General features: G+C 40.5%; 7 protein-coding genes across 13 annotated transcripts in view; 3 read left to right on the plus strand and 4 right to left on the minus strand.

Annotated features, from left to right (window-relative positions):
• LOC109200448 (uncharacterized) overlaps positions 1–353 on the minus strand; it is an 8429-nt gene extending 8076 nt beyond the window's left edge. For 5 of the 7 annotated variants that reach the window (XR_003215375.1, XR_003215374.1, XR_003215376.1 and 2 more), the window contains exon 1: positions 1–334. This exon is cut by the window's left edge and continues 246 nt beyond it. Coding sequence is in view for 2 of the 7 variants with exons in the window: in XM_025901236.1 (XP_025757021.1) it covers positions 1–270 (270 nt within the window). In the remaining 5 variants the exon portion in view is untranslated. The other 2 variants (XR_002060609.2, XR_003215373.1) reach the window with 2 other exon arrangements.
• An 18225-nt stretch (positions 354–18578) lies between these two features.
• LOC109200451 (ATP-dependent DNA helicase PIF1-like) lies at positions 18579–23519 on the plus strand. Its single transcript, XM_019356021.2, has 3 exons — positions 18579–21137; positions 22674–23040; positions 23140–23519. Exons 1-2 carry the CDS (start codon positions 18579–18581, stop codon positions 22707–22709), a joined length of 2595 nt encoding a protein of 864 aa, XP_019211566.1. The 3' UTR covers positions 22710–23040; positions 23140–23519.
• A 4284-nt stretch (positions 23520–27803) lies between these two features.
• LOC100697043 (interferon-inducible GTPase 5-like) lies at positions 27804–38620 on the minus strand. The gene is made up of 3 exons (XM_003459958.4): positions 38519–38620; positions 29064–29629; positions 27804–28981 (listed from the first exon to the last, which is right to left on the minus strand). Exons 2-3 carry the CDS (start codon positions 29620–29622, stop codon positions 28359–28361), a joined length of 1182 nt encoding a protein of 393 aa, XP_003460006.1. The 5' UTR covers positions 29623–29629; positions 38519–38620; the 3' UTR covers positions 27804–28358.
• Positions 38621–41012: 2392 nt separating this feature from the next.
• LOC100696775 (interferon-inducible GTPase 5-like) lies at positions 41013–47691 on the plus strand. The gene is made up of 3 exons (XM_005465785.4): positions 41013–41131; positions 42524–43071; positions 44808–47691. Exons 2-3 carry the CDS (start codon positions 42525–42527, stop codon positions 45434–45436), a joined length of 1176 nt encoding a protein of 391 aa, XP_005465842.1. The 5' UTR covers positions 41013–41131; position 42524; the 3' UTR covers positions 45437–47691.
• Positions 47692–49841: 2150 nt separating this feature from the next.
• On the minus strand, positions 49842–53738 carry LOC109200453 (interferon-inducible GTPase 5-like). Its single transcript, XM_019356024.2, has 3 exons — positions 53609–53738; positions 50892–51456; positions 49842–50764 (listed from the first exon to the last, which is right to left on the minus strand). The coding sequence occupies exons 2-3, from the start codon at positions 51448–51450 to the stop codon at positions 50139–50141; spliced, it is 1185 nt and encodes a 394-aa protein (XP_019211569.1). The 5' UTR covers positions 51451–51456; positions 53609–53738; the 3' UTR covers positions 49842–50138.
• Positions 53739–57965: 4227 nt separating this feature from the next.
• Positions 57966–63887, minus strand: LOC100696243 (interferon-inducible GTPase 5). The gene is given in 6 exon segments (XM_019356023.2): positions 57966–58682; positions 58684–58859; positions 60184–60754; positions 61836–62026; positions 62284–62850; positions 63840–63887. Coding segments are annotated over 5 exon segments (1917 nt in total). The 5' UTR covers positions 62801–62850; positions 63840–63887; the 3' UTR covers positions 57966–58220.
• Positions 63888–70856: 6969 nt separating this feature from the next.
• LOC109200452 (uncharacterized) overlaps positions 70857–71426 on the plus strand; it is a 23522-nt gene continuing 22952 nt past the window's right edge. Inside the window, exon 1 of the mRNA XM_019356022.2 lies at positions 70857–71414. Within this exon, the coding sequence (XP_019211567.1) occupies positions 71059–71414 (356 nt within the window). The 5' untranslated portion in view covers positions 70857–71058. The remainder of the gene's footprint in view (positions 71415–71426) is intronic.

Consider the following 71426-nt stretch of genomic DNA (forward strand, 5'->3'; position numbering starts at 1 on the left):
ACCGCTACGTTTGCCCCGGCGTCTGAAACGCTTTCGCCGTGAGGCTGGGGCCAGGGTCCGACAAAGGTTAGCTGGTATCCCAGCTAGGAATGGAGGTAACGTCTTATGTCCAGTATAAGTTGTATTGGTAAGATCACTGGCAACTAGTCGGAGGTCCAACAGAGTTTGGCGATTGTACATTAAAAGAGGGTTGACTCTAGCAATAAAAAACAACACAAACAAACACAGCAGGGGAAGAGACAGACGGCGAGCCACACACACTGGCGCCATCTTGTCTATTCATCACGGAACCTTCATGAATGGACTTACCCCAGCGTGGGCTGGGGCGAGTGCTGCGAGGCGGCTGCGGCTCCTGCTGCTGCTCCTGCTGCTGCTCCTGCGGCTACTGCTCCTCCTGCTCCTGCGGCTCCATGCTCTATGCTCTATCCTCCATCCTTTGGAAGCCGAATTTAAAGGCCGCGCTGGCCCTTGTTCTTCTTCATCTATCTTTTTGTGGCGGTTGGCAAACAACTTCAGGTGCATTACTGCCACCTTCTAGACTGGAGTGTGGATCAGAACAGCTTTTACGTCTATACTCTCATGTTGCTCTTAAAAACCCAAATATTGCCCTCAGCCATACTGTTTGTGGCTTTTCATTTCCTTCCCTGCTCCAATAACAGCAAAAGGAGTGAGGCACTGAATGAACTGTATCAGCATGTCGGTGAGCAGCAGATGGCCCACCTAGATGCTTCTCTCGTGCTAGCGGGGGATTTCAATCATGCAGACCCAAAGACTGTGCTTCCCAAACTGCACAAACACATACATTTCCCACACGGGGAAACAACATTTTGGACTATGTTTTCACCACCCAGAGAGGAGATTACAAAACATCTTGCCAAGTGGTGCAGCAACAACAACCTGTCCCTGAATGTTGAGAAGAGTAAGGAGGTCATCATAGACTTCAGGAGAACTCACACCCTGCACACACGACTAACCATCAGTAGTGCTGCTGTGGAGAGGGTAAAGCAGCACTAAGTTCCTGAGTGTGCACATCTCAGAACATCTGAGTGTGTTTGTAATTGTCTGATTCAAACAGGCTCCTGATGTCCAGATTGGACGATTGAATGGACAGCCACCTACCTCTCCTTGTCTCCTCTACATCCAACAAAGAGCAACCTGTTTGTACTTCTGAGCATTTGTGTGAAAATCCTGAGCTGTGGTCTTTTTTGTAACGTGTGAGCCATTTGTAATTAAGATATGTTGATTGAGATAAAAGCACTTATGTAAATAGCTGTTGTAAGCGTTCCTTGTAATTTCTTATTCACTGTACATATTGAGCACTGCAGCAGGCTCCGGGCTTTTACATAAAGATATTCTATTCAGTCCTGTAGACAGTTATATATTTAAATATATGATCCTCTGTGGTTACTCTGGTATGAATGACTCGGAATTACTTTATGGTAAATAACACACTATTGGCAAAAACAGTGAAAGAATTCCAGATCACAAGTTTGTAGTTCAAACCTGACCTTTGACCTTCATCAGGTTTTATTTAATTGTGTCAGAGAAAATCTCATGTGCTCTTCATGCAGCTGAGTAAATTCAGTGTCTAAAACAGAAGCTGTGCAGGTCTGAGATCAGCAGCTCTCTGAAACACCAAACTGAGGTCCTGTTAATGCTGATATACACAGTAACAGCAGTGATGAATCCTTTTGAGTCTTTGTCTTTATCAATAAAACAGCTGCAGCTTTCACTGATAGCACATGTGGTACTTTAACCTTTGTACTGTTTCATCCGTTAATTTTGCAGTGAACACGATGGATGATTTGTCTGCTTTCACTGGGTGGTGCTGAGGTCTGAATCTGAGGGCAGCTCCTGTAATCACAAAAAGAACACAATCATCACAAATCTGAATTCACTAGCTGGGCCCACGTCCTCATTTTGGGTTTGACAGCGATTTAGTAGGTAAAAGTGAATGCTTTGACATGAATTGAGGTGCGGTTTGGGGAAGGCCTTAAAGGGGACTGGCGATGGCTCCCGGGCCTGGCAGATCCCCGTGTACTAAATAGAAGTGAAGAAGTTAAAGTATAGAGACCAAGGAGGGAGGGTGGGTGAGGCACATAAACGAGAATGATCAGCTTGCAGAACTGGGGGAACAGCCGGAAGGAGCGTGTTTGGAGGCGTGGTCCTGCTCCTGAAATTCCCATACATAATCTCCAAATAAAGCTGATCCTTCTCCGTCCTCCCACACTCGGGATTTGAAGTTCTTCTCTTACATTTTTTCATTTCTACAGTTATGAGCTGTTTATTAAAAAGGACAAAGCTAACAGATTTTCCAGTATAACGTTTACCTTTGAGTTGTTGCTGCTTCTCAAATGGAGATCTCAAAGCTCTCACTGCAAAAACCCACCTCCATAATACTAGATAAATACACTTATTTTTGGTGAAGATTTGCTTAAAACAAGTGAAATATCTGCCAGTGGGGTAAGTGTTTTTTTTCTTACTAAGATTTCTTGAAATAAGAACAATATCTAGATTTAAATAAAGCTAAAAATAAGCCTTACACACTTATTCCAGGCAACAACAATTTAAACTTAAAATAAGATTTAACCACTTATTCTAGGCAACAAATAAGATAGTTAAATCTTAAAATGAGCCTTACACACTTATTCCAGGCCAACACGTTCTCACTCCCAAAGCGTAACATTTTACGCTAGGTGATGTCAGGAAGAGGAAGATATTATTTGCTGCTATTTTTATAATCATCATTACCATTTCATTATTAAGAGTGATGTTGCATTCAGATGCATTCAGATGTTCAAATATATTGGTATCATATCAGTCTTTATTACAGGTCCAGTTATAACCACGACACAGTGGTGTTGGGTGCCATCTCCAACAGCGATGAGGCGGCCTACATGGACGAAGTGAAGAATTTGGCATCATGGTGCCAGGACAACCACCTCCAGCTGAACGTCAGCAAGACCAAGGAGCTGGTGGTGGACTTCAGAAGAAGTCAGCACAGAGACTACAAACCCATTTTCATCAATGGAGCTCCAGTGGAGAGGGTGCAGTCCTTCAAATATCTTGGTGTCCACATCTCCTCAGACCTGACATGGGCTGCCCACATTCAGGTCCAGACCAAGAAGGCTAGGCAGCGCCTGTATCACCTCCGACAACTAAGGAAGTTCAGGGTCTCTCCAAAGATCCTCAGGATCTTCTATACAGGCGCTGTGGAGAGTATCCTCACACAGAACATGACAGCGTGGTTCGGGAACAGCTGTGTGAAGGACCAAAAAGCTCTCCAGAGAGTGATCCGTACAGCAGAATGCTGCTGCAGGATTGCTCTCCCCCCACTTCAGGACACCTACACCAGGAGATGCCGGACTAGAGCAACGCAGATACTGAAGGACCCGTCCCATCTACAATCTGGTAGAAGGTTCCGCATCATCCGGGCAAGGACAGAGAGACTCAAGAAGAGCTTTTATCCTCAAGCCATCCGGGCTTAACTTCCTTTAACTTTAAATATGTTTATATTGTCCATTCTGTAAAATAGTCAGATGTCTATTCATATTAATGTACAGAATTCACCTGCTGCTGCTTCTACTGCACATTCACCCAGTGTATATACTATATATATATTTATAATGTTATCCCTCTACCCCCCCCCCCCCCCCATGTTTTTGCACATGTCGAGGATCGTGTCAGGATACATTTCACTGTGTGTTATACTTGTATAACTATGCATGTGACAAATAAAGAACCTTGAACCTTGAACCTTCAAACTGTTGAGTTGAATTTATAATCTTAAATGTTTGTATGCAGACTGCATGGTGAAAGAAAAGGCCCCACGTAGAGTAACTCCAAAATGAGACAGGAAGTTATAGGCTTTTGAAGTTGCAGGCTTTGCAAAAGTGAAACTGAAAGCCGAGTCTGAGTGTAAGCCAAGAGCAGGGTGTTTTATTATGCATTTATATTTCTGATTAAGCTTTGATTAAGCTTCAAGTAGTTGTATTAGATTGAAACATTTGTTTTATATATTTTATATATCAGTCAAGATTATTACACACATACACACACACACACACACACACACATAGTTTCAGTTGTGCTGGCCTTCTGTCTAGTGGAAAGGTTACAAGGTCTAGCTGGGGAGCTGAGAGGTGAAACAAAGGGCAGCAGAAGCTGACACATACATACACACATATTAGATAGACTCCTTTGAGTAGGTAAGAGTTTAATCATGTTTTGCTATGGCTGCAAAGTGGGGGGGGGGCGTACGTGTTAGTCTGTTCCAGGAAGTACACCAGATGTCCCAGAGATAAGCGACAGTGGAGGCGAGCGTCCGAGGATGGAGACAGGAAGCACCTGGCTTCGACGCGAAGATGATGTTCTGTTTAAAACTGTGTTCAAAGTTAACTGAACGTTTGTGGTTTTGGAGTGACGTATGCTTTGTTTGAGTCTGCCTGGCAACAGGAAGACTGCCAACCCTATAAAGTCTTTGTCTGACTATTGTAAGGTAGTTCGACGCTGAAATCTGCACAGCGTTCGGACTCACACATGTGTTCATTAAAATGTCGTCTAATTGCACCCGGCTGGATCTGTGGTTATTTTGGATTTCCCCTCAATATCTGAACCTTAACAGTGGCAAATCGTCAACATATTGCGTTTTCGGGCACCCAACGACATCGGAAAACTGAGGACACATGAGAACCGTTTGCACTCAATCTACACATTTTTGCTCTTTTCCTTAAAATCGCTTCGGAAAACACTTTTTCACGTCATTAAAGTGCTGGTTAAGGTTAGGAATAAGGTTATGGTTAGGCTTAGGGATAAGGTTAGGTTTAGGGCTGAAAAACAGAAGTGGAACCTGGCGCGTACCATAAGAACGTGGAAGGTCACCTTTCGCGTTCCTCAGGAACGCCGCGGGACGTGACAAAACGTCGGGATGTTACGCCTCGGGAGTGAGAACGAGCTCTCCAGGCAACCAATCATGGCAATTGAAACCTAAAATAAGCTTTAACCACTTGTTCTAAGAAAATGTTGAAGAAATTAAATCTGTAAACAGGCATAAAACACTTATTCTAAGGAACAAATCAAGGCAAATAATTTAAAAACTAGTACATTAAATCATTTTAAAGAAACACTGCAAAAATTACCCATCTTAAAATAAGTTAAAAAATAATAGATTGTAGTCTAAATCTTCTTAAATTTAGTGAAATAGTCTGCCAGTGCAGTAAGAGAATTACACTTGGTAAGAATTCTCAAAATAAGAAAATATATCTAGGCTTTAGACAAGTAAGAGATATCTTAAAACAAGTCGTGAATTAGCTATTCCAAAAACTCTGTTAAGTGAAATAAAACCAAAATAAGTCCGTAAGTGCTTTTATTAAGTTTTCATTTTTTGTTACTTTGAGAGAAAAGATCTTAAAACAAGACCCACTAAACAAGATAATTCTTCTTTTTAGGTGTTTAATATATTTATTATTTTCCACAATGAAATACAAAAATACAAAGCATCAAATAAAAGTAAAAGAGGGAGAAAAATAAATAAATAAAAATAAAAACCCACCCTAACAAACAACACCCCTGTTCGCTGTCAAGTAATCAAAAGTTTAAAAGGAAAAACTTACAATCAGTGCAAAATAACACCAGCCAAGGTATACAGAACAAGAAGGAAGAAAAAATAAGCAAACAAATATAATTAAAAATAGATAAATAAATAAATGTCATTCCTGAACCTGTGTAGATGGTTGGTCAAAAAATATCAAAAAGGGTTTCCAGACTTTATTAAATTTATTTACAGAGCCTCTCAAAACGAACCTAATTTTCTCTAATTTAAGATGAAATAATACATCCTTAACCCAATACGAAACTGTGGGCGGGGCTGCGTCCTTCCACTTCAAAAGTATCAGACGTCTTGCTAGTAGTGTAGAGAAGGCAATAAGTCTTTGACCACCTGCTGGTAGTGCCAGACCATCGGAATTGACCCCAAATAAAAATAAAAGTGGATTGAGTGACACTCTCATCCCAAATATGCATGACAAAGCCCCACAGACATCCGTCCAGAACTTTTGTATTTTGGGACAGGACCAAAACATATGGATCAAGGTCGCCTCTGCCAATTTACATCTTTCGCCCGTTGGGTCAATCTGGGGATACATTTTTGCCAATTTTGATTTGCTAAGATGAACTCTGTGCACTATTTTAAACTGCACACATGGAGGACGAGTGAATATTACTTAAAACATTGCCCCAGTCTGCTTCAGTAATACAGATTCTAAGATGCTCTTCCCAGCATCGCTTAGTTGCAGACAGAAGAAGAACCCAGGCACAAAATCAGAACAAGTATTGATGATATGGCCTTTTTCTTAGCCGGGTTAAAACACATAATGTCATCCATTACATCATTAGGGGGTTTATTCAGGAACCCTGGGATGGAGCCTGAAAGAAAGTGTCGTATTTGTAGATACGTAAAAAAATGAGAGGGGGGTAAGTTGTATTTGTTAGTCAGCTGTTCAAATGAGGCGAACGTGCCGTCAATGAATAGTTCTTTTAAAGATCTCAGCCCTCGCCTCTGCCAGCCCTGAAATGTGGCATCAGACATTGAAGGGGAAAAAGCATAGTTGGAAGCTACTTGGCTCCGTAAGCAGATCTTCAGAAGATTAAAATGTTTTCTAAACTGAAAGCAAATCTGGATAGTATTATTAACTACAGGATTCTCAAATGTCAGGCTTTCACGGGCGATCGTGGCTCAAGAGTTGGGAGTTGGCCTTGTAATCGGAAGGTTGCCGGTTCGAGCCCCGGCTTGGACAGTCTCGGTCGTTGTGTCCTTGGGCAAGGGCCCGGTGGCGCCAGTGTCCGGCAGCCTCGCCTCTGTCAGTGCGCCCCAGGGTGGCTGTGGCTACAACGTAGCTTGCCATCACCAGTGTGTGAATGTGTGTGTGAATGGGTGGATGACTGGATATGTAAAGCGCTTTGGGGTCCTTAGGGACTATTAAAGCGCTATATAAATACAGGCCATTTACCTAGAACCAGAAGAGAGCTTCTCCATTTCTACCCAAACGGGTCCACTGCAATCGTGCTGATAGTGCAGCCAGTAGGTCAGACAGCGTAAATTGGAGGCCCAGTAATAATAACGGAAATTCGGTAGAGCCAGGCCTCCGTCTTGCTTTGACTTTTGCAGATGTGTTTTACGCAAACGTGGTTTCTTATTGTTCCAAAGGTATGATGTAATTACAAAGTCCAATTTCTTAAAAAAAGCGTTTGGAATGTATATAGGGAGGCTTTGAAACAGATAAAGATATTTGGGTAATACAGACATTTTAACTACATTCACTCTCCCAGGTAACGAGAGAGGAAGCGGCGACCATTTCAACAAGTCTTGTTGCATACTGAGGTGTAACTTAGTAAAATTTTCTTTAAAGAGATCACTGAAGTTTTTCATCACAGTTATGCCTAGATAGACAAAGCTGTGTGTTGCAATCTTGAAGGGAACAGTAATGTTTGCTAAAGTGGAAAGAGGCATATTTAGAGGCAGTAATTCACTCTTGTGTAGGTTCAGTTTAAGCCCAAATGTATCAAAAAGTTCAAGAATGTAAAGAATTGTTACCTCAGCCTTGGATACAACCAGCAGGAGATCATCGGCATAGAGAGATCATTTATGCTCAGTTCCATACCGCGAAATGCCTTGAATGGCATGATTACTTCTTATAGCTATTGCCAACGGCTCAATAGCTAATACGAAAAGGAGGGGGCTGAGGGGGCAGCCCCGACGGGTTCCACGATGTAAGCGAAACGGTTTAGAATAATGGTTATTAGTGAGTACCATAGCTGAAGGACAGGCATAGAGTAATTTCACCCAGGATAAAAAGCAACTTCCAAACCCAAATCTTTGTAAGGTCTCAAATAGATATTCCCATTCTACTCTATCGAAAGCCTTCTCCGCATCCATGGAGAGAAGGCATTCGGAAGCAGCTTGACTGAGGGTGTACATTATATTGAGTAGTCTACGAATACTAAAAAAGGAGTGCTTGTTTTTAATAAAACCAGTCTGATCTGAAGAGATTATGTTGGGTAAAACTTTGTCCAATCGGTTGGCCAAAACCTTCGCTAGTATTTTATAGTCTGAATTCAGGAGTGAAATCGGCCTGTAGGATCCACATTCCAAAGGGTTTTTATCTTTTTTGGGAAGTAATGTTATACAAGCTTGATTTAGGCTATCAGGCAAAATACCTTTGGCAAGAGAGTCAGCATATAACGTAGCTAACACAGGGGCTAGCTTTCCAGCAAAGGCGGCATAAAACTCGGTCGGTAAGCCATCAGGGCCTGGTGATCGGCGAGACTGTAACGATTTTATTGCCGCTATGATCTCCTGCTGCTGCAGAGGTGCATCCAGGGTGGAAACCTCGTCTGGGGACAATGTTGGAATCTTTAGGTCTCTAAAAAAAAATCAGTGAGGAGGTTAGAATCATTGGTATTATCGGAACTATACAACTTATAATAATAATGCTGAAAAGCATCATTTATCCCCTGTTGATCTGTAACAGTTCCACCATCTCGGGTTGCGACCCCATTAATAGTTTGCCTGGCTCTTGCACATTTCACTGTCTTGCTAGAATCTCTCCCGCCTTATCTCCGTGCTCATAGGTATCACTGCGGTTCTTTAACAATAAATATTCTATAGAATGTGAGGCGAGCACATCATATTCTGCACCCAGTTTCAAACGCTCTTTATATAATTTTGGTGAGGGGTTCCGAGAATTCCTATTATCCAAGTCTGCTATTTGCTTTTCCAAATCCTTTAATTTAGAAGTAGAAGTGCGTTTCTTATTAGCTGTAAACGATATAACCTGGCCACGAAGATAAGCCTTAAGAGCCTCCCAGACCGACGAGATGGAAACATCTGGAGTCAAATTAAATTCCAAAAAGTGGGCAATTTGATCCGAAATAAATTCTATAAAGTTTTCATCACTTAACAAAAGAGAGTTAAATCTCCACATCCGTTTAGGAGACTCCATACCGGGTATTTGCAGTGTCAATATTAAGGGCGCATGGTCAGATATTACAATAGGCTGATAGTCACATTAGAATTAGAATTAGAATTCAACTTTATTGTCATTGCACATGTCACAGGTACAGGGCAACGAAATGCAGTTTGCATCCATCCAGAAAGTGCTTTAGTCGTGATATAGATATATTACAATATATATTAGCAATAATATAGATGTGTAAGTATATTACAGAAATGGGTCTATTATGGTATGTTATAATGTACACGGTGTGAAGTATGTTATGAATATTCTATAACTATAAGTATGTACAGGCTGTAGTGAGTACAAGCTATGTACAGGCTATGAACAGGATATAAATATGAAATAAAAACTATACAGAAATCTGAGATATACAGTTATACAGAAATGTGAACTATGTAAGTTATAAACAGTTGTAGGATTGAAAAATTATCATATGTACAGAATGATATTCACACAGAACTATACAGTAGTGCAGTTAGGATAATTGTGATAGTGATAAAGTGCTAGTGGTTGTGGGTGTGTGTATGTTCAGTCCATGAGTTTAACGTGGGTCAGATGTCAGGAGGCAGAGTTCAGGAGTCTGACAGCTGTGGGGAAGAAGCTGTTCCGGTACCTGGTGGTCTTAGTCCGGAGGCTCCTGTAGCGCCTCCCAGAGGGCAGGAGGGTGAAGAGTCCATGTGATGGGTGACTGGGGTCTCTGATGATTTTCCCAGCCCTTTTCAGACACCGCTTCCTGTAGATGTCCTTTATGGCAGGAAGTGGTGCTCCGGCGATGCGCTGGGCAGTTTTCACGACCCTCTGCAACGCCTTCCGGTCCGAGGCGGAGCAGTTCCCGTACCAGACTGTTATACAGTTGGTCAGGATGCTCTCGATGGTGCAGCGGTAGAAGTTCACCAGGATGTCTGAGGACAGGTGGTTCTTCCTCAGAGTCCTCAAGAAGAAGAGGCGCTGGTGAGCCTTCTTGACCAGCTTGGAGCAGTTGGTTGTCCAGATGAGATCCTCGGAGATGTGGACTCCCAGGAACTTGAAGCTGCTCACACGCTCCACAGCCGTCCCCTTAATGTGGATGGGTGGATGTGGGTCAGCATTCCTCCTGTAGTCCACGATGAGCTCCTTGGTCTTCTCGGTGTTAAGCAGCAGGTTGTTTGTGTCGCACCACTCAGCCAGACGATCCACCTCCTCCCTGTAGGCGGCCTCATCGTTGTCGCTGATGAGGCCAATCACCGTGGTGTCATCTGCAAACTTGATGATGGTGTTAGAACCATCAGCAGGTCTGCAGTCGTGGGTGACTAAACATGACTAAACAAGAGAGTTTAGTTTATTATCAGTAAAAAAATAGTCAATTCTACTGTAGGTTTGATGAGCATTTGAAAAAAAGGAATATTGTCTGTCTTGTGGGTGTAAAAAACGCCAAATGTCTGAGATGCCGTAGGTTGAAAAAAAGGACTGTAAATAAGAAGCTGACTTTGTTGTCGAGAAACCAGTTCTTACAGACGATCCATCCCAGGGTCCAAGCACAAATTAAAGTCCCCACCCATAATAAGTAAATGGGTATTCAAACAAGGCAGGAGGCCGAGGACGCGTGAAAAAAAATTGGGGTCGTCACAGTTTGGGGCATGTATATTTGCTAATGTAACATTAATATTAAAGATTGATCCAGTCACTATAACGTAACGTCCGTTTGAATCAGCTAGAGTCGAGGAAGGGGTAAAAGGAACCCTTTTATTTACCAATATTGCTACACCTCTTCCCTTCGCTGTCAAACATGAGTGGAAGAGCTGCCCCACCCAACTACATTTTAAACGAGTATTATCTGACATTTTAAGATGGGTTTCTTGGATAAAGGCTATATCAGCACCCATATTTTTCAAGTGAGTGAGAACCTTCTTTCTTTTAATAGGATGGTTCAGGCCTTTAACATTCCAGGTCACTAAGTCAATAGAGGTAACCATTGAAAATATATCAAAACTTTTAGCTGGTTGCTCAAACAAGAAACATAAAACACTTGGTTCTTAACTTGGACAGTCGAACACAGAAACCCTCCCAGAAACCCCCTGAACCCCCAGGTGACACTAGCTGTCAGAACAAACCGCACACCTACCCAATCTAACTGAAAAACTTCCATAACTATCCTACCTAAAGCTCCTTAAGCCCGCATAGTGTAAAGGTCGGAATAAGACCCGCCAGGTGTAATCGCACTGCACAATTAGTGATACAAAACAACTGTTTTATCCTGTGAGTAAAAGTATATGTTTTTGTCAATGTACCGTGGTAATAACAGAAGCGAAACGCAATATTGTGTCAGGACAATTCACTATTTATCCACAATAAATAAAGGAGCATAGCGCGACAATTTCTGTTCAGCCAGACTTGCTTGTAACCTATATCACCAATTATGTTAAGAAAAATGACGTATTAACTACTACAAAACACTGACCTTTGTGGGAATGCTTGGAGCAGACTAACATGTGAGCTGGAGTGTTCTGAGACGCAGGGCCGTGCAGAGACGTTTAAAGGGGCGGGTGCTCAAAGTTAAAAAGGGGCACATTGAACCAGGCTGAATAACAACAACACACATTCATCAAGAATCTAATATGGGATCGCATCATACTACATTACTGTTGTGAGGTGGCAACAAGGCAAAGCAAACGTAGCCTGTTTTACCTGATGGGTACAATGTTGCTGTTGAGGGGTTGTTGCTGCTCCTGCTGCTGATAGTGCTGGAGGGTAGGGCTGTGCTGATCTGAGACTGTAGATATTAAAATGTTCATAGGAGAGATGGTAGCTGATTAAACAAGTGTTATGAGATAATAACTAAATGCAAAGAACATAAGAAAATGGGCTTGGAACCACAAAGCAACAAAAAACTGTGAGAAATAAACAAGGCTCTGCCTGTGAATCACGCTGCTTCTCTTCTTCTTTCCATCCCCTCATTTCACATATCACTCTCCACTTGCTGTCTATCTGAGAACAAGGCACAACTTGCTATTGCAATAAACTATTATATAATTATCCACACCTAACAACTGCTGCATTTAATCTATAATAAAATGATGACAGAAAAATGTTATAGAAGCAAAACATTAGTTGTGCTTATTATTATTTTTATACTGGAATACCTCTCCAACAACTGGTACATGTTAATGTTACCTGTGTTCTTTGTAATCCAGCTGCTGAGGGATCCACTGCCTTTAGTAGCCTCACACAGCTCCTACTGTTTCCTCCTCATGTCCTTACCAGCCATGTCTGGACAATGTTATATCATGAGTAATAATTTAAAAAAATCCATATACATAAAACACACACATGCACGCACACACAGGGACATTTTAGACCTTCAGAATACTGTATATAATGTAGGCATCATGGTGCTGATCCAGAATCCTTCCATTATTATTTATTACTAGAGCTACAATAATAAAGCAATGAGGGAAAAACAATAATAAATATGAAATAATGTATTTATGATGATTCCATTTGTTTCACTAACCACTCTGTGCAGGCAGAAAGCTTATTACATTTTTTAACTGTAGAGATACAACAATTTTACTGCTATAAAATCAGCATTTTAAAATATAAATCTACTATAATCTGTGTCTTAATGTATGTTCTTTAAAATACAGCGTATGTTTTTTAAATATTATAATTATAATAATCCATAATTATGTGGACATGCATATTAGATGGTTTTTAGTGAAATATTATCCCTCCAGAAAGGCAGGAAAAGCCCTGTAACTTACTTTAAAACTAAATATGTTCCCTAAAACGGTGACAGAGCTACAGACCCATGACGGCCTTAACCAGTGAGCCAGCAGCTATGACCAGCACTACTTGTGCAGTTAATAAAAGGACAGCTAATGTTTGTCGCGCTGTTGCACACACAGCACGCTCATTTGTTTCAGTTCGTCAGTTGTCACAAGACAGCTTACCAACGTGTACGTAATAAGCTAACACTCCTGTGTGCTGTAGACTACAGTGTGCGCTGTTCACCTACTTACTGGTTTTGTCGCATCAGTCTGTGTGCCTGAGGTAATTAGTGTGAATGCTTGTAAAAGCATTCACAGTATTGTTGTTGTAATCTTTATTATTATTATATATTCCGTACGTTTTTTGGCATCTATCTCCTTCAAAACCGTTCAACTTAGAAAAACCATTCAAACACCGTTAGATTCCTCTTCTTTTGGACATGACTGCTTCTACTTTTCTCATTTATAACATTTATATTTTTAAAATTATTCAACTTTTTTCAACAAAAATTTCCCATGTATTTCAATGGGGAGACCCTTCAAATTCTCCTTCAACTTACTCATTTTTAAACTCTTATTACTTCCACATACGTTGACATAGAGCCACCATTCAAACTTTAAAACGAAGACAAGACATTCAACTATTCAACTTGTATTTATCTTTTCAATATCTGTTATACTTTTTCTTCAGTTCCAGTTTAAGTTTCATGATGTTTTTTCAGCCGTTTCAGAGTTTATAATGGGTGTGTATGGGACGGAATGTTGGGGCTAGAGTGAGACAGCTGAACTGCTAGAGTGAGAGGAGCAAAAAAATAAATCTTAAAATATTTTTTAAAACTGCTGCTGTGTCCACGGTGTTTGGTCTACAGGTATGATTTTACCCTCAAAACGTAGCCATCGCTGTCCTCTTTCATCCAATGTGTTTACTATTGTACTAGGTGTTATGGTTCTTTCATAAATGTCACCAAAGCACAGCCTCCTTCCTCCAACTCCTCCATAGACTCTAATGTTAAAATGGCTCAGAAGGTTCGTTTGAAAACCAGAAGAGCATGGTGTTTTTACACTGTCACCACGTCCATATAATAAACTCCACAGGCATGAAAACTGAGAATTAGGTAGACTGGACATTGCTGCCGCTCACGGTGAAAGAATTTCGTCAATAGGACCTGTACTTTTCATTTGGGAAGGATTTGTTTGGGCCTGACTTTTCTGTTCATTTTAAGCAGCAAAAGTGAGGTGCATGTCTGTGCGTGTGTATGGAGCCATTGGGTGCAGTCACTATAGCAACCAGGCTCACACCTGCCTGCCTAACGAGCTCTCTCTCTCTCACTGTGCCAAGATTCATCTTAAACACTAAAGACAAAGCCAACAATTCTTGGTGTGTGCCAATCTTATTTTATAAACATATTTTCTAAAGACTAAGAGAAACACTTGTGTAAAAATGCCAAGGAAGCAGAAAAAGTCACAAGCTGCAAAACAACGCTGGAAGAAGTTCCATGAGATTCATAGTGTACCAATATGTGAACAAGATGAGTTTGATTTTCCTCAGTGCTCTGCAGAAGACAGTGTGTCTACAAAGACCAATGCTGACAGTGTTAAACAGGCAGGTCAACATATTCCTGCACATGTACAACAGGTATCGTATGCTGATGCTGTAAAGAGTGGACTGCAGCATGAATTTAATGAACAACATGAGGTGTCAAGTGCCCCACAGGTGGGTTATGCTGATATTGTGAAAAGAGGCCGTCACAGTGATGTGGCAGGACCATCTCATGCAGTAAGAGTGAAACTTGAAAACCAGCCCTCTGTAACACATGTCTGTGCATCTCACAGCCAGGCTCATCCTAAGTATGGAAACTCCAGAAACAAGCAGTGCACATGTAACTCTCTCATATTTCTTGCTTTTCTTCATGAGAATGAAAACATGACTACAGCTGATCTTAATCTGGTCTTGGATAAAGGTGATGTGATGTACAAAGAGGCCAACATAAGATTTCCTAAAAATATTCATTTGGCAACCGATGAGCTGCCAGACAAAGTTGATGCACGCAGGTCTATGTATCATGTTGACATGACACAGCTTTCCCGGTATGGAACATTTGAAGAACCTCCAGAGGAGGCAGTAGACACCTTTCTCAGCTTAGAAGCAGGACTGAGCTGCCTGTTGTCAGATGTGCAGTATGCCTTATTGATTATGAGTGGATTGTGTATCGCAGTGTTCAGATCCACATCAGGCAAATATGGTTTTTTTGACCCACACTCCAGAACAGCCAGTGGTCTTCCTCTACCACTACAGTCACGTAATCGTGGTACAGCAGTGATGCTGAAATTCACACTCCTCAGTGACATGATTAAGAGGCTCCAAGATTCTTATGAAGGGATGGAGATATCACCCTCTTGTAACTATGAGCTGAAGCCTGTGCAGTTCTACAGTATGAGCACAGTCAACCTGAGTGATACTATCACAGACACAGTCTGCAGATCAACAGCTGCCACTGCTGTGGCATCTACTCACTCTGATACAACTGTTGATGAAGCAAACTCCTCTACTCCAAGGAGAAACACACCATCTGTAAAACCATTTGACAGTACACAAACTGAATCAGTACCATCCAGTGAATGTATTTTCCTACCACTGAGTGACATTTCATGCAGCCAGTTAAACTCTTCTGCAGTAAATAATGCAGTAGCCTGTGATCTTTCCTGTACTGCTTTAAAGAAAATCTACAAAATGACAAAAGTTAATAAACAACGAAGACAAAAAATGAAAAGAAGATTAATGGCATCAGAAAAACTGAGAAAACAGAGAAAAGAAAACCAAAAGATGAAAGAACGACAAAAATATGCTTCAAATAAAGATTACAAAGAAAAGAAAAAATCTTGCACAAGCAAGGCATATAAAGACAATCCTGAAGTTAGACGGAAACAACAACAATATAAAAAAAGGCTTTACTGTGAGAATGATGAATTCAGACAAAAATAACGAGACTATATAAAAAGACTTTACTGTGAGAATGCTGAATTCAGACAGAAACAACAACAATATATTAAAAGACGATACTGTGACAATGCTGAATTTAGAAAGAAACAAAAAAACTATATCACTAAAAGGTATCAAGAGAGCCCAGAATTCAGAGAGAGGCAAAGATCTCGAGTGACTCAGCGTTATGCACGTGACAACGCATTCAGAGTAAGACACAGACAACTGATGAAACAACTAATGCGAGACAGGTATCAAAGTAATCTTGCATTCAGAATTATGCACAACATGAGATGTGCAATGAAAATAAAAAGGAAATACAGATGGGTGAACAGACAAACCCAAGAGAGTGACAACAGTGTGATCAACGAGGCCATATCTGTGTTCAAATCACAAATCAAAGCTGGACCATCATACCCATGTACAGTATGCTTCAAGGCTTCATTTCCAAACCAAGTGCGACCCTGCACAAGGTCAAATTATGTCAAAAACCCACATGTGGTTGCAACATGTTTGACAGGAAAGTATGTTCATGTTTGTGATGAAAACTGCAGAAATGAGCAGTGCAATGTGCCTGATGAGAGAAAGAGAGAGTGGATTTGTCACACCTGCCACGATCATCTTAAAAATGGATCCATGCCAGCACTTGCTGTTGCCAATAAACTGGATCTTGCTGATATTCCACCTGAACTGTCTGATCTCAACATACTGGAGAGACATCTCATAGCCAAGTGCATACCATTTGCCAAGATTATTCCTCTTCCCAAAGGCAGACAGAGAGCAATTAGAGGAAATGTGGTCTGTGTCCCATCAGAGGTACAGGAAACTGTTGAAGCACTACCTCGATTGAGAATTAATTCTCAGGTGATGAGAGTAAAATTGAAGAGACGCTTGTCTTACAAAGGTCATCAGCTGTTTCAGACTGTAAGCTGGTCTAAACTTGTGCAAGCACTGCATAAACTCAAGCAGATTCATCCACAGTATAAGGATGTGAGCATCAGAGATGATGCTGAGCTGTGTGATCCAACGCTTCCTGATGAAGATGAGGAGGATGATGATGATGAAAACATGAATGAGGATGATTATGATGAGGCTGATTTAATGGAAATTGACAACTGTGAGAAAAATGCACTGAGTGAAGTACAAAATGAAAATGAACAGGATATTGACATGTTACCCTGTGATGGTGAACAATCACATGAGCAGATGAGAGATGATTCAGAGCAAGCAGATGGACTGACTAATGGTGGTTTTGCACTCGAGTCCTGTTTGCAGCCCCCTGATGTGGCTGAGGAAATATTATGTTTCAGTGAAGGAATCTACTCTGTTGCTCCTGCAGAGAGAAACAATCCAATAAGTTTTTTCAAAACACCTAAACTGGAGGCCATGGCCTTCCCTGTGCAGTTTCCTACAGGTCAAAACACACTTGATGAAAGAAGGCTGATCAAAGTATCCCCCAGTGGGTATTTCAAATCAAGACTTTTCTGCATTGATGATCGTTTTGCCAGAGACACAAACTATTTGTTCTTTGCACAGTTTGTAACTGAAATACACTTGGCTACTTCCAGCATGACAATACAGTTAAGGAAGGCAAAGCCTCTGACCAGAGATGGGAGAAAAATAACCTCAGGCATGTTACAAGATAAACATGAGGTGGAGAAACTGGTGCGAAATAAAGATGCAGTGAGATTCATGCAGCCTCTGAGAGGAACCCCAGCCTATTGGGAGAAAACAACAAGAGATCTTTTTGCCATGATCAGACAGTTGGGAACTCCCACGTTCTTTTGCACATTTTCAGCTGCTGAAATGCGCTGGCCCGAAGTGATTGAGGCAATAACAAGGCAGCAAGGTGAACAAGTCAATTTTGAAGGACTCGACTGGTCAGCAAAGTGTGACATCCTGAGAAGCAATCCTGTCACAACAATGCGCATGTTTGACAAGAGAGTTGAAGCATTATTTAGAGATTTACTCTTATCTCCTGCAGAGCCACTTGGCAAAGTCATTGACTACTTTTACAGAGTTGAGTTTCAGCACAGAGGAAGCCCACACATACACTGTCTCCTGTGGGTAGAAGGTGCTCCTGTGTTTGAGGAGGATGATGAGCAAACTGTTGTTGATTTTATAAACAAATACATCACAGCTCAGCTGCCTGATCCACATAAACAACCTGAATTGTACAAGAAAGTAACAGAAGTGCAAAAACACAGCAAGAACCACACAAAGACGTGCTTTAGGAGTTTAAGCTCCGGGTGCCGTTTTGGTTTTCCCAAACCACCCTGCAATGAGACAATGATCACAAGACCCAATGAGGATGATGAACTGGAGGTAGAAACAGCAAAGAACAAGCTCAGACCACTGAACCAGCTACTGAATGAACCTGAAACTGCTTCCATGAGTTTAGAGCAGCTCTTGGCAAGGTGCAAGTTGACGCATGCAGAATATGAGAGATACCTGAATAAAATGACCACAAGGAGTACGATCATACTAAAGCGTGATCCAAAAGACTCTTGGATAAATGGCTATAATCCACATCTGCTTGAAGCCTGGAACAGTAATATCGACATAAGCTTTGTTCTAGATGCTTTCGGCGCTGCAAATTATTTAATGAAATATATATCAAAAAAAGAGGGTGGGCTATCTGAGTACCTGAAAACTGTCATTGAGAACTCCCATAAGGACAGTGTAAATGAGTGCGATGAAATGAGAGCCGTCATGCAGGCATATTCAAAGAAGCGAGAGATCAGTGCGCAGGAGTGTGTTGCTCGTGCATGTGGTCTTCACATGAAGCAATGTTCACGTGCTGTAATATTCATACCAACTGATGATAATCCAGTGAAAATGAGTCGTCCCCTGTCAGTTCTGGACAACACAACACCTGAGTCTTCCAATGTTTGGATGACATCTTTGAATGACAAATACAAAGCCAGACCTGAAACACCAGAGTATGAGGAGATGTGCATGGCAGACTTTGCTGCTACTTGCAGGATTGTCTATGGCCAACAGACAAAAGGTAAAGATGTTTTGCCCCTTCTCAATGAGATCGGATTTGTGCAAAGGCGCAAAAACGATAAGCCTGCTATCATCAGATTTCACCGCTGCTCACAAGAAAAACATCCAGAGCAATATTACGGAAGACTGCTTAAACTGTACCTTCCTCATCGTTCAGACCATGAACTGAAAACACCATCTTTGCCAACCTATCAGGCTTTCTATGGTGCTGGCTGTGTACAGCTACCAGGTACTGACCGTCTTGAGTACGTGCAACACATTGTCAAAAGAAACAGAGAGAAATATGAGAAAAACAGTGAGGAGATCGAGAGCGCTGTTGAGGAATATGAGCAGAACAGAGGTGTGACTGACGAATGGTGTAATCTGGCACCTGAATCAGATCTCGTAAGGTTGCCACTTGTTGAACAAGAAAGAGAGCGAGACAATGAAAATGAACAGGAAGATGTGCCTGACTACAGCCGTCAGGCTGATGCTTCCACAGAAGTCAGAGCCATCAGGGAACCCCCTGCTATTGATCCCACATTGTTACGTCAGATGTTTCAGAATCTGAATAAGAAGCAAGCCTGCATATTTTATGCAGTTAGAGACTGGTGCATTAAAAGAGTCTGTGCTCTAAATCCGGAGCAGTTTTTCTTTTATATTAATGGTGGTGCTGGAACAGGAAAATCACATCTTATCAAATGCATCTACTCAGAAGCATCTAAGATACTGAGCAAAGTGCCCAGATATGCAGACAACGTTGACATATCAAAACCCACTGTCCTGTTAACTGCTTTCACAGGGACTGCAGCATTTAACATTTCTGGAACAACACTGCATTCTCTTCTCAAGCTCCCTAGAAGCTTAAAACCTCCCATTCAGGGACTTGGCAATCAGCTGGATGAAGTCAGATCAGAACTTTTGAATGCTGAAATAATCGTCATTGACGAAGTGTCTATGGTGTCAAGACATCTCTTTGCATATGTAGATGCAAGACTCAAACAGATCAAAGGGACTCGGAGACCCTTTGGAGGCATGTCAGTCATTGCTGTTGGAGACTTCTATCAGCTACCCCCAGTGCGCCAGTCTAAACCTCTCTGTGTGCACGACCCGTCCGAGATCGACCTGTGGCGGGAGCATTTTCAGATGATCACTCTGACTGAGATTATGCGTCAGAAAGATGATGTTGTCTTTGCTGAGATGCTGAACAGAATTCGTGTGAAAGGAAAGTTGGATGAGCTTTGTGAAGCAGATAGAAATTTGTTGTCACAGGCCATAACTGAACCAGCCCTTTGTCCGACTGATGCGTTGCACATTTTTGCAACTAATAAAGAAGTGGATGCACACAACTCTTCAACACTGGCTCTGCTCCATACTCATATCATTGACATCCATGCAGATGATTATAGAAAAGATCCTAGAACTGGCAGAATGGCACTTCAAGACAAACCACTGAAAGGAGGTAAAAACGAGTTACCAGACACACTGAAAGTTGCAGAAGGAGCTCGTGTCATGCTCACCAGAAACATTGACATACAAAATGGTTTGGTTAATGGAGCTTTTGGAAAACTACTTAGAGTAGTTTACTCTGAAATCGACCAACACATCATCAAGCTTGGACTTAAAATGGATAATGAGACATCTGGAAAGAATAACCGCACACCAGCAGACGACATGGTATACATTGAGAGAGCAGAGGAGAATCTAAAGCAGAAAGGAGTGGTACGAAGACAGTTCCCAGTGAAGCTGGCCTTTGCATGTACAATACATAAGGTACAGGGTATGACAACCACATCAGCTGTTGTCTCTCTTAAGAGCATTTTTGAGCCCGGCATGGCCTATGTAGCTGTCAGTAGAGTGACGTCTCTCAATGGACTGTATCTTCTTGATATGGAGGAGAAAAAAATATTCACCAACCCAGAAATCACTGCAGCACTTGAGAACATGAGACAAGCCAACCTTGATGACATGATGCCTCTTCTACACGTGAGACAAACACTGAGCAGGTCAGAGGTTTTCACCATTGTTCATCATAATACAGAGGGACTGCCAGCTCACATTAATGACATCAAGAGTCACCATGAATTGTGTCTAGCAGATGTTTTGTGCCTAACAGAAACACACCTGCGGGGCTCTTTTGTCGCAGAGAGTCTCCACTTGGAAAATTACAATTTGTTCAAACGCAACAGACACCTGTCCTACACAAACTTTCCCCAGATGGCAAACAGAAGTGGTGGTGGAGTTGCTGTTTATGTGAAAAGTGACATTCAAGTGCATGAAAAACAGTACATCCATAATGTAACTGACCTTGAATTTCTGGCTTTAAAGGTTGAAGCACCAGTCAGTGCACTGATTGCAGTTGTATACAGACCTCCAGACTACACTCTGAGGCCATTCCTGAAAAACCTGGTAAGCCTATTAGACTCATTAGAGATCATGGACTGTCATCCCATCATAGTTTGTGGTGATTTTAATGAGAATGTTTTATCCAGTGCAAAAAAACCAATCCTGGAGCTGTTTGAGTCTAGGGGATATGCACAGGTCATCACTGCCCCTACCACAGAGAAGAACACACTGCTTGACCTAATTTTCATTTCTCAGCCAGAGCGATGTCTCCATTCTGGAGTCATGAAGACCTACCATAGTTACCATGACCCTGTATACTGTGTATTGTCCTGTGATGATTCATGATCTAGATCTTTGACTACAGTAAGTCATTTCTATATTTTTGAATGACTTAAGAAAGTAGAGCGATATTTAAAAGTTGACTTAAGAAAAAAACGCCCTGCATTGCAGTATAATGTTTGAATTCTTTTTACATAAAATACAATTAAATGAATAAAGTAATGATATCAGTAAAATATGACAATTTTATTTATTACAGAAAATCTAAAAATCAGTAATCTATGAATGTCAGAAAAATCAAATATAGCAGTTTAAAACGAACAGTGTAGGCATATCCTCTGCAGCCAGGCTTCAAAATCCTGCCAGGCTGCCCCAGTCTCACTGTGGCTGGGAGGGAGGGAGGGTGGACCAGAGGATTGCCCACACAACACATAAATGTTCAACAGCTTCTTCATTGTTTCTGAGAGAACAACACAGACTAACGGTTGTTTTTTTTTAAAAAAAGAAAAAAGAAAAACCTAATTACAGCAATAATGACAGTTAAGCCAGTTTATCTATTTTGAAATAATATTTACAAAAATGTTATTGATTTCAGTTTGTTATAATCTTTAAACTATTTCAAAACTATATGATTATATTTTTGGACAAATCTTTCGATGAAACATACATTTTTATGAGCTTTTATCATGTTTCAGCCAGTGCATTTATCAGGGTGGGTCTGGGTCTGGGTTGATAAATGCACTGGCTGATAACTGCACATTTCTGGATTTCTGGCCAGAAATGTTTCAGCAGTGTCACATATGTACTACATATGTTACACTTGCTTTTTGTTACCAGCTGATACCCTACATTTGTATAGACATTGGATGGTGTGAGGCTGGGGAGTTGAGTGGAGTGGGTAGGTGGGAGTTGAATGGGGGGTGGGGGTGCAGTGGGAGGTTGTTAGGTTTCTTTTTTTCTTTTCAAGAGAGACACAGTCCTCCTGTGTCTTCTCCAAGCTTCACATGTAAAATCCAACAGTGTGAAGCACATAGCAGCCAGAAACTGTAATGCCACAGATCAGAGAGGCTTCATCATCACCATCTTCATCGCCGTACGATCAGAGCGTGAGACTTCACATCTGGAGCACAGGAGACATTCTGTGATAAGTCCTCCTTCTAGCTTGTCCCACAAGCAGTCGGTGAGATTTACTCACAACAAAAAGGGTTAATGACATTATTTCCATGAAAACATGTATTAATTCTTTGTAAAGTGTTTAAATTGTGTTTTCACTTGACCTTAGGAGTGTTATGTTGAGTGTATTTTATTGTCTGTACTCAGGTGTTTCCCTCTGTGATCCATCCCCTTCAGAGCTGAGACACTCAGGACTGAACAGACTGCACAGTTTCTGTGACTGAGCCTCCAAAACACCTTCTTTGAAACCACTCATGATAGAAGGGCTTTATATTTGCAGCAGCACTACTACAGGTATTCAGTTTATTACAGGATGTGTTTGTTTCTTAGGACCAGCTCTAAGTGCACACTACCTAACATATACACCTTTCTGTTCATTACAAACCAACTACTCTGGATCATATGGCCAGTCGGCAGGAATGTTTCTGCAGGAAAACATCACTGGAGATCACCATCATTGTCAGACTGACTGTGCCTCCTCTGTGCAGTGTCAAGATCCTCCTTAAATGAGTGTGTAAGTTAACATTTTCATTATTTTATTCCTTTTGACAAGTATCACCGGTATTTACATTTACAACTACATATGTTCCTGTTTTCTGCTCTTCTTTTAAAGTCCTCAGCTATCCTGCTTCTGTGCTGCTTGCCACACATCAAACACTGGCCGGATGACAGGGAGGATCCACTCTGAAGTCACTGGACATGATGAGGATCATATGGGACTTTATAGTTTCACAGAAATGTTGTGCTCTTTGATTACAGGTTTTAAATGGACATAATGGCTGCCTCTCTCTGATCAACAGGCTAAAGGATTGTTTTCATTGTTAGTGCTCTATACAATGTATGCTTATTTAATATTTCATCACAGAGCAAACCTTTATTTATTTAACATATTTTTATTTTGTTTTAATGTTGAATTAACTGTGGGGATTTTTTTAACTGGGCACTCGGGATGTCATATGACCAGAAATGTGGTAACTGGAATTCAACAGTATGGGGAAAAAAAATCTGCTGAGAACGAAACAGACAAAAAACCCCAAGAGAACTCAAATTCATTCCATGTAATCCAATCTAAAACATTTTAAACTGCTGAACAGCAACACAAACAGTGTTAAAAAACAGTGTTAACAGAATGATTATGATGGGTTTGTACCAAAGTTTCAGGTCACATGGCACACCTAGTGTGTAGTGTGGGGTATCAGCTGGTAAGTATAGGTTTTTTCATATTTGTGTCCTTAGAGTTCAGATAAAGCCTTGTGTATAATAATTAGTCATAACCACAACTCAAAGTCAGGGACTAACTAAATTTGGGACTTTGTGTCTGAGCCCAGGTTAAAACACAGTGCTAAAAAGCATTAGTGGCATGGCTGAACAATGCTGTAAACTAATGATACTTATTTGTCCATGTTCACAAAAAGGACTAATGTGTTTATTTGATTATTTGCATGTGGTAAACTGTGTCACCACCTTAGGCTTTCATTTGAGTTTACTCAAAAATCTCTATACAGTTCTCTTTTACCACTGTGTGGACACTGTTTAGATTAAAACATAAAAAAGAATGAGTAATAAAAGGATGAGTAGACAGATCAGTAGATTAAGTAGACCGATAGAAACAGCTGTTCAGCCATGTTCTAAGAAACCAACACAATTTAAAGGTTCAGGATTGTGGTTTTAAAAGTTGAATTTTCATGTATTTCATATGTTGCTTATTATTTTTATTTAGTTATTTAATTTAGATATTTTTTATTTATTCTACTGTGAAGTGTTTAACAAAAAAAAGCTACTTTAATTTCAATTTTATTTGTTTGTTATTTTGTAATTTGTTCTTTAAGAATGGAGTCTGTGCCAAAAACTAAAGTTGAACAGACACATGACAGGATCAGATTATTAACACCTTAAAACATTGCAAACGTCTCTTTTTAAAATGATTTTTATTCTATTTTGAAAAAAAAAACATTTGTTGAACTAATTTAAGTCCTTTTCAGAAAGAAGCTGTACAATATGACTTAAGATTTTTATGTTATTTTCTATGAAATACAAAACAAATTGATGTATGTAATACCATTAAACATGATATACACGTGTATATGTCTGAAAAACATTATGCTGTATATTAAAGCTTGTATTTTCTCCAGAATGTTTGTTCATCTGTTCAGCTCAATTCAACAAATTTGTTTTTACATTTATTTTTATTTATTTTTTTTATGAATTAGAGATTTATAATACATAATTCCACTCTTTAAGTGATTAGAAGAATATGAACTTCTGTTATTCATTCAGAGGTTTTCTGACTCTAAATTTTCTAAATTTTCTTTTGTCATTACTCATCTTTTTCTAATTTACATTTTAAACATGTTCAGCTATTTTCCAACTTCTTCTGTATGAAAATTAGCTTTCAAAAGTTCTGCACTTTTGTTTTCAGGTTAAAAATTCTGTATTTTCCAGCTAATTCAGCATTTTTAGCTTAATATTCAGTAATTATTTCATTTCAGTGCAGACATTCAGATTCAAGCATTCACACTGCAGTTTCTTCAGAAAATGCACTTTCTAGTTTGTGTTTCTTCTACAGCTCCGGACCGCTAAAAATGCGCGTGCTCTTTATGAGCTCGTTCCCGGCTCGTAACCAGCGCGTTCTGCCGTCAAGGGCGATCATTGGTTAATGGTGATCATGTGACTGATGCAAGCCAGATCCTTTTATTTAGCAAATTGTGATTAATAGTTAAATATTATTGTCGAGGGGCACAGACAGGACTCCGCACACACACACACATTAAAAAAAAATATATATATATATTTTTAAAAAGTTGCCTCAAGAAAAGGGCACTTTGGGCACCCATCAGGAAAGGGGCAGGTGCTCAAGCACCTCTAGCCCCCCCCTCTGCACGTGCCTGCTGAGACGTTATATTTGGTATATCCAGACCATCCATCGGCTCTTACTTCAGAAACATGGCTTAAAAAATTTCTCTTCAACGACATAATCCGATAAAAAAAACGATCTCTTTACCCGTCGGCTTCCCGTGGCTGTCATGTGACCGGCTATTGCAGTTAATAATACAACAGCTTCTTGCCATTTTTTGGGTTTCTTTTTATCACTGTGTAACTGAGTTCAATTGAAAGCCTGCGTGCGCTAGTACCGCTTGCCTCAAGTTCCCAGAATCCTTTGCGGTTTTACCTCTGAATGACGTCACATTTTCAATCTCTATCCTGGTGGGCTGGTCTCTAGTCAAAATGCCCGGGCCGATTTTTTGTCCCAGTACAGCCCTGCATTTGACCGTCCTGTTGCTCCCATTGAAATTTATATAGCCTATTTAAAATCTAAAACTTAAAATTGTCCGTAGCTACTGTTGTTGCCACTGTCCTGTTTGAAATGGATACTAACTAGTTAACTGACTGAATGCCCATTAACCTTATAACTCCTGTTGTGTGGGGTGTGTGTGTGTGTGTGTGTGTGTGTGTGTGTGTTTGTGTACAGAGAGACAGCCAGGTTCATAATGGATATAAGGAAGTTTTTTCCAAAAAAAGGTGCAACATTCAGGTAAAAGTGTAAGAACAAATGATCCATCAATAAAGGATAATGTTGGATCAGTGTTTCAATATTTATATCTTTTATTAGATGTTCATGTGGTTTAGTTATTTGCCTTTTGGTTGAAAGTAGACTGAGAGAGGACTTTTTGTTAGTGATCTTAATAGTATTTTTTTCATATTAATGTAATTTTTCATCTAATTAAATCTATTTGTGTATGATTGTCAGTCCAAAGAGGGAGAGAGGAAAGAGGGGAATGTGAGGAGAAAGTAAGAACCAGGTCAGAAAACGGACAGTGAACAGTGACAGGCACAACAGAAACTGTTAAACTGACAAAGAGAAAAAACCTAATTTTACTCACACAATCAGGAAGTTGTGTTCTCCCTATATTAAAGCTGCTATACAGAATCTGCAAAACAAACTGGGTTGAAACATTTTTGACCCTCTTTAACAACATTCCAACATAACATTAGAATTGATTGGGGAGATTAAAATTAATGATATATTTTTATGTGGTTCAGCCACAACTCTACTAAAACCTCAGCCAGTAATAGGTAGGCCAACTTTTGGACTATCTAGTTGTCTGTGTGACTGCCGCAGTACGTACGTGAGGAGCTGTAAAGAGAAGCAGATGCTCTGTTTATATTCTAAAAATGTTTTAAGCTTGTTTCAAAGATTCTGTACTGCAGCTTTAAATGTTTTCCAAAAGCACACATACACTTATCAGTGTTTCTCAAACTTTTTACAGTGTGTACCATTGGGAAAATGTCAAGCTCTCCCAAGTACCACTATGAAAGCATGAAAGTCATAAATCTTACAAATGGTAAATGGCCTGTATTTATATAGCGCTTTGATAGTCCCTAAGGACCCCAAAGCGCTTTACATATCCAGTCATCCACACATTCACACACTGGTGATGGGAAGCTACATTGTAGCCACAGCCACCCTGGGGCGCACTGACAGAGGCAATGCTGCCGGACACTGGCGCCACCGGGCCCTCTGACCACCACCAGTAGGCAATGGGTGAAGTGTCTTGCCCAAGGACACAACGACCGAGACTGTCCAAGCCGGGGGTCGAACCGGCAACCTTCCGATTACAAGACGAACTCCCAACTCTTGAGCCACGATCGCCCCATACAACACAAAATTATTATTTTTAAATTAGTAAAATTAGTATCTGCAATAAAGATTTTTTCATACATTGTATAAATTCTACCACAGGCAAAGTTGCCTCCATCTTAATAGTTTTTATTAATATTTTGTAATAATTTATTTGTAATGATTTATTCGGTTTTGGGAGTGTTTTCTATGTATCTGTATTATATTATACATACACATTAAAAGTGAATCTCTGTCCAAAAAATGCACTCAGTTTACTTTTTACTGAGCATCCTTCATTATTCTCCCAGTAATTAAGGTTAGGATATGTATTTTTTCTATTCCAATCCATTCTTGTTTTGCAGCATTTAAATAACCTTTATCAGATTTGATGGTTTTGTTACAGACTTTTCAAAAAAGTGTTTTGCTTTTCTTTCACAAATGTGGGGATTCAATTTTGTTAAAATGTACAAAACAGTGATGTCATGTTTTGTGACGAGGACCCAGGCACAGAGAGACTTGAATTTAAGAATCTTATGATTTAATAAAGAAATTTGCAGACTTGCACAGAGATGGTAAAATTATGATGACTGATAACGGAGACGAAGACAACAGATGATGAGGACAGGGAGGAACAGGGGTTTAAATGCACCAAGGAGACAGAGACAGGTTTATCTTGCCTGGCTGGGCAGCTCTCTGGGTGCTCATCACCCCCAAAGCTCTGATCCTAGAATCACCCCTGTATTAACATTAATGTTAATGTGTATATCAGTACGGTTCATGTCTGTATTATTGATGCTGTAGTTTTACACCATGACCACTGGAGGGCAGCAAACACAATCTACAGTCAACAGTTTCTGTTCCACACGCCTCTGCTTATCACATGACATAAAACACTCTGCATACTTTGTATTTATGACGCTGGAAGCTACAACATGATAACAAAGACTAGTTTAATCACAAAGATTAAATCAAAGAAAAGTGGAGATGTTTCAGCAGTAACCATCACCTCAGCCGATCTCTACAAAGCGCTGATGTTAGCAATTAATTCAAAGAATTAGAAAAACAAACCAGAGCAATGATTATGCAGCTCTTCTGCATTGTACACAGTTCATATTTGAAAAATAAGATCACATTTGTTCCTTTATTGATATAATTAAAGGAACGTTTCAGTGTGTAATTTGGTTTTTATTTTTTTAACCCCAATGTGTGATTCAAACCAAAGTCCTTTCAAACACCCTCTGAGCATCATCAGCGAGCTTTTCAAGGAGCAAATTCAGAACTTTGTAAGTTGTGGTGAAAGAGAGACCCATGGCTACTGGAATTCCAATAAATGGAATCCACCTTGTTGCTTCCTCTGCTGCAATTAAAGCAACTGTTCCCGCAAGTTGGGCTATCACCTTCAAGAGGAGATCTTTAGTTATTTCTGCTGCAGCCAGTGGTGAAATGATGACGGCACACAGATCAGCATAGGGCACACCTGTTCTCGCAGAAAGTCTCTTCAGAGACGGGACATCAAGACCAAACGCATGAACATAATGTGTGACAGCAACAACCAGCACAGCAGCATCAACAGCAATAGAAAGACCAGGAAGTGGAACAGCTGCTACAGCTGCAGACAGAGTAGCATAGTATTTTATTTTGGACTGAAAAGCTTTTTTCTTCTTGATGATGATCTCTGGGTTGATGTTGGGCATGACGAACAGCAGAGTGTCCCTCTTGTTTTTAGGAAGGTCTCTCTCTAAGGTCTGCTGCAAGAGAGAGAAGTCGTACAGGTGGAGCTCAAAGCTGGACACCAGGAAGACCTGCGGAGACTCGATGCCTAATCCTCTGAGTCCTGCATCACAGAAGGAACACATGTTAACATTATATAAATCTATAAAGTGATCAAACTCGGGTCTAAGTGATCAGAAACTCACTGTGAACACAGTCGTCTCTGATTTTTGTAAGAGTCTCCTCTTCAATGAAGTCTCTCTTTCTTCTTTCGGCGCGTAAATTGTCATCAATCTTTGACCGAAGAAAGTAGAACTTTTTCTTCATCTTCTGAATCTCCTGAGCGAGTTTCACGTCATTTTCTCTGAAACGAGTGTCTGAGATGATGATGAAGAAGTCAAACTTCTCAAATCCAACAAGCTCCAGGTACTTCTTAGCTGGAAACTTTGTGGTACCGATTCCAGGAAGATCCCATAAAGTAACATTGGGATAGTTTGGATGGGGGTACTCTGTGACCTCTATGGTGGTTTCTGTAACACCAGTGGGAGCAGCTCCCTCATCATCATCGGACATCCCTCTGAGGGCGTTAACAAAGGTGGATTTCCCAGAACCAGTTTCCCCTGTGATGGCGATATTTAGTGGAATATTATTTTCTCTTTCTAAATATTGTTGAATCCTTGCAGCTGCTGCTGCAGTGTCGTTGTTTTCCAGGTTTTCTCTCACTCCAGGAATTTCTTCAGGATGTGAATCATTTGGATCCTCCATGCTGATCCTGAAACAGAAAAGGAAAACCTGAGAAAACTTCACTTTTATCTGTGACAACAGAATTGAAATCACATTATAAAATCAAAGCTGATGTATCAGATTTCACAGAATACTGTAGAAAAATATGTTTGTACTTCTTTTGGGGAAAACTGTCAAACAGTTGAAATTGTCTGTGTAACGGGCCGGAGCAGGACCCAAACACCGGACTCAGAAACCCGAGCAATAAACTCAAAAGTGGTTTTATTCAATAAAGTACAAAATAACTTGGTTAACAAAACAAGGGAAATCAAACCTTCAGCTCAACAAGGAAATGGAAACACAACCATGAAGGACAAAACACACAGGACAAGGGACTATCAAAATAAAACAGGAAATAAGAAACACTGAGACACGAGCTTGACACGGAAGAGGAAGACTGAACACGTGGACAAGATGGAGGAACAGAATGGGAATGAACAACCTCCCAATAACTGAATGCACCGATAACCAGAACATAACCTTTCATATGAAGACAATCAAAACTAGAAAACCCATAAACATCTCTAAAACTGCTGTTACGGGTTCGAAATTGAGGACGAGAGTAAAACAATGATGGTCCAGAAGAGGTCAATCAAACAATTGATTTTAATGAATACACGCAGCGTGGGGAGATGTAAACTGTAAAACATCAGTTGTAAATCCCCAACCAAAAATACACTTCAGATTGTTTTTATAACATCAGGGTATTATGACGCCCCCTCATGCGTTTACAAGCACATAATTTGCATCTTAAGAACATTATTTGCCTCTTCTACAGACAGTGATCTATTCTAAGAGATAAATGCAGACACAGAAGTTCCCCTTTCTGGCATCCTCTTTCAAATATGGTCTCAGGCCTTTGAGGTCCCCATGGACTTGTCCTCCTTCTGTCACCTGTTGCTAGGCAGACTCAAATGCAACAAGAAGCTGAATACATTCAGGCCTTTGCCCAGCCACTATTCCACTGTAACAATATACTCAGCATACAAGCTTTTAAGATTATAGATTTAACTCAACGATTTAAGTGGTTATAACTGCACCTGTAATAAACATGTTAATATTTGATTATGATAACCCCTGTAATACAAATTATAACATAATGCCAACAACTTCAATAAATGCTTGGATAAAATAATAATTAATCTAATGATAAAGATGATGGTTATGTAAAATAATCCCTATAATTCTACAATTCCCTCTCTTGACGTCTCTTCCAGAGACGTCACTCCTCGACCCACTCTGTCACCTCTAGATCCCTTAATAGCATCATGGGCCCCGAAACCGCCATTCCCAGGTCCACTGCCTTCGCTCTGACCCTCTCTAGCCGTCCCCTGACTCAGCAAATCAGACAATAACCTCATGTCATCTAGGTGGTCCAGTAATAAAACGCCAGCTCCCACTTGAAAACACTTCATGCTTAAGTGGTCTCTGCTCCTTTCCTGGGTCCCTCTCTAGTGGAAATCTAGTGGAATGGACCCTCGTCATCAATCACTAAGTAAACTGAATTGGCGCAGGTCTCAAATAAGAAGTAGAAGACACTTGGGCCCTCGCTCAGGCCTGCTACTAGATTTATGTGTTTTGTAAGCATGCATGCAATTAACCTGCTATGTTCTCATCTTCCCTCAACATGTATCACCTGGACACTCTCACCAGTGAAGCTTAAAACCCTCTTGGATAGAACATCAACTCTAAACAAGCACAGTTATGCATTGTGTATAGAATGAACTCAACCTGTGAATAGAATGAATGTGATGACAAACATATTCAATATGCAATATGAACCCTGTAAACAATATTACTGATAAACAATGCTGTAAAACATGTTCTTAATGCAATCATAATAATGCAGATTATATAATAGGAATAAAAGAATTTCTGAATCCCCACATTTCTTCTGACATTCCGACAAGGAAAAAATAAATCAAACAAATAACTTAAGCTGTGTGACGGCACCTTGCGTTTACGCCAGGCTGTGAGCTGCCCTAAATCTACTTGCTACACCCCCTTTTTTCACCTAGTTTAATTTTTTCAATCCTAGTTTAAACTATTCCTGACTTCCCTCAATGCACACTGTAAAGTGTAAAAGATACAATTAGCTTTCTCCTGGTAAAAGGTCCTACATTATTTTCTCGACCTTTGGAAACATCCTCTATCGAGTTAACCCATTTCATTTTTCAAACTTAGGCCTGATTTCTTCGCCCCCTTTAACGGGTAGCACATATCCGGTCTGAACACTGTGTTTGGGCAATTTACGAATTGTTGCAGGATTTCTATGTTATGTAAAGTTCCTCTCATCCCTTTTATGCTTCCATTATAACCTATGTCTAACAAGCTTTTGATCTTCTTTGTAACATAAACAACTAGGTGTATTTGTGCTCTGTTTTTCTCCTTTCTCTGGTTGGTTCCGTTCGGTCTGGGGCTTCCAGGATTCTCGCCCCCCTGTGGTCGCTGTGGTCCTGAAATCTTCTCCTGTAAAAGATAGAAAACAAAAAGCCTCTCTCTGCTACACCTCACTAATCTACTGTGTTCATCCAATGTTCCTTTAATTATTCAAACTTGGTTCACAATATCATGTTCTGGGCTTTATCCTTTTTATTAACTTTACTTAATCTCAATGCTCTTTATGTGTGTGAGCAACGCTTTTAGTTTCATTAAACACACCCCAGGTAAAATATACATCATCCCCATGTCAGCCTAACTCTCCGCTAGAAAGCACGCTTCAAACCTTCTCTCAGGATTTATGCCTCTTTTTCTTCAAGCATATACATAACATGTGAAAATTACTGTTAATGCCAGTTACACAAGTTTCCATTATTTACAACATTTTGTTTCACCCGTCTCACCCTCACATGTTTCCTGTTCACTTATTGCATACTTATCTTTAACACCGTCTGCCTCACTAGTTGCTAAGCAGAAACAAAGCACCATGTGTTCCACCTTTGCCCTATAAAATAAATCTATGTCATGTTTGTGTCTGTAAGCATGTTTTGCATTCATTCATTACACTCCACGCCATCCCTGCAAGTTAAGAGCTATACAGTTAAAAGCTACAGGCCTTTGGCCTCGCCTATTTTAAATCAAGCAGGGGAGTTTCATTTTACTTTAAAAATAACTTTATTTAAAAATAACAATTTCTGCCTCAGTTTTACCATATCTAAATTATCAACAACCCCAAAAGTCATAAAATGATCCTAGAACCCATCTCAAATTACCTCTTAAATTCCCCCTTTATATTTGGACACACCAGATGTGTCCAAATAAATAAAAACTCAAAAAACTCAAAATGCATCACCTGGGCTTAGTAAATTAAAGGAAAAAGGTTAGTCATATTATCTCTCCAAACTCCTCAGCCATCCTCCTCTCCGATGGATCTGCTCCAGCCCTGTAAACCTGTGTTTAAGGAATAAAATCAATTCAATCATCATGTCAACTCTTCTCAAACTCCTTGCTCCATGCAAAAGTCTGGATCCTTGGAATTTCCTGGAAACAAAACCTGTACTTTACATTTCATACTCAACTCTCCCCCTTTATGATCCAATTTGTGTCATAACAAAAACTAAACTTAAAACAGAACAGTTATCAATCATGTGTTTCTTCAGTTAATGGGAACATGAGTTATATCAAAAAATGTTTCCCTTTTAGCATTTAGCATTTTATAATGTAATAACATAATCCAACCCCAGTAAATAAAACAAAAATTCCCTCCAAGCAAACATCAGCATCCCCAGAATGAAGTCTTCCACTTTTCCTGTTTGTCAACCTTTTATTTATTTCCCCCCTGGGTCCAGTCACACATTCACTCACATGCATTCACACATGATATTTTTTGCTGATCTGCAGCCTTCTGCGCACGTCATCAGATGCTCCACATCAGCAAAATGAGCTCAATCATTTGTTTTATTTCGTTTTCCTTTTTAGGAAAATAGTTCTCTATTACTTTTGACTGGATTGACTCGCTGCAATCCTTACTTGGTAATTTGTCCGCGCCGTCAGTTCACTCTCTTCCAGGCCTGCTTAGAGCAAAAATGAGAAAAAAGAGAGCTGATTGTTAGCTCATCAAAGTACAAAACAAAATCACCTGACAGGTTTTTTCTAAGTGCACTGTTATAAAAACTATGGGCCCTTTTAGACATGTCCATGTTTATCAAAACTCCCTCTATTAAAATGAAAAACAACAGCCCCAAAAAATCTTAAACCATCTTAAATTTCACCCATTCAACGCACTGAAAACCTTGTCAAAACTGCACCGTTTTACACACAACCATGTCCCCTTTGACACTTCACCATACTTAGATTCAGCCTAAAATATAAACACGTTATAACAATGTGTCAACACTAAATTATAAATTTCTTGTCCAAATCTGCACCTTCAACAGAAATACATGTTGAAACCTTAACACCTTATTGAATTATTTTCATTTTCTTTCTATACTAATCACTTACTTTTATCAATCAGTGCAAAAGCACTCCTAACTCACTCTTATAAAACTGCTTTAATCACTTTTCTTCTGTTAATTTCCATTTATTTTATTAAACATTCACACCATTCTCTCACTCATACAACCAGCAAGCTGATCTTCATTGCATATGCTTGTGTTCTTAGCCAGGTTTTCAATCAATGTCTCTATGCATCAAGCTTTGATTAGACAAGCTTCATGAGCTTGTCTTTGTAAGGTTAATGCATTTTCTGTTTGTGTGTGGTATTTTGCATCTATGGCTTCGCAGTCTCCCAGACTCCTTCCCAATTCTCCAGTTAAGCAGTCAGTTTTTTCTTTCCCCGAATTACTAGCCCAAACTTTTGATCTCCCACCTTAAATAAAAGCACTCCTGGTCTTCAGCCAGGAGTTAGGGCTTACTTTTCAGGTTCCTGGACACATCATTCTGTGAACAATTCAACCAGAAACTTGCCTTAACATATCCATTGATGTTAACCTATAATTTTCTTCCGACTGCTGCTGTGGAGAATTGGTCCGGTTCTGCTTTACTCCTGAAAATAACAAACTAAGAGATTTTCATTATTATCACAAGTGCTTAAAGGACCCACTACTGTCTCTTTCCTGTCAGCAATACCAGTTATGTCATGTTTGTGTCATGAATATGAATGTAAGCGTTTCCCTCATTGCATTTCATGTTAATTCAGTGTAAGCTGCTTTCTTCGTTGCATACCATGATCATCTTAATTAAGTGTAAGCTGCATCTTCATTGCATCCTATATTGTGCTAATCATTGCATTTTTATGTATTCATATTTAATTTATGCATCTTTTCACTGAGCTTTAAATTCAAACTATCTTACTTCTGATCCATTTCAAAAACAATCTCACATGTAACAATTTGTGTATGTGTGTTTTCTTTTTGTGTTTACCTCTTTTAAACGTGATATGGTGGACATCACTAAACAATGATGAGTTCCCGCTTCAATTTTCATTCCAATTATATCCTATATTCTCGCAGTCAAACTCGTCCAGCTTCACCTGAGACTGGTCCCCATCCCTTTCTCATAGTGTCCTGTTCGGGCTTCAAAGCTCCAGCAAACACAGTCTGTTTCTTCTCTGTTTTGGTCTTTCCGTATTTTTCTTCGACGTTAAGTTCCCGTCCGGCTTTTCAGTCTTCTCTTCCAAGATTACTTCAAGCATGGCAGATATCACACTCAATGTCCAGTGCTCTTCCACAATTCTTTATCCCACTGTTCAACTGCCCAGCCTGTATTTTCACAGTACATGTTGCTTTTCTTACATGCTGGTGCTGGTCGTCAGTCGTCATCAGTGTTAATGGATCGGGGGCACTGTCGTTTGCCTGCTGTATTCGAGTCCGCGATGTTCTGTCGGTCTTCATCAGGAGATTGACTGTCCTTTGAACTTCTTCTCAGTTTAGGGACAAAGTGACAGGTGAAGCTGTAGAATTTCAGCCAAAAAGTGGCCTGTTTTTCCCAATTGTTCCTCTATACTTTCTGCCGGTTACTCAAGGTTCAATGTTGAGAGAATTCCACCTGTATTGGCACACTAAAGCATACAATTAGTATTATATTCATTTTTTATCTTAAAACCTCGATTTGCTTCATCTTCTTAGAATTTAACTCTGTCCATTTCTCTGGGTGCTCCCCTGACATCATCAGTCACACACACACCTTCCTCTCACACACACAGCAGCACAGTATTTCCTATTTCTCTTTCCTGTTTCTACAGATTAATCAAACACTTGTTTTTTCATATTTACAGTCTACAAACCCTCTTTAGTTTTACTAAGTCTTGGTCTAAAAACAATACACCTTCCTTTCATACACACTTTTAAATAGAGCTCTTTCAAACATAAAAATAAACTCAACCTCTCATAACATCACTCATGCATTTCTTGAATTAAAAGCACTTTCAAACTTTAAAACATCCTACTTTACATCACAAAAGAAATATATTTCATACACACTTTTAAATGTTCTAACCTCTTTCAGACGCCATGACTCGTCTCACACACACTGCCTTTTCTCTCTCAAACTTCCATTTTCCACTCACTCAGACAAATCATGCAGAGACATTCAACTCAAATACTGACAGCATTCACACGGTTAAAATCACTCGAAATACGCTTTCATACGAGTATCTTGGACATGCCTTCCATAATCAGAAAGAGCAAGTCAAAAAGAAAAAAGAAAAAGAAAAACTGAAACCTCTCATCGTCTCACACACAGCTTCTCACCACACACACATAACTGAAAAATAAAACACACCAGCCTTTATGGCTCAAAATATGTACATCTATTAAAATTCAGTCACTTACTATACATCCACTACAGCAACTCAAAACTTTACTTACAATATTGTAATAAACAAAACCAGCATCTTAAATACAGGCGTTCAGCAATGTGTAACACACTCTATGAACTTCCTAAAACTCTAGGGACCTCGCAGCTGCCTCATTTGCATTTTCACACACACTCCGTCTAAAAATGGCCTCAGCACTTCAGCTCAGTGCTGGGTCAGACTCCTTTTGACGCCAAACCTCTTACTTTATATTACACAGATACACAGACGTCTTATAATTACAGTAACAACAATTATCAGGCCTGAGATTACACAACCTACAGAATTTTGACAAATTTAAATTAACCCTCCAAGGGACAAACTCCAAGTTTTTTGCGATCAATTAACCAGTCTCGGCCCCGGACCGTGGTCACATATCTAATGCCCTAACACAATTTAAAAGCGTCTAACGCCCAAGCTCCAAGCTTTACTACCCAAAAAAGCGCAAATACCGTTCCAAACGGTCAAGTGGTCCAACCACTAGTTATTCTGGAGTGCCCCAAGCTCCACAGTGACCAACTGACTATCCCTCATAGAGGACGGAGCCTAAGCGTCCCCGACTCCGGCAAGCGTTACCTCTGGGCGATGCGCTTCCTAAGACTATCCCATAGTCCCGTCCTAAGATAATTTAATTACTTTGAAAACACCCCATAAAATCACACACGCAATTCTATTGATGTCCAAGCCCGGCTTTATATTCAATTAGGACTTCACTGTCACAAACTCTTCGCCAATAACCTATAAATCTAAATTCACTCTGCAGTCCAACTGCTTTAAATACACTTATTCTCTTTACTCTTTACTTATTTTCAACGTTTCATTATCATTACTTCAATTTCAATTCTCATGAGATTTTCACCAAAATCAAAACAGACATTTAGCAGTAATTTCAGTGAGTAGACTTTCAATTTTGTCAGAACCAATTCAGCACTGTTTGGAAATAATTCAACAGGTAGTGCCTTACCTTTGAATAAGCCGGCTTATGTCCACTCACTTCGACCACTGACTCGTGTCTGCTCGTTCGAGCGCCTCGGACCCTCTCTGTCTCAACCTCCAACTCTCTCTACTCAACCCTCGGCCAATGCACCAAATGTTACGGGTTCGAAATTGAGGACGAGAGTAAAACAATGATGGTCCAGAAGAGGTCGGTCAAACAATTGATTTTAATGAATACACGCAGCGTGGGGAGATGTAAACTGTAAAACATCAGTTGTAAATCCCCAACCAAAAATACACTTCAGATTGTTTTTATAACATCAGGGTATTATGACGCCCCCTCTTGCGTTTACAAGCACATAATTTGCATCTTAAGAACATTATTTGCCTCTTCTACAGACAGTGATCTATTCTAAGAGATAAATGCAGACACAGAAGTTCCCCTTTCTGGCATCCTCTTTCAAATATGGTCTCAGGCCTTTGAGGTCCCCATGGACTTGTCCTCCTTCTGTCACCTGTTGCTAGGCAGACTCAAATGCAACAAGAAGCTGAATACATTCAGGCCTTTGCCCAGCCACTATTCCACTGTAACAATATACTCAGCATACAAGCTTTTAAGATTATAGATTTAACTCAACAATTTAAGTGGTTATAACTGCACCTGTAATAAACATGTTAATATGTGATTATGATAACCTCTGTAATACAAATTATAACATAATGCCAACAACTTCAATAAATGCTTGGATAAAATAATAATTAATCTAATGATAAAGATGATGGTTATGTAAAATAATCCCTATAATTCTACACTGCAAACCAGTGACCCAGAGACTGACAGAAATGCTAAATTCTCATTTTTAGCAGCTACTCATTAAGAAACTCATCAGTGCTGACCTACACTTACGTGATGTAAAGGGTCTGTTGTTAGTTAAACTGAGACCTCTGGACCAGTAAAATCCTGTGTACAGTACAACTGTGTAACTCAAAAGAAGCTTAAAAGGCAGCAAAATATCCACTGAGATGTTTTTAAACTGAGTCCAAAAAGTCTTGCGTTAGGTGAACACCCAATCATCTGATATTACTATTTCACAGAAAATATTATTATATAAGCCTGAAACTTCATCTTAAACAAAAAGTACTCACTGCAGGTACTCGCTGGAGTCTTCGTAACGTTAAATATTGAGAGCTGGAGCAGCAACACTGACATGTGATTTTCAGTATTGGATTTCATCCAGTCCAACCACAGCAGCCAGTTTATACCTGCCCGTTTATTATACAGGAGTTATACTGGTGTTTATCAAGGGTGGCTCGTTACACAGTGGGAACCAATGAAATCTCTCTTTTCTTTCTTTTTTTTTTTAGTCAAACTGATATCTGTGAGATAATAGGTGATTTATGACAAGAGGAGGGCTGTGTGATCATAAAGAGCTGCTCATGCTCAGCTTACTCAGCACCATGTTTTTCTCTGTTTGCCTTTGACCTGGTTGTTTTAGCTGTTACGCTGTACAGTACACAGCACTGTGTGTATTTAACATTCAGTCACCGATCAGCTACTGACACAATGTAACACTGGTTAGTGCACCTCATGGAGGACCATGTTTTTCTACTTTTTTGTTAATAAATTGGTACATTTTGGTTTGAGTGGCTCTCCCATTATTTTTCATGGCTCTAAAGCCAAACTGTGACATCTCAAACAAATGTTGTCTGAGATGTCACAAATGAGTGCTTAGCTTTAAAACACTAGTTCATATTAATAGATCCACAATCAGGAGAAGACTGAGCGACCATGGTGTGCATGGCAGAGGTATAAAGCGAACACGCTGCTCATCTGCAGAGGAATGGCTTATTTGAAGAGTTTCAGTCAGGTTTCAGAGCTCATCACAGCACAGAAACAGCTTTAGTGAAGGTTACAAATGATCTTCTTATGGCCTCTGACAGTGGACTCATCTCTGTGCTTGTCCTGCTAGACCTCAGTGCTGCGTTCGATACTGTTGACCATAATATCCTATTAGAGCGATTAGAACATGCTGTAGGTATTACAGGTACTGCACTGCAGTGGTTTGTATCATATCTATCTAATAGACTCCAATTTTCAATGCTATGCAGATGACACCCACTATATCCATTCATGAAGACAGATGTGTCAGAGGTGTGGTCCCTGGCTCAGCTGCAGGGGAGGATGGTGCAGTGAGCTCAAGGGGCGGCGCCAGGGTGGTTGGTGGGACAGGTGTGTGGTGTTTCATTAATGAGCTCTCTCTCTTCCTTTATGATTTAGTGAGGCCAGAGCAGAGTGTTGGAGTTCAGCTGGAAAGCTGCACGCGTGGGCCCCGAACCAAAGTCGAGAAAGAAACTGTCAGTAGTGTGCCCTTATCCACTCTAATCCATCTGTTTTAGGGTGGAGCCTTTAGTTATCAACCCTGAGGCAAAGGCTTAGTCACTAAAGAAGTTAAAGAACCATGTGAAGCAGAGCACATGAGAAACATCCACAACACTATTTCAGTCTCTTAATCACAAAGAGGAGGTCCACCAAATCATCAAGCACTTGAAGCATTATTCAAAGCAGACACTGGAAAATCAACCTGCCACTCCACAGACCTGTACATGAAGCAAACTGGTAACAGCTGTTTTATATTAAAGTTTGTGAATTCATACAAACGCTCCCTTATGCTGACTCAGCACGGAGCATCGTGTACCCTAATTTCACGAGAATACATTTGCAGTCTGTCACATGAGTGTAGTGGGAGCCATCCTGAATGCTACCAGTCACATTAATGTGGCCTCTTTACAATGTCCACTGGCATTTTTAAGTGTGCTACTAAAAAGCAGGAAAAGCATCCATGAAATACATGAAAAATCACTTTGTGAAAAATGATTTTGTTTTTCAGCCAACTTTACTGTTGCTCCCTCATTCTTCCTGTATAATCTCTCTGTCTTTGTGCCGTCACCCAAAAGTTAAATGTTACAGTAAATAAAAGACAAACTGATCCATATCAGTTTGTAGCAATGCTCAAACTGAATGCATCCTACTGCTGACATAGACAGGTAAAAGCATTTGACCTGCTGTCACCTGGATCTGGAGCTGTGCTGTAAACAAACACTGAAGCCCAATTAAACCAGAACAGGAACAAAAAACATTTTAGCAAACTAAAATAATAAAGTACATCAGCTGGCAGCTCCTGATATCCCAGCAGACTTGTGGATCAGAAGGTTAAAGGTCGCTTATATTTTCTAATATTCGAGCTATATTAACAAATGTTTCTGACCCTTCCTGAGTCACAGTAATGTCTCCACATTATCAGAACAGTTTAAACTTTTTCTATATTTCAGTTAAAGTATGTTTAAAATCCGAGTCACCTGTTTGTGTCATGAAATTGCGGCAGCAATAAAAGTCTTTTTTTTAGTTTATTAATAACAAACCAGCCTCTGTGTGAGAGGCAGTGACGTCACGACACCAACAACACTGGACATGAAACCAGTTTTCATTTTATCCTGTGCGCGTGAAAAGCTTCCACACAAAAATATTAAAATATTCTATTATTATTACTATTAATACTTAACAGTTATTTTCGGGGTGCTCTGATAAACTCGCCTATGGCCCTGTGTATCTTCTTCTTTGTGCTCAGTGCTCTGGCTCCGCCCCTTCTATCGAGGGCACGTCCAGGTGTGTTTGTACCTGTGAGGACTGGACGCTGTCAGATATCCCAGAATACATTTCAAACGGAGGTAAAGCAGTGATGGACGAGAGGCCGCGAAACTGTAAGTACAGGTTTGAAATATTCATTTTTCTGTGGAACAAAACAACTTTTTAGCATGTTTTAGGTTTCACGTCACCACAGCCACGAGCCGCTGCCGACAAACCAGGAAATGAACACTGCGCATGTTTCATCTAAAAACAACAAAAACAATCATTTGTTTGCTTGTTGACAGCAGACTGCTTGTTTTGTTTTGTTTTATTAAAATGGGTTTCCGGTGTAACGATGGTCGTCCCCTGACTGTCTGTTCAGAATCAAGTTGTTGGGAGATGCTCTTGTTGCCCTCATTGTCCTGCAGTGATCAGCGAGGATAGTCATCCTACAACCAAAGCAGACACCGGATATTAAATCCACTCAGTGTCTCTACCGCTGACAGAGTGAATCAATTATTTTCAGTTTACTAAACATCCAAGATTATTTCAGGGTAAACTGGCTGTATAGTTGTTCTTCAGTTAAGATTGAAGCTCTTTTATCATAAACACTGCAGCAGCTGTTTGCTGTTGTGTCATACTCCCAAGAAAACAGATGGATTTTAAAGATGAAATATTCACAGTGTTCATTTCCTCTTTAAAAAAAACAAAAACAAGTGAAGGCACATCTGTTTCAGCCTCACCGGGCAATCGAACAGCAGTTAATCTGGAATCAGCCAGAAGTTGATCTGTGAGCTAGAAGAAAACAAAGGACAGAACTTTAATCTGGTTTCTCTTCCTGTTAATCAGACCGGCTAATGTGACGTATTTATTCAGCAGTTTTAGAGGGAACAGGCCTCGTGTGGCCATGAAATTCTGACCCTCTGAAGATGGAGGACTGTGAATAAAAACTGTCTGTAATTCATAAACAGTTAATTTAATCTCATGTCAGTTATTTGATTTAAAACTGTGTGTCTTTGTATTTTTCCAGAAATTATGGAGCTGAGTACTTGTGGTATTTACACCCCAACCACATCCTCAACTTTCAACCAAATTTGGGCGGAGCAAAGCAAAGAATGTTCTCATCAAAAATAGGTTTTAGGCCGTTAATACCTCTGTTAACATAAATTAAAAAATTCAGAAAATTTGGGACAACAGTGAAAATGAAAAAAGTCTGATGTCTGTCCCTCCCACATAAAGAAATTCATTGTGATCTCAGTTTTAACATCACAAAATCGTTTTAACAGCAGTGTGTACACTTTTTCTTTCCACTGCAAATCCTTTTTGGGTTGCATCAGGAAGGACAGCTGTGAAAAACCTGACAAATCAAACGTGGGGAGCTCCCCGCTGTGGCGGCCTTTTCTGAATAAAGAAAGTGACCAAAAGTAGATAAGATGAAAATGAAGAATTCGAAGTAAATTGTAAGATTATTCAACAGTGTCCTGATCTTTGATATATGTGATTTTTACACTTTTTTTTTTCTCAAGGATGAGCATGGAGTCCCGTCCAGGAGAAACTGCTGGAGTTAAAGCAGACCTGGAAAACACTGACTTTGGTGCAGCAGCTGCACCAAGAAGATTAAAGCAAAGGAACACGCCGCTAAATGTTGCCATCACAGGAGAGTCGGGTTCTGGGAAATCTACTTTTATTAATGCTTTCAGAGGTGTCGGTGATGAAGATGAGGGCTCTGCACCCACTGGTGTTGTGGAAACCACCTCACAGGTTACACCGTACCCCCATCCAAAGTATCCCAGTGTTATCTTGTGGGATCTCCCTGGAATCGGCACTACCAGATTTCCAGCTGATGAGTACCTGAAGCTTGTTGGATTTGAGAAGTTTGACTTCTTCATCATCATCTCAGACTCTCGCTTCAGAGAAAATGATGTGAAACTTGCTCAGGAGATTCAGAGGATGAAGAAAAAGTTCTACTTTCTTCGGTCAAAGGTTGACAAAGATATACGAGCCGAGAAAAGAACCCGGAGAGAGTTCAACGTGGAGAGGACGCTTTCAACCATCAGGAAGAACTGCACCCAAGGTGAGCTTCTTCTTTTCTGTGTTCTTCTCTGTAGATTAGAGTTATTATATTTGTTTCACCCTAAACACCATTTCCATTTACTAATAATAATAATAATAATAATAATAATAATAATAATACTACATTTTATTTGAAAGTGCTTTTCAAGACACCCAAGGACACTTGCCAATAGAATAAAACACACAATAGAACAATAACAATGAAGAAAAATAAGAAAACAAAAGCACAAAGTAACATAAACAAACAATAGGTTCACAGTGAATATGCAGATTTGAACAGATGGGTTTGAGTTGAGTTTTAACCTGGGGGAGAACCAGTGTTTCTTATATCTGGGGGCAGAGCAGCTGAAAGCTCTGCTTCCCATGGTGGTGAGGCAGAAAGAAGGCACAGCAAGCTGGATAGAAGAAGAAGCTCGAAGTGAGCGGGTGGAAGAGGTGGTGCTTAACAGGTCAGAAAGGTGAGGAGGAGCGAGGTTATGAAGGGCCTTGAAGGTGAGCAGAAGAAGCTTGTATACTATCCGGATTTTCACTGGGAGCCGGTGAAGTTCCTGGAGAACTGGGGTGATGTGCTGGTAGGAGGGGTTCTGGTGATAATGCGGGCGGCAGAGTTTTGAACCAGTTGAAGCATATGGTGGGATTTTTGGGGGAGACCATGCAAGGGAGAATTACAGTAATCACTGTGGGAGGCAACGAGACTGTAGACAAGAATGGACGGAGACTGGGTGGAAAGAGAAGGACGTAATCTGTTAATGTTACGTAGATGGAAACAGGCAGAACGGGTGAGATCAGTGATGTGAGATTTCTCATATCTACACTCTGGCTGCCGAGCTTTGGCCTTCAATGCTCAGAGGTCAGAGGTGAACCAGGGAGCAGAGCGAGCGAAGGAAACAGTGAGTTTTTACAGGAGAATCAAGGACATTGAGTAAACAATTATTATAATATAACAACAGATCATCAGGGGTAGAATAGAGGTCTGGAATCTGAATATTGTCCAATCTGGTAGTGAGAATGTCCATATCAATGGACATTTACAATTTAGTTATATGTATCAGGTGTAGTGATGCAGCGTGAAGGATCACAGTAATAATCACATAATAACTCACTGTATGAGTAGATTGCTCTTAACATGGAGCTAACTAAATACAACAATATATAAGCAGATATTTTATATGCTGTATGGTTCATTTCTCCCCTGTAGAACCCGGAGAGATTCTACAGGGGAGATTCTTTCAGTTAGTTTTGCACAATGTTTCACAAAAACAAAAAATTCAGCAACACATCATGTAAAACTCCAGTATCTGATTTAAAAACACTGGTGAGCCTCTGAGTAGATGCACCTATGGAATAAATGTGAAAGTCCAAGCTGACTTCGTTCTTCTGTTATCATCTTTACAAGACTTTTAGAAAGGTTGACCTCTGACCTTCAGCTTGAGGTTAAGGTCACTGAGATTTGAACTCATCTGAGGTTTTTACTAGATGCCTCTATGGTGTCCATCTGAAAATCCAATGTCACGTCGTTCTCGCCGAGATGACGACAATCCTCCATCAGCCTTTTACGGCTGAGGGGTGAAAGCATGTGTTGGTGTAAGCAGGCCGTGGCATCAATTACTGAGACAGTTTCTCCAAGCATTACCAGAAGTTACACCAGGATGCAGCACACAAAGAAATCCACATTCAGATGTGTTAGTCTGCATTTCTCATTTAATCTTCACACCGTGTGTTTCTTCTGTGACGCAGGACTGAGAGATTTAGGCATCGAGTCTCCGCAGGTCTTCCTGGTGTCCAGCTTTGAGCTCCACCTGTACGACTTCCCTCTGTTACATGAGACCCTAGAGAGAGAACTTCCTGAACACCAGAGAGATGTTCTGCTGTTTGGTATATGCAACATCATCAGGAGGAAGAAAGAAGTTTTTCAGGCCCAAATAACACTCTATGCTACTCTGTCTGCAGCTGTACGTACAGCACCTCTGGGGATTTCTGCTGTGGTTGACAGCACCTTAAAGGCTGCTGTCACAGCTTATGTAGCTGGGTTTGGTCTTGACAGCCCATCTCTGAAGAGACTTGCTGCCATCACAGGTGTCTCCTACACTGATCTGTGCGCTGTCATCAATTCACCGCTGGCCACAAACACCATAACTGCAGATCTTATCCTGAATGAGTTGACGACACTTCCAAGCACAGCTAAAATAATGGGAGCAGATAACGTGTGCAGGTTCATTCCACTGTTTGGATCCCTGCTGACAGCTGGTTTCTCTTTCACTATAACCAGTCGAGCTCTGCAGTTTTTCCTCAGTGAGCTCGCCGATGATGCTGAGAGGGTGTTTAGAAGGGCTCTGAGTTTGACCACCTCAGTGTGGTATTGTTAAAAACAAGCAATCCTCACGAATTTCACCATTTTTAGACGAGCTGTAAACTGGAGGAAAACCAGTGTTTCTCTGAGCTGTGGGTCGTTTGGTGTTCCATATCACTCTATATCTGGAAAAGTGCAGCAGTTTCCCCTCTCATCCAAGAGATTTGCTTCTATCAGCATCCACTGGTCTGTTTGTTTGTTCAGGTAGATCATCGCAGATGAAAGTGGAAAAAGATTTAGAGATCCCAGAGTGCTGCGTGTTCCCAGAGTACGAGCTAAGTGACCGACAGCAGGCATTCAGATAAAAACCAAATGTCAGCTCTTCTTTGGAAACAAGGTTGTACATCAACTGTTTACAGTGCAGCTGTTTAATCATTGTGGAGCTTTTTCACATTCTTTGTGTGTCTGTTAAAATCTGCACTTTGTATATGAGAAAAAGCGTTCTGTTCTCTGTCGAGATGATCCCACACTGCTTCAGTAATGTTGAGGTCCAGGCTCTGGAGAGACCCATCCATGACTGATAATCTTCCATTGTGTAGTTTTTTTTTTTTGTTTGTTTGTTTTTGCTTTTACTGTACTGGTAGAGTTTTTGAGATCATCGTAATACTGAGAAATGAAGCTGTGGTCACTTCAAATTATGACGTTACTTTTGTGACCCGATCCCAAACACCACTGGCTAAACTTCATATCTACCTAAGTACAATCTCATTTAATATATTTCAGTGTGTTTGTGAGTCTTTAGCACACACAAAGTTAGTGATGGACGATGACCTGTACTGTTTATGTTTTGCGTGCTTCCCTTAGGCAACATTATTAGAAGATATATATACAGTCCCGAAGTTAAAGACCACCTGAAAAATGGCAAAAAATCATATTTTGCATGGTTGGATCTTAACAAGGTTCCAAGTAGAGCTTCAAAATGCAATAAGAAGAAATAGGAGTGAGACAAAAAAAAATTTTGAGCGTGCGATTTGTTGAAAACAACACTTAAACTGAAACAGGCTGTTTTACAGCTGATCAAAAGTTTAGGACCACACCTCCACAAAAATCTGTAAACCCTAAAATAAAAGTTCCAAACATGAACTCAGTAATGAGGAGCTCCACCATTATTGTTGATCTCTTCAAAAATTTGTAGCGGCATGCTTGATGCAAGCGTCTCCATGAGGTGAGTGGGAACATTTCTCCAAGTGGTGAAGAGCCGGCTCGAGGGTTGGTGTCCTGGGTCAACACACCTAAATCAGATGATTAGTTCATTCCCAGGCCTCTGGAGAACTTCAAGACATGTTGAGGAGGTCATTTAACCATTTAAATCAGCTGTGTTGGATCGAGGACACATCTAAAACCTGCAGGACACCGGCCCTCGAGGCCTGGAGTTGCCCACCCCTGGTCCAAACAGTCACCTCTGTGACGTTCAAGGAGACGAGGCCTTGAAGACGTTTTTTGTTTTTGAAGCCCTTTAGCCTCAGATGCCCACTGATGGTTATGGGGCAACAGTAACGGCCTTAATTTGGGTCGAGGTTCATCCAGTGTCTTGACGGACAGCCAATTGGATCCTCCGGCTCAGTGCTGGTGACATTTTTTGGGTCTTCCACTTGACTTTTTTGTTCCATAACCCTCAGGATCATTTAAGAAATTGCAAATGACTGTTTACTGCGTCCCACCTCAGAGAGGAGCAGTTCAACAACCCAACCACGTTCAAAAAGGGAACGTTTTTTGCCTTCAGAATGTAATAACAGTGGTACTACTGACAGAAAATGACAATGAATCCACAGTTTTGCACAAATTTGGACTTTTTAACCTTGTTAAGATCTAAACATGCAAAATATGATTTTTGACATTTTTCAAGTGATCTTAAACTGTATTTTCATCATTTTGCACATGATTCCCTGTTATATTTATCTTTGAAGCCAAATCACATAAATGTCTGAATGAATTGTATTTTTAAATTCAGAAAAGAACCAAGGTTTCCAAATTTGTCCCTAAAAAATCAGATTCGGATCCCATTTCCTCTCCTTCCAGTAACTCTAAGGAACGTTTAACCATCGACTTTCAGTGCACATATTTAAAAGATATGTAGGACTGCTTTCTTCCATTTGCACGATATCTTTAAAATTATAAACAGCCTGTCTCAGAGTGATGCTTACGAACTAGTTCATGCATTTATTACTTCTTGGCTGGACGACTGTAATTCATTATTGTCAGGATGTGCTCTCTCTCAGCATCTCGAGTACTGAAGGGGACTAAAGTAGAGATCATATTTCCTCTATACGAGCTTCTCTTCTTTGGCTCCTGTTAAATGCAGAATTTAATTTAAAATCCTGCAGCTCAACAATAAAGTCCTGAATAATCAGTCGAACCAATAGGAGGGAACTTGGAAACAATAAGTTCAAAACGAGGAACTAAACCCACGAATGCAAACTTCAGCAGCACCGAATAATGTAAAAGAACCAAAACTCAAATATTACATCAAGAGCTAAACGCTCACCATCCTCCAGTGATAATTAAACTAAATGAGGAAGTTAAAACTCAAACAAACAAACATCAAAAATGTAAATGTAAATATTCCATTATACCTCACTGAGTTTCCTGCTTTTAGTCTGAACACCAACAGACATGAACTCTCTTTAATAGCGGGTGCTTTTAAAGGTTTTATGAATGAACTGCTTATTTTAGGGTTCTTGTTTTTAATGATTGTGATTGTTCGTTGCCTTTGACTCATTTCAGGAATAAATGTAAACACTTTTCATTTAATAATTAAACTTCAGACCTAGAAGAAGAAATAAATTTGTGGTACATTGTCAGCTTCTGTGTTTGTGGTCAAACCTTTTCCTGCTTTCAGCTCCTGAACTCAGAGCTCTGACACACTGTGACATTGTTCTCTTCCTCATCGCGGTTTGTTACCACTAATCATTAACTGGGATTTGTCATTAACAGAGTTTTTTCCATCATTCTCTGTGTTGATATATGTGAGCAGCTGCTGAGAGTTTTTCCTTCCTGATCAGCGGTTAAGATGCTCGTCCTCCCCTCAGACTCTCTGATGTTCAGCTTTCTTCCTGACATGATGTTTGCTGGTTAAAGTCTGTCTGTGGGTGAACAAAGATCTTTGCTGATTTTGTGGTGATGTATTCACTTTTGGTCTGATTCAGTGTTTTGCATATAACTTTTTCCTTATATATAAACAAGCTGACAGGATGCACGTTCCAAGTTTGATGGTTATTTGGCTGATCTTGGAGAGTAAAGATGAAAATAAGCAGCTTGTTAGATGCATGTTTATAATGGGACTTTCCATTTGGAGTCGGGGCAGATGTCCATCTGGAAACAGGAATAAGAATAAAGAAAAGTTTCCTCCACTATTTGTGTTGTTGATGTTTGAGATCAGATTAGAAAACATGAAACATGAGGAAGCTTCAGTTTTCCTGTGAAGGATTCCTCTCTTATTGGCTTTATTTAGTGAGTTATATTTTGTGTGTGCGCACAGAGTCACAACTGAATGTTAGATTAAGAACTGCAGTCAGACCCAAACACTGTTTACCGGCCAGACAATCAGCTGATCTTCCTCAACGATCAGCACACCTGCTTCCACTTCCTGATCAGCCTCTCAGGATTTATATCGCTGCTCCATCATCATCCACCTTTTACCAGAGTGTCTGTAAAATACATTCCTGACATTTCTGTGCTTTTCTTACTGATGAATAATTCAATTCAATTCAATTCAATTCAATTTTATTTATATAGCGCCAAATCACAACAGAAGTCGCCTTAACCTCCTAGGACCTGGCGTCCACATATGTGGACATCACATTTTGGGTTATTTAGACCAAAATACTCAATTTAGCTCCACATGGGCCTGATATCCACTAACGAGGACATTATACTGCTACTGTTCTATCAAAATTTTAAACAAATATCCTCATATGTGGCTCTCATTTTTCTTAAACACAAAAATAAGGTAAAAAAAAAAAAAATCTGGTAATTCTTTGTTTTTACATTCATCAGGCCCCAATATGCCTAAATATCAAAGAGAAATTAAAAATACATGCTGTGGAAGAGTCCGGGTCTTAGGAGGTTAAGGCGCTTTTAATTGGACAGTTGTGAATGAGCCATATAAATAAAATTAAATTTAAACTTATTCAGTGAAATCTATTGTTGAGTTAAAAACAGACCAAACACACTTACACTAATTCTAATATGTTTATAAACAGCATTTTATTAATAACATGGCTGATGGTTATAAACAGTTTATATTAGATGTGTTGTAGTTCCTGATGCAGCCCACTGGGGGGCAGTGAAAACAAACTGTTTTATCATTTTACTAAATCACAAATAAAATACAAGTTCAGATAAAAACAGCAGCCATCATATCAGCTGATTACACACACACAATGTCAAAAAGCATCACAGCAATGATTCAGCAGCTCCTCTACATTATAAACAGGTTTTATCTGTAAAACAGGATCAAATTTATTCTGATCACTGTGAAAGAGAAATGTGCAGCTGACTGTGACTCAGTACATATATATTGTTTTGCCTTTGTTAAATATTGCAGTGAGAGCGAGAGTGTGGAGCAGACACACAGCAGGGTCAGAGGTCAAATCCAGGACTCTGCATTTAGCCACACATGTGGTCACCTGTTCAACCTGTGAGCTAATCTGGTGCCTGGATTCAGTCATTTAGGAAAATTTACACACAGCACACAGTCACTAAGCTTCATTTGAGTTTTACTGACCCAGAGCTTTTTCAAACACCTTCTCAGCATTTTCAGCGAGCTCACTGAGGATAACATTCAGAACTTTATAAGTTGTAGTGAAAGAGAGACCCATGGCTACTGGGATCCCAATGAATGGAATAAATCTGGATGCTTCCTCTGCTACAATTAATGAAGCTGTGCGTCCCACTTGGGTCATCACCTTCTGGAGGAGCTCTTTAGTTATTTCTACTGCAGCCAGTTGTGAAATGATGACAGCACGCAGATCAGCGTAGGGCACACCTGTTCTGTCAGAAAGTCTCTTCAGAGACGGGATATCGAGACCAAACGCATGAACATAATGTGTGACAGCACCAACCAGCAAAGCAAGGTCAACAGCAATAGAAAGACCAGGAAGTGGAACAGCTGCTCCAACTGCAGACAGAGTGGCGTAGTATTTTATTTTGGACTGAAAAGCTTTTTTCTTCTTCCTGATGATCTCTGGGTTGATGTTGGGCATGACGAACAGCAGAGCATCTCTCTTCTTTGAAGGAAGGTCTCTGTCTAAGGTCTCATGTAAGAGAGAGAAGTCGTACAGGTGGAGCTCAAAGCTGGACACCAGGAAGACCTGTGGAGACTCGATGCCTAATCCTCTGAGTCCTGCATCACAGAAGGAACGTGTTAACATGATTACACACATAACAACAAATAATGTAAAGCTAAGAGCCGAATATTAAAGTGAATCTATAAAGTGCTCCCACTGAGCTGTAAGTAATCAGACACTCACTGTGAACGCAGTCGTCTCTGATTACTTTGAGAGTCTCCTCTTTATTGAAGTCTCTCTTTCTTTTCTCAGCATTTATATCGTTGTCAATCTTTGAGTGAACAAAGTAGAACTTTTTCTCCATCCTCTGAATCTCCTGAGAGAGTTTCACGTCATTTTCCGTGAAGCGAGTGGCTGAGATGATGATGAAGAAGTCAAACTTCTCAAATCCAACAAGCTTCAGGTACTTCTTAGCTGGAAACTTTGTGGTGCCGATCCCAGGGAGATCCCATAATTTAACATTGGGATAGTTGGGATGGGGGTACGCTGTGACCTCTGAGGTGGTTTCTGTTACACCAGTGGGAGCAGCTCCCTCCTCATCATCACATAGTCCCCTGAAGGCATTAACAAAGGTGGATTTCCCAGAGCCAGATTCTCCTGTGATGGCGATATTTACTGGAATATTATTTTGTTGTTTTAAATTTTCTTCAATCTTTGCAGCTGCTGCAGCAGTGTCGTTGTTCTGCAGGGCTTCTTTAACTCCAGGAATGTCTTCCATATGTAAGTCATCTGGGTCCTCCATGCTGATCTTTAAACAAAAGATGAAAAATGTGGAAAATATGACTTTTTTCTTGAACTGCAGAATTTGTACTTAGCTACTTTAATTTGACATTAAAATGTAATCATATATAATGATCAGATTAAACTGAAACCTTAATCTTTAAAGTTGATTTTGAGGTGGGATCCCAATTTTTGGAATATGTCTATTTTAAGTTTTGGGAGGCGACTGGAATAAAAATAAAACTAGTTTAACATGTTGCTCCATGAGAAGCACGAGCTGTGAGTGTATCATCAGTCATGTAGTGACTGTTCTTCTTTAAATGTGAGGCTTTTAGACATGAAACAGATCATAAACATGGATGTTAGAAGAAAACTAGTAAAGGTCATGAATAAGACTGAAGGCGGGTCAGTGCTGATTCATATTAGTTTATAAAGCACAGTTACTGAGACGTCTGTAGATTATTCAGTATTTATTTCAGTGTGCTGTGCAATTTTTTAATCACATTTAAAGATCGCTCCAACGTAAATTAATGAACAAATCAGTTATTTCTTATTTCCACATTATCTCCCATGATGCTCCTTTTATGGCCGATCATTTAACAAAGTGCTTAAAATGATAGTTTTGACCTTTCTTAAAAAAAAGAAGAAGAAGAAGAAGAAGTGTATATGTGGCTAATGAAGCGCATTGTGCACAGTTTGCATTGTAAATATTAACCACAGAGAAATGAGGAACAGCAATAAAAACACGTACAGCTGAGCTGTGATGTCATCAAGTACACGGGAGCTCCAGCTGTGCGTCCTGGAAAGTCTGGACTCCCGAGTCAAACTGCCAAGTACAAACCAGGAAGTTCTAACTGAGTAAAGCTATCTGATACTGAGGAACACCTCATACCTGTCTGAGACATTTAACCATCGACTTTCAGTGCACATATTTAAAAAAATATGTAGGACTGCTTTCTTCCATTTGCACAATATCTTTAAAATTATAAACAGCCTGTCTCAGAGTGATGCTTACGAACTAGTTCATGCATTTATTACTTCTTGGCTGGACGACTGTAATTCATTATTGTCAGGATGTGCTCTCTCTCAGCATCTCGAGTACTGAAGGGGACTAAAGTAGAGATCATATTTCCTCTATACGAGCTTCTCTTCTTTGGCTCCTGTTAAATGCAGAATTTAATTTAAAATCCTGCAGCTCAACAATAAAGTCCTGAATAATCAGTCGAACCAATAGGAGGGAACTTGGAAACCATAAATTCAAAACGAGGAACTAAACCCACGAATGCAAACTTCAGCAGCACCGAATAATGTAAAAGAACCAAAACTCAAATATTACATCAAGAGCTAAACGCTCACCATCCTCCAGTGATAATTAAACTAAATGAGGAAGTTAAAACTCAAACAAACAAACATCAAAAATGTAAATGTAAATATTCCATTATACCTCACTGAGTTTCCTGCTTTTAGTCTGAACACCAACAGACATGAACTCTCTTTAATAGCGGGTGCTTTTAAAGGTTTAATGAATGAACTGCTTATTTTAGGGTTCTTGTTTTTAATGATTGTGATTGTTCGTTGCCTTTGACTCATTTCAGGAATAAATGTAAACACTTTTCATTTAATAATTAAACTTCAGACCTAGAAGAAGAAATAAATTTGTGGTACATTGTCAGCTTCTGTGTTTGTGGTCAAACCTTTTCCTGCTTTCAGCTCCTGAACTCAGAGCTCTGACACACTGTGACATTGTTCTCTTCCTCATCGCGGTTTGTTACCACTAATCATTAACTGGGATTTGCTCAGTCTGAGTCTTTAGAAGAAGAGATCAATGAGAATATAGCAACAAAAACTAGCTGTGACACTTTTTAATTTCATTAACCGGTTATTTAAACTAACCTGCAGGTGTGACTTCAATCATTTTAGAATTTTAGAAAGTTTATGGTAACCTGCAATCATCTGAAAAACTCTGAAAATATTTATTCTCATAGTTGGAAAGACCGAGACTTTTAAAATCAGATTGTGTGTGTGTGTATGTGTATGTGCTTTCTCTGTGACAGCAGAATGAAATCTGCTGCATTAATGACACTGAAACACAAGAACGACCATCTAAACCAATCAAGAGCAGGGACACGTGACAGCAGCAAGAAGTTTGCAGAAAGTGTGATCACATGATGGAGGTTTACCTGCGTGCTGTTGGATGATAAGAGCTGTACGCAGCAGTGAGTCTGATGATGGATGGAGCTGGTGGAAGTCAGTGTGTGTACTGGTCTCTGAACTCTGAACCTCTACTTATATGTGTGTCCTGTAGCTCCGCCCCCTGAAAACAGCAAAGCATGTCTGATCTTTGGTCCTTCCTGTAGCTGTGAGTGGTCACTGCTCCAAAGACGAGCGTGCACAAGCAGGATTCTGCAGAGACTTGAAACTCAAAGTAACTTGTGAGATTGGAATTTATTCCTGGAGCCTGTGAACTGCCAGCTTTTTGTAACTGTGTTATTCATGTATACATGTTCTTCATGAATTCAGTTTTAGCTCTGTAAATAATTTACTCAGTCATTTCAAATTGCTTTGTTAAAACAGGAAGCTTTTCTGGGAGGTTTTGATGGCTGGGAAATAGTCCTTGACCTCACTCTGGCATTTGTGCAAAATGCCAGTGAACTGATGCCTGTTGTCATCAGTTATGTAATAATTTATTTTTCTGAGTGTGTGTTATGTTCAGCAGTGGAGTGTTATTTATGTTTAGCAAGTCGAAGCAGAAAGGAAGTGTGAGAAGATCACCAGGACTCTGGATGTCAGCAGGCTGTCAGTGACTCTGCTGAGCCTGAAAATGAGGCTCTGATGGAGCATCATGGCTCTCACATGCCGACTTGTTGTTTTGAAGGAGTTTATGTTTTTGTAAAGAATCGAAACATTGTTACCAATTACATGTTGAAAATATTCACTTATACTGTAGTGTAAGTAGAATTATTCTTTACTTACGTGCAGATACTTGGGGTGGGGGGGACACCTTTCTGGTGGCTGCTGACAACAGAGCAGATGGGACCCCTCTGGGGGCTTTGGAGGAGGCCAGGAACAAAGGTGGCAAAGACCGTCTGAGGGCTGGGCAGGCGGCCGGTGATAAAGATAGTGGAGAAACCTGCGTGACTTGGCAGGACGTCTGCCATCCAGTCTAGGTGCTGGAAATCAGGGCCTCGACTCAGGCAACACCCTCAGGCTCAGACTCTGACAGCTGGAGCTGTGCAGGACCCTCTGGAGGCTTAATTCCTCCAGAAACACAATTCTTTGATTCTTAATATGCTTTTAAAAAAGTGATTCTTAAAATCCAGACTGTTTTTCTTTTTTTCTTGTTTTTTTTCTATTTAAATGATCCAGACTGGCTCCATAACTACTTTGTGTTAAATAACCACTGAGTAGTTAGTCTAACTGCGACTCCTCAGTAAATCTGTCTTTCTACCATCATCCACTGTGAAATATCCACTCTGATAAGTACTTTGGAGATGCTCCTCACCCTGTGGGATCTACTATCTAACCAACTTGTAACAGGACTGCTGCTGACTGATGTCTTGTGTTGTTCATGTCTTTAATTCAGTATCTGTGATGAAGCTGACTTCCATCTCTCAGTGAAGAAAGTGTGCTGTATTGATGGTTTCAGCAGTGGCTTCGACTGATTATGTCCTATAATGTTGAAAAAGAAAGTTAATCATTGAAAAAAGTCAGTTAATGATGAACAGTAAGAGTAATTTGAGTTTTAGTATCAGCTACTGTAAACACTGAATGCTTAAAGCCTGGTTTTACAGCCAGCTGTATGAGTACAATGTAGAGTCTTATCATAGTTTCGATGACGGGGCAGTAACCATTCAGTCTGGGTCACAGTGATATCTTCACTGACAAACTGCACCATTTACAGGAGATGAACCCAGACTCACTGAGTGTCAGTGAGTCTGGATGAAGAGAATTAAGAATAAGAATAATAATAATAATAATAATGAATCATAAATGACTCATGTGGTCAGTCTTCATGCTGTTTTTGTTTTCACTTTGAGGCTGGAGGCGTTATTGACAGGATACAAAGCAGGTCTCCTCCTGCTGTGGCTGACCAACGAGATATTTATTGACATTTACTCCAATTTTATTTATACAGCACCAACTCACGAAAAGCTCAGTGAGATTTATATTAAAAGGCAAAGACCCTACAATGTTACAGAGAACACCTTAACAAGCAGATGATGAGGAGCACTTTGGTACAATGGGGAGGAAGAACTCCCTTTTAACAGGAAGAGACTTCCAGTAGAACTAGAATCAGGGAGGATGAACTCTCTCCTGTGATTGGTTGTGGGAGGATGCAAAGGAGAAAGAAAAGAACGCAGCACAAAACAGAAAATGGAGAAGAGAAAATCTAACAACAATTCAATTAAAGTTTTATTTATACAGAAGAAGAAACATTCAGTGCATCATGGGAATCCCCCAGCAGCCTACAGCTATTGCAGCGTGTGAAAGACTCGGAGCCACACAGCGTTCTGTAACTGTTTCTTTCTTTTATTTAACGTTATGCGCACACAATGCTTCCAGCTCGCCACCTCTGATTTCTCTGTGGCCAGCTTTCCAGTTGGCTCCACTGCGGTCCTCCGCGTCACTAAAGAAGGAACAGAGTTCATCAATGTGATTCCTTCCACCTGACCCTCAGCTTCCCTGGCACTGCCCCTCGAGCCCGCTGCACTGCCCCTCCACTGCAGCGGAGCCAGAGACCAAAACCACACAGCGTAACTTCAGGCTCACCTGATCCAGCCCTAACTATATGCTTTACCAAAAAGTTTTAAGCCTAATCTTTAAAGTAGAGATGGTGTCTGTCTCCTGAAAGATTTGAGTGAAATGTGTGTCTCAGTCATCCCGGTAAGGAAATCCCGGAAAAGTTAACTCTGTTTAAGTGGATGTTGTGTTTGTCAGTGGAAGTGAATTGCATCATGGGAAGTTTCCCAGCATTCTTGTAGCAGCATGGCTACTGGCAGGGTCTCCTGATCCAGCCCTAACTAAAAGCTTTTTAAAAGCAAAGTTTGAAGTCTAATTTTAAAAGCTGAAGCTGAAGAGTTGAAAGGCTTGTCCAGATGACATAGTAACTTTATTTAAAGTTTTTAGTTTATTTCAAAGAGACAATGCATATTAATTAACATGAAAATATGTCAGATTTAGCTACACAGGCAGTTAAATTTATGTGAAAACATGTGAAAATAAATCAGAGAGAAATGCATACATGCATGCGGTGGGTTCAGAAACTAGTTAGACCTTCACTTTTTTCAGCTTTATTATGTTGCTACAACGTAATACAATTGCTTAAATTTATTTTTCTGCTCATAATTCTACACTCACTATTCTATAATAAGCAGAAAATTTTAAAGAGATTCTTTGAAGTTTTAAAAATTTTAGAGATATGTCACCATTATGAATCACATTTGGACCCTTTCACCTTTGGCAGCAACTAGCAAAACCTCAGCATACAGGAGATTTTTTGCCAGGCCTGAGGGTGTTTTTAAGATCCTCATTTCATATTTAGTGGTGACTCGAACCAAATTCCATCGCAGATGAAACATTTTGTCACCAATAAGTTAGGTACAGATGAAAGTCCAACATAACACGTGAATAAACAGTTTGTAAAATCCTGTCCACATCACATCCAGTAATTATAGAAATAATTTTTGTTATTACATTATCACATAATAACTTCCAACATAACAAATACTGAATTATAACGAGTGTATGATATAAAGTACTAGCATTAGAAATTCTGCTGTTTTTGTTGTGCACACAGGTTATATATAAATGGAAGGAAGGAAGGAAGGAAGGAAGGAAGGATGGATGATGGATGCAGGATGGATAGATATATGGATGATGGATGCAGGATGGATGGATGATGGATGCAAGATGGATGGATGGATGATGGATGCAGGATGGATGGATGGATGATGGATGCAGGATGGATGGATGGATGGATGGATGGATGATGGATGGATGGATGGATGGAAGGATGATGGATGCAGGATGGATGGATGATGGATGGATGGATGATGGATGCAGGATGGATGATGGATGCTGGATGGATGGATGGATGGAAGGATGATGGATGCAGGATGGATGGATGATGGATGGATGGATGATGGATGCAGGATGGACGGATGATGGATGCAGGATGATGGATGGATGGATGGATGCAGGATGGATGGATGGATGGATGGATGGATGCAGGATGGATGGATGGATGCAGGATGGATGGATGGATGGATGGATGCAGGATGGATGGATGGATGGATGGGTGCAGGATGATGGATGCAGGATGATGGATGGATGGATGCAGGATGGATGGATGATGGATGCAGGATGATGGATGGATGGATGGATGCAGGATGGATGGATGGATGGATGGATGCAGGATGGATGGATGGATGCAGGATGGATGGATGGGTGCAGGATGATGGATGGATGGATGGATGCAGGATGGATGGATGCAGGATGGATGGATGGATGCAGGATGGACGGATGATAGATGATGGATGCAGGATGGATGGATGGATGATGGATGGATGATGGATGGATATATAAGGTCACATTATTGTGTTGATGTGTAAAGGTGGGAGAGGTTCCTCTGTTGTTTCTGAGGACATGAGACCTGCTGAGGCCTCTGATACACTGATCAGCTGTAAGGATGCTGGTTTACAGCTGGATTCACTGCATATTCAATGATTTAGGAATTTTATTTCATACCCGTCTGTTTCAAACGTGTCACTTTATCGCCTTTCACTATTTAAATCACACTGAGGTGTTCAGACCCAGAGCCTTTTTAAACACCTTCTGGGCGTCTTCAGCGAGCTGGTTGAGGATGAAATTCAAAAGTCTGTAAGTTGTGGTAAAAGAGAATACCATTGCCAGCGGGATTCCAACTATTGGAATGAATCTGGAAACTTCCTCCAGTGCCATAAATGTAGCTGCTCCTGCAATTTGGCTCAACACCTTCAGGAGGAGCTCTTTTGATATTTTCACCGCAGCCAGCGGGGAAACGATGACGGCACGCAGATCGGCGTATGGCACGCCTGTGCTGGCAGACAGTCTCTGCAGAGACTTGATATCAAGACCAAATCCAAAGACGTAATCTGTGACAGCCCCGACTAGCACCGCTATGTCAACAGCAATAGAAAGCCCAGGAACTGGAACAGCAGCTACAGCCGCAGAGAGAGCGGACAACCAATACAGTCGGCGCTTGAAAGTTTTTTTTCTTCTTGTCGATGATCTCCAGGCTGATGTTGGGCATGGCGCGCAGCAGAGCATGTCTTTTGTGTTCAGGAAGGTCTCTGTCCAAGGTCTCATGTAAGAGAGAGAAGTCGTACAGGTGGAGCTCAAAGCTGGACACCAGGAACACCTGCGGAGACTCGACGCCTAATTCTCTGAGTCCTGGCACAGAAAAAACACAGTATGATGATAAGATACAAAATAATAAAAACATCTAAAACTGGACTTTATCATTCAGCAGATTCAGTGAGCCGAGTGACTTTATAGATGTGTAAAGGATTTGAACTCATAGTGTAACTGTGTAAGCCACCACATACAGACTGGGGTCATCTTTTCATATTGGTGATTTTATAGCTTACTGTTGCTATATATTCCTTATTAAGCTTATTATATAGTTATATTTTAAAATACACTGTGGCACTTTATCTATCTTAATACAAACTATCTTAATACAAAATCACTTGTCAGCCTTACGATATCAGACTCCAAGAGACAAGAGCAGCTCCTCCCAAACACTATAATAAAGTTTCCTTAAAACAAAGTTCATCTATCCAGCATCTGCCTGACTTCTTCAGCAGCTGTGTCACCATCATCAGGACAATCATCCTCCTCCTGTCTGGGTTGTACCTCGTCTATCACCCTGTGACAGCTGACACAGCTTCAGCCACCCCAACCTGGGTTGTTGGTAAGAATGGATGGTGATGTTCAACTAGGGCTGTGCGATATGACCAAAATCTCATATCCCGATATAAGACATCTATCATCCAGATAACGATATAAAGCACAAAAAATTTACATTTTCTGTAAATTCGGTGAATCTCGGGCAGCTCGACTTGCGTGAAGTGTTTCCAGCTGGGCGTCGCGTACCTGGAGTCGAGTGTTTGAACCGATGCATGAAACAATACATTTTTAGACATAAGTTGTAACGGCCGCCGTTTTCTTTGTGAGTATTTATTACACGGCGTGCTGCGGGGAAAAGCCTGTTCTAACATTTGAGTCTAAGGTTTATTTTTAAGCACCTGACGGCTCTTTTTTCCTTCTCATCTGTAAATAATCCGCATACTCTTTCACGTGATTCAGTTTATTTTGAAAAGTCTCAACAGGATCTTGAGCTTTATTGTGAAAGGTTTATGTGGAAAATAAACAAGCGGACACGCGACGGTTTTACCGTCGTTGTTGCTAACGACAACGCATAAAAACAGGCGCTTGTCCGTCAGTAGTGTGGTTATATTAAATATAAGAGAAAGAGAGAACTTTAAGAAATTAATATAGCCACTACAGTGACCATCAAAACGATGAAACGTAAACGTTTATTTTGCGACACCACGAAACAAACGATAGCGTAAAATGAAACGATAGATGCTTTTATATCGTCATCCGATATATATCGTTATATCGAACAGCCCTATGTTCAACCAGCTTTCTCTCAGTGAGCATTTATGAACAAACATTTTTTGGTATGGGATGATGAATGAATCAGTCTCACCTTGAATGCAGTTTTCCCTCATTTTCCTAAGAGTCTCCTCTTCGCTGAAGTTTCTCTTTCTTCTCTCGGCTCGTAAATCGTTGTCAATCTTTGATCGAACAAAGTAGAACTTCTTCTCCATCCTCTGAATCTCCTGAGAGAGTTTCACGTCATTTTCTCTGAAGCGATCGGCTGAGACGATGATGAAGAAGTCAAACTTCTCGAATCCAACACGCTCCAAATATTTATCAGCTGGAAACTTGGTGGTGCCGATTCCAGGGAGATCCCATAAAGTAACCTTGGGATAGTTTGGATGGGGGTACGGTTTGACCTCTGAGGTGGTTTCTACAACACCGGTCAGAGCCGCTCCCTCATCTCTGTTGTCCATGCCCCTGAAGGCATTAACAAAGGTGGATTTCCCAGAGCCAGATTCTCCTGTGATGGCGATATTTAGTGGAGTGTTCCTCTCCTTGTCCAGTAACTCCTTGATCTTTGTGATAGCCAGCGATTTGTCATTGTTCAGCAGAGCTTCTTTAATTTCTTCTCTCACAGTTTCAATTTCAAATTGGTTGTCTGTGCTTGTCTCTGATACCTGGAATGAAAAAAGAGGATAAACTTTAAACTTTGGGGCTTTTTTGTTTTCGGGTTCATTTGCTTTATTTAATCTTACATCATCATCACACAAAACATGACACACACTGCTTAATATTCCACAAAGAATTGACTACAATAGCTTAGCATGCTGTGAACTGAGCCACTTTATTGTATTTTATTATATTCATGTTCATCACGCACCTTTAGGACCGTCTGTGTTTACCATTAATATATTATTGAGTCAAATTATGTTGATACAAAATTAACTTACACTTTTTCAGTTTTAAAGCACTGAAATATTAAAATTTATTCTAAAAACAAATTTCAATAACAGTTTATAAAAATTTCCCCAATCAAAAGCAAAAGTTCTGTGTAATTAAAAAGAATTTTAATGTATTTTATTTGAAATTACAATGTTATTACTTACAAATACTTAAGGAAGGCACACTATAATAAGAGGCAACGAGTAATAATAATTATATAATAATTATAGCATAGTAGAAATATTGTAGTAATTTTAATTTGAAATTGAAAATTCATGGTAATTTTGCACAAAAACAAACAACATTAGCCCGTCTTACATCGTATGTTGTGCTTTTGGGGCTTTAAGAAAATTGAGATGTTTATTATGATTCTGCTGAAAGACAGTCAGTGTCTTCATGTAGACACAGTTATATCAGATTTATAAAAGGTGATGTCCCCACAACAGAGGTAAATATTTTCACCCATAAACTGTATAAGCCTCTATGTGAACCTCAGACTCGTCACATGGGTCATCTCACTGAGATCATCTGCTTCTGCTTCTTCTGCTTCTTCTCTTCGTCTCTTTGTATGTTTCTAACATCATAGTTTTCTCTTTATTTGTAGAATCAGACGTGTTCAGGTCTGTTGCATGGTGTCACCATGGCCTCTCTTATATGAATTTGCTGTTAGACTGATAAACCTTGGCTGATAACCTCCTTTGTTCGAGTGAATGCTGACGTTATGATGAGGGAGGGCAGATTAGGAAAAAAAGCCTTGAGTATGCTGATCAGACTCCAGTAAAGCTGTAGACAGAGTGGCTGACAGTACAATCATACCTTGAAAGCTTCTTTCTTCTTGTTGATGATCTCGCGGCTGATACTGGGCGTGGCCAACAGCAGAGCATCTCTCTTGACTTCAGGAAGGCCGCTCTCTAAGGCTTTGTGTAAGTGGGGGAAGTCATACTGGCGGAGCTGAAAGCTGGACACCAGGAAGACCTGCGGAGTCTTGATGCCTAATCCTCTGAGTCCTGTGTCAGAGAAGGAAAGAAACGTGCATGTGCGTGTCAGTGAGGGGCAGCCAATCAGCAGAAAGTTGGCCTAAAGGAAGGAGATTAATGGAGGATGAACTAAAGCAGTCCATCCTCCAGCATCCTTCAGCCACACAGTCATAAGACTAACAGAGTTTAACTGTCCAACTGTGGCCTGAACTCTCCAACAACTGCATCACCATCATTAAATCCAGAAACTGGTCTCACTCATATAAATGATCTCATGTGACACTCACCTTGAATGCAGTCTTGTCTGATTTGTGAAAGAGTCTTCTCCACCTTAAACTCTCTCTGACTTCTTTCTTCAGCTCGTAAATCGTTGTCAATCTTTGATCGAACAAAGTAGAACTTTTTCTCCATCCTCTGAATCTCCTGAGCAAGTTTCACATCATTTTCTCTGAAGCGAACGGCTGAGATGATGATGAAGAAGTCAAACTTCTCAAATCCAACAAGCTCCAGGTACTTATCAGCTGGAAACTTGGTGGTGCCGATTCCAGGGAGATCCCAAAAAGTAACATTGGGATAGTTTGGATGGGGGTACGGTTTGACCTCTGAGGTGGTTTCTGTAACACCAGTAGGAGCAGCTCCCTCGTCACCATCGGACAGCTCTCTGAGGGCATTAACAAAGGTGGATTTACCAGAACCAGATTCTCCTGTGATGGCGATATTTAGTTGGGTGTTGTTGTCCTGTAGTGACTCCATGATCTTTCCAACATCCGATGGTCTGTCAGTGTGTTGCAGAGCTGTCTTCATTTCTCTTGTAAGTGATTCACGCTTAGGCTGAAGACTCTGGTCCCTGATGGCTGTAGAGAAGAAACTACTCGTGTTACATTTTTGTTTTCTACTTATGAAAAACAGTCTAATGTAAAGACTGAAGACTGTTTCAGTGAAACATGATTGAAACTTTGTGATTTTTCTTATTTTATTAAAACTATAATTTACATTCTTTGTTTATCACAATATTGTTTCCTTTGATCTGACAGATGGTGTAACATAGTTTTGTGGTCAGATTGTTTTGTATTTGTGTGGATTGAAGCACGCACTTGTGAGTCCTCAACAGTTACACACAAATGATTGTACACATCGTACGTATTTGAGACAAACACGACATGTTCAGAGTAAGAACAGATGAGACGATATCACAGTCTGTGAGGCAGACCGTGTGGAGATGAGAGAGGAGGACCCAAACACAGACACACGGGGATGAGGTGGGTATTAACAAAAGGCGAGCCTTTATGTTGGCTGAACAAAAACATGACAAAGCAACAACGACGAGGGAACGGAAAAGCTAAACTAAAGAACATGAGGAAAATATGAAACATTCTAAAAGCCTGAAACTGTGAACACAGAACCTGAGACATGGAGGAAAGGAGAGGATGAAGAACGGGATGAAGAACAGATGAACCAACAATAAACATGGAAGACGCAGGGCTTAAATACACAAGCAGGACACTGAGAGGATGGGGGACAGGTGGGAACACAGATGGGACAAATCTGACATAATGAGCTGCAGAGAAGCAAAACTCAATACACTGAACGCAGGACAAGGAACTAGCACAATAAAACAGGAAGCATGAGACTTTCAAGATGACGCAGACTAGACACTGAGACATGGAAATGTGAGGCGAGGCACAGAACCAGAACAGAAACCAGGAACAATAAATATAATACGACAGAAAACCATCATTCAAAGAGTAAAACGTAAACTGACCCAGGACCGTCACAGTAGATGTGACGTTTTGGAATTTAATTCTGCAGACAGACAGAACTTGGAAAGTTGATGGAGGTTTACCTGCGTGCTGTGCTGATGATGTACTGCATGCAGCAGTGAATCTGATGGTGGAGGTCAGTCTGTTATAGAGCTATAGAGTGAACTCTGTTCCCACCTGTATGTGTGGCCTGTAGCTCCGCCCCCTGAAAACAGCTCACAATGATCTTTGCTCGTCTCTGTAGCTGTCAGCGGTTCTAAAATCACCAATGCTCTAAAAACAAACATACATGCACTACAAACACAATCCTGCAGAGCCTGAAACACTGAAAGTGACCTGTTAGATGCTGATGGTTGAGCTGGAGCAGCAGCTACAGGTGGAGCACAAAGAGCTGCAGGTAATAACTGCAGACACAGAGGAGCATCAGTGACACTGCTCATGTCAAACAGCAGAGGCCTCCTCCTGTGTTCTTCATTCCTCAGTACAACTTTGTTCACTTTGTGATGAAGAGCAGCTTCATCACAAAGTGAACAAAGTTGAAACTTTTGTGTTAGACTTACACTGAATTTATTCTTTACCAACATAAAGTTACAGACCAGCATGCTGCACTCAGCTAATGATTAACAATTAATAACTGCAGTAAAACCGGTTTTTACAGCCATCTGTGTAAAGGCCATTTAGATGCTTATCATATGTATCAGACCAACATCTATATGACAGCTGCATCACAGACAATTTCTTCAGTGGCAAACAGCACCACATGCAGGGCAGAGGCATATTTACACAGAGCACCCAACAACGCTGAGTGCAGTGAGTTTGAATAAATATGAATGACTTGTCCATAAATAAGTCACGTCCACTCTGAGGCTGGAGGATACAGAGTGTCTCCTCCGTCTATAGCTGACCAACAAGGACACATTTAATGACATTTACATTTGATTCAGTTTGATTTCACGAGCTGAGACCACATCCTCATTTAGATTTGACTGTGACTGATAGAGAAACATGAACTGAGAAAACAGTTTGGGGAAGGCCTCAGTGGGGGCAGGCGATGGCTGCCAGGCTGTGAGGAGTGATGTCAGGTCAGACCTGCTGTTTACCTGCCAGACAATCACCTGATCTTCCTCAGCTTTGCTCCACCATCTTCCTCCTTCTACCAGATTCTGCTTGGTTACCTCTTTGTGTTACTGCAGAGTCGATATTAGGTTGCACAGCATTGCCATTTTAACGCAGCTTCGTGTGGTTGTGGTTATACCTGTTCAGGCATGTGAAGATTAAATGTCACACTGACACTGTACTCCATGACGTTATGGTGGCAAGATTATATTTAGTACAAATTCAATAGCAGTGGCCACGATAATTACATCCAGCTGTATTAAGAACATTGGTGTAACTTTGTGCTGCACATTGTGTGTGTGTGTGTGTGGGGGGGGGGGTCAAGATCTCTGTCTAAATAAATCTGGGTAAATTCCCAGATGATTAAACATGCAACTATTTTGCTGGTAATACCTGAAATGAGTAAAGAAGATCAACAGCCTATTTATGCGAGATAATTCATTATTTTATTGGGGGGGTTATATTGGTTGGGTCTCATTATTAGGGGGGGTCATAATCCCCCTAACCCCTCTGGAAATGACGCCCCTGATTAAGAATGAGTTAAAGGACCGTTCCACTGTTTAATTAAACAGTTTTGCCACCACGTGCTATTTAAGGTCTACAGTGACCTCTTGTGGACATTGTGAGTTATTGCTTGTGCCAAGAACGTGACGCTGTTGTGACTGTTTCTATAGTGATCTATGACTCCGTTGACTCCATTCAACTATCTCTGCACTGAATTAAGACTGGAAAGCACTTGGATGTAACCAGTGCTTCTGTGGGACTTTATTAAAGACAATAAGTCCAACTCCTGGACTGCCCAGTTAGGCCAGACCTGCTTACCCCAGTACTCCAGCACGTTGGTGTTGTCACACACATTGTGTACTCGGGCTTAATGTCTCATTTCTGCAGAGACTCTTTGACAGCATGGTTTGCTGTTCACCACTGTCTGCATCAAAAAGCCTCCTGCAGGTCCCACAGCTGCATTGACGGCAGCAGAGGAAGCACACAGTAACTGCAGCATCAGTGGCCCTCTCTTTCATAGCAACCATAAAGACTTTATGATCATCTTGCCTCCTGATGATGTTCAGAAAGTGTTTTTAAACAGTTCTGGATCTGAACACCTCAGTGCAGTGATCAGTCTATCAGAGGCCTCGGCAGGTCTTGTTCCCTCTGATCAGACCAGAAACAACAGAGTCAATCCCAGTTTTGAAATCCATCCATCTTCCGGGAATCTGTACACTCAAGTTTCAGCTGACGAATACCTGCTGAAAAAGTTTTTTGTGTCTCAGAGACGACAGCGATGTCAGTCCTGAGGTAAGAACGAGAGACTACAAAGTCAGAGAGCTGCGTTCAAGGTGAGCTTCTCATCTGTTCACTTGTATCTGTGTGTGATCAATATTTGGATTTACTAAAGTAAAAATATTCACACTTTAGTTTAAATGTCTTCAATATCATATCTATTTATATATAATCGACCATTAAAAAGCATCTCTTGTGGACTCCTGCGTTGAGTTTATTTCAGCCACAGAGGTTGGCACTCCGACTCTGTTCCACATATGGGCTCATGCTGCTGCTGTGGAGGTGAGAGCATCGCGACACGAGGAAGCTGATGGCTTCACACTCAGTCATGAACTGTCCAAGGAGACAGTTTCTTTGGCTCTCGGAGCAGGCGGACGCATCTTTCACCCTCTCCCTCCCTTATCTTCCCTGCTGCTGCTTCTATGTCTTTATCTAGTCTCGTCTAACTCTAACCCTCAAAGAGTTTCTCAGTCTTGTTCTCTAAAACCTAAAGAAGAATTATGGATTCGATCAACTGGTCCCGTAACGGAATTGACCCCCTGCTGGGCTTGGGAGAGCCCGATTGTCCTGTGGAGACGTTTGCTGCCGGATACTCGATGGTCGGTTGTGTCGTGTGTCTGGCGACATTCTCGATGGAGGACATTGAACGACATCTACCAATTTGGAACCACGATAACAGAGATCTGGCTGATTGGAGCTGGCTCGGACCTGGCTTATCGAAGAACAAGAAGCGGCTACAGCTGTTTGAAATCCCACAAGGCTGGCCGACATGATAGATGATTGGCTGTGAGGACTCAGACTGTGTTTTGAACGCCATATGGATAAGATCTTGAAGAAGAACAACGGAAATTGAGAGACTTGTTGACCAGTGATGGACATTAGACCAACTGTAGAAATTGGATGCAGTTGTTTGCACTAAACCCAAACATTCACCATCTTCACTCATGCGACAATCCCACTGGCGCCAGCTGAAGGCCTGCCAAGGTGGAAGCTGACTGGAGCAACAAACACTGAAGACTGTTGACCTTCGCTTAACTGGGCGTGATGACACTTTCTCTCAGCTGAACACGGGATACACACACACACATGCACACGCACGAAACATGTACACTGATACTGATACGCACTATCACAGTCCCTCCCCCGAATCAACGCCTTCTCCCATGCTTACCTCCCATCTGATGTGGACAGCAGATCAGCTGGAGGTGCGATCGAAGATTGCAGCGCTCCCAGATCAGCTGTACACACTGGAATACTCTCCCATGTTGCTTGTCTGTGTTTTGTTGTGTTATGGCAGTGGTTCCCAAACTTTTTTTGCCAGGCCCCCCTTTTTTACAAGAAAAATGTTCGCGCCCCCCCACCACCTAACCCCCCCCCCCCCCCCCCCCGCACAAACACATCCTCCAAACACACACACCCATATTTTGTTTACAAACTCCATTGCGGTTTATTTCACACCTCAAACATTTAGTAAACAATTAAGCAAATACAAGTAAACGGCAATAAATTACAGGTAGTAATAAAATATACTACTAACTCTTTTACGCTGCGTCCACACCTACACGGGTATTTTTGAAAACGCAGCTGTTTCTATGCGTTTGGGCTTTTCGTCAACACGTAAACGGCGTTGCGATTCACCGAAAACGGAGATTATTTAAAACTCCTTTTTTGCGTTTACGTGTGGACGAGGATTACAGAGTTCGTCACGCAACGTCAAAGCTATGTGCCTCTTTTCACGTCACGCTGTGCGCCACGTTATTGTTTACATGAGATGAATTGCAGAATGGCAGATAGAGACGAAATACTGTTAATCTGACTATCTGCAGGTTTTACACGCTTACATACACACACGCAGTTACTGTCCCTCTATTTAGAAAGGCAGAGGCGTCACGGTGTGATTATTTTACGTGTAGTTGTTTTTTTCCTGTGTAATAATATTCAACATTGCTGTCAATACATTTTTCAAAAAATGCCTCTCTGTGCAAAATGGGTTCAAAAACAAAAACAGCTGTGGGATACTGTTTGTCCGTGATTTGAACCGGGGAAACAAATCGTGGCAGGATCAGCCTGATATTATTTGTATCCCGCTGTAACTTTACTGCATAAAGAGCTAACATCTCCAAAATGTCAGGAGTAGTTAGTTATTACAAGAAGTGTTTGTGAACTAAAAATCAAGAATGTGGGATCCTGTTTGTCCGTGATTTGGAGAGCCCAGCGCTGCTCCCGACGCAGGGAAAACTAATTTTGCAGGGGAGACCTACCTTGGCACTTGTGCAGGTGAAGCCAAAGGGAAGATATGCTTCACCATATTTTCTAGTCTTTGGCCTGGAAGGAAGTTGGTTTGGAGACATATTCAGCGATGCTTCATCTCCTGCTTTGCGTTTGTGTGGGAGCCCCGTTAAAAACCTGTCCATTATGCTAGCAGTGTCCAAGCATTCTTTTTTTTTTTTCATACCGCGCCCCCCCTGCAATGGCTCTGCGCCCCCCCTAGGGGGCGGGCCCCACACTTTGGGAACCTCTGTGTTATGGTGTGTTGATATTTGTGCATTCCTGGATTATCCTTTTGTGTTACACATTTCGATGTTTTTTTTCCCTTGCTACCCAGCCTGACCTGTCTCCCCAATGTGATGTTTGTGTATTGTATGTACGGTCGGCGAGGTCAGTCATCTCGGTTGTGAGCAACTGCAACTGACAAATAAAGGCTATCTCATCATCTCATCATCAAAAACAAAAGCAGTATATGAGAATAAAGTTTCATGGAAACTTAAAGGTTTCATCGACCTGTGACAGACTCGTGCTCATGGATGGAAACACTGACTGCAGCAGATGATTGAAGTCAAATTGAATCATTATAACACCATAACTCAACATAGCTGCTGTGTTCTCACATGGACTCAGACAAAGACCTGCATGTACTCCTCTTCATCAGTCCTGTGCTGCTATGACCAGCAGGTGGAGGTGTTATATTACTGAATAATCATCAAATGTTTTAGCCAAATATTTTGCAGCATTAATAAGTAATGTAATTAAATGCTTTATAAATATAATGTCATCTGCTAAATGCTTCATTGTTATTTATTTAAATGTTTATTTAAATTAAATTAAATCTGTTGGTTAAAAAAATGCAAAACTAAGGTATGATTATTTCGATATTTCATTTTATCCCCATTTTTATTCTCCTTTAGTAAAAGGCTAAAGACTTCTAGCTTAGGGCTTTATAATATTACTGTTTTGTATTTCAGATTTCTTTCTATGGTTTGTATAAACTTTTCAGAATGTTATTATTACTGCTTTATTTCTTTTTAATTATTTGACCATTTTTTTTTATTTTGTTTTTTTTGGTTATAGCCTATTTTTGTCCCGCAGGTCACAAGTCTTGCTGAGCTTTTCATCCAATATTTTAATGTATGCATTTTATCTTTTACTCTAAGACAATTCATCCATCTCTTTAGCTTTAGGATCCTCAACCCCAAACAACCCCCACAGGTGTAGTTACCTGTATTTTTTAATAATTTAAAAACCTGATCAGAAAGAAATTAAATCCGCATGCTGCTGCTGCTCTCTTTTCTCCATGAAACAGAGAGAGGGCGGGACCTTAAAATCACACGTGACCCCAACAACATCCTGCACACGTACGAGCTGATGGCCTCAGGAGGAAGGTTCAGGTATCCAAACTGTGACCTGAACAGATTTATGTTTCTCTATTTTCATATTATTATTTTTTTATTATTGAGTGAATGAAAGCATCCAGCTGTTGCAGATGTGTTTGCCTGTTTGTCAGTGAAGCTCATTCTGATGGCTGCCAGTTTTAGTTTCAGCCTATCTGCAAATATCAGATTTCTTCCTGTAAATTTGAAACTTTTTTAACCTCACGGTGCGTTCAGCTCTCGAACCTCCACGGAGGAACATCTCCCTCTGAAACGAGCTGAGCTGCATATTCATGACAGCAGACATCATACATGTGTTAGTGAGACATGCAGTTATGATCTGTCTGAAGAAATATGTGTGCAATAAGACAACACAGCAAATGGTCAATTAATCAAATTAAGAAAAATTAATAATTAAAATTAAATTAATTAAAATTTAAAAATTAAATATTTTCAGAACCAAGACAGTTAATTTACAAGTACTGGTGACATTTTCTTAAATTTAATACGTGAATAGAAATATTTGGGTTTTAATGGCTTCAACTAGAAATGAAAACAACTCCCAGTTGCTACATTACAAACGTTCATGTGTCTCAGAATATTTATTTTGTTACAAACTTTAAACAATTGAATCAATAAATTATTTCTATAAAGCATCAGTTGATAATAGTATAAACACAGCTTAAAAAAAAAAAACTTTCATATTTTTTTAATTAGCATTAAAAGCTGCAGTTCCTCCAACATCCACCAGAGGCTCCAGCAGTGAGTCAGTCCCACAGATTCCCAAGTTTAAACTTACAGCAGAAAGAAAGACGTTCAGTCTGATTTAAAAAAGAAAAACCTGATTTGGTGTCTGTAGATAATTTCTACCTTTATGACACATGTTTGTTTATTTTTTAAAGTCATCTGTTTAAAGTTCAACTTTATTGTAAAGTTTCAAACATATAAAAATTACAGCGGAAACCAGTTGGTGATGGTGCCTACTTCCATCTTTTATATACAGTCTATGATATGCGCGTAGAGAGAGAATAACAATAAAATATGATTTTATTTGAACTGTTAAAGTCTGAGGTGCAGTCTTGTGTGTTTTCCTTTTGGGGATCTCTTATTGGTTCACCTTTCTTCTACCTGATTGCGCGCACCCGGTGTGGGCACGTCCGAGCGCTCGCGGTAACCCGCTCTGCAGGTTCGCCCGGAGAGTCAGTGCCTGAGTGCTCCTGCAGCGAGCAGCTGTGCTCCTGCTCACACGGCGGACACCATGAGTAAGTCCAGCACGCTCAAAGTCCGGAAACTATTCAGCCTCAAATCACCGGAGAAGGAGAAGAAGGAGCTGAAGAGGTCGGGGTCCCTCAAAGATGCCGTGGGTACAGGGACCAATCCCGCGGACATCCCGGGGGGGCTACCCTGGAGCCCCGGCTCTCTCAGCCCGGGAGACAACCCCACTCTACCCGGGGACTCCTCACTCTATTCTCCGAAAGAAAAGAAGAAACGGCGGCTGCTGCCGTTCAAGCTGAAACGGAAGAAATCCAAAGACAAAGACCGAGGAGGAGGAGGAGGAGGGGGAGAGGTGTTCTTCCCTGACACTGATGAGCTGGAGAGTTTCAGCAGCCACAAGTAAGCCTGAAA

Source organism: Oreochromis niloticus, linkage group LG19 (genome assembly GCF_001858045.2).
Source record: "Oreochromis niloticus isolate F11D_XX linkage group LG19, O_niloticus_UMD_NMBU, whole genome shotgun sequence".
Lineage (NCBI taxonomy): Eukaryota > Metazoa > Chordata > Actinopteri > Cichliformes > Cichlidae > Oreochromis > Oreochromis niloticus.

What these genes read in the sequence shown, in the direction of transcription:
- LOC109200451 (XM_019356021.2), top strand. Translation starts at nt 18,579, where the DNA reads ATGAGTCGTCCCCTGTCAGTTCTGGACAACACAACACCTGAGTCTTCC. An exon ending in GGCCATTCCTGAAAAACCTG is followed by an intron (nt 21,138 to 22,673) that starts GTAAGCCTATTA and finishes GTCTGTACTCAG; the next exon opens with GTGTTTCCCTCTGTGATCCA.
- LOC100697043 (XM_003459958.4), bottom strand. Translation starts at nt 29,622, where the DNA reads ATGGAGGATCCAAATGATTCACATCCTGAAGAAATTCCTGGAGTGAGA. An exon ending in CAGAGACGACTGTGTTCACA is followed by an intron (nt 28,982 to 29,063) that starts GTGAGTTTCTGA and finishes TCTGTGATGCAG; the next exon opens with GACTCAGAGGATTAGGCATC.
- LOC100696775 (XM_005465785.4), top strand. Translation starts at nt 42,525, where the DNA reads ATGAGCATGGAGTCCCGTCCAGGAGAAACTGCTGGAGTTAAAGCAGAC. An exon ending in CAGGAAGAACTGCACCCAAG is followed by an intron (nt 43,072 to 44,807) that starts GTGAGCTTCTTC and finishes TCTGTGACGCAG; the next exon opens with GACTGAGAGATTTAGGCATC.
- LOC109200453 (XM_019356024.2), bottom strand. Translation starts at nt 51,450, where the DNA reads ATGGAGGACCCAGATGACTTACATATGGAAGACATTCCTGGAGTTAAA. An exon ending in CAGAGACGACTGCGTTCACA is followed by an intron (nt 50,765 to 50,891) that starts GTGAGTGTCTGA and finishes TCTGTGATGCAG; the next exon opens with GACTCAGAGGATTAGGCATC.